Source organism: Zingiber officinale, chromosome 4A (genome assembly GCF_018446385.1).
Source record: "Zingiber officinale cultivar Zhangliang chromosome 4A, Zo_v1.1, whole genome shotgun sequence".
Lineage (NCBI taxonomy): Eukaryota > Viridiplantae > Streptophyta > Magnoliopsida > Zingiberales > Zingiberaceae > Zingiber > Zingiber officinale.
The window spans coordinates 114,963,422-115,034,765 of NC_055992.1; the positions used below are offsets into that span (position 1 = coordinate 114,963,422).

At 41.3% G+C, this 71,344-nt stretch overlaps 6 protein-coding genes across 6 annotated transcripts; 4 read left to right on the forward strand and 2 right to left on the reverse strand.

The window, feature by feature from the left end:
• Positions 1-13,524: 13,524 nt before the first annotated feature.
• Positions 13,525-28,484, reverse strand: LOC121970662. Its single transcript, XM_042521505.1, has 6 exons — positions 28,094-28,484; positions 27,295-27,504; positions 27,064-27,192; positions 14,485-14,604; positions 14,330-14,416; positions 13,525-14,244 (listed from the first exon to the last, which is right to left on the reverse strand). Exons 1-6 carry the CDS (start codon positions 28,436-28,438, stop codon positions 13,780-13,782), a joined length of 1,356 nt encoding a protein of 451 aa, XP_042377439.1. The 5' UTR covers positions 28,439-28,484; the 3' UTR covers positions 13,525-13,779.
• Positions 28,485-29,741: 1,257 nt separating this feature from the next.
• On the forward strand, positions 29,742-30,657 carry LOC121970663. Its single transcript, XM_042521506.1, has one exon. The coding sequence runs from the start codon at positions 29,806-29,808 to the stop codon at positions 30,463-30,465; it is 660 nt and encodes a 219-aa protein (XP_042377440.1). The 5' UTR covers positions 29,742-29,805; the 3' UTR covers positions 30,466-30,657.
• Positions 30,658-30,752: 95 nt separating this feature from the next.
• On the reverse strand, positions 30,753-34,282 carry LOC121972656 (disease resistance protein RPM1-like). The gene is made up of 2 exons (XM_042524306.1): positions 31,102-34,282; positions 30,753-31,025 (listed from the first exon to the last, which is right to left on the reverse strand). The coding sequence occupies exon 1, from the start codon at positions 33,853-33,855 to the stop codon at positions 31,123-31,125; it is 2,733 nt and encodes a 910-aa protein (XP_042380240.1). The 5' UTR covers positions 33,856-34,282; the 3' UTR covers positions 30,753-31,025; positions 31,102-31,122.
• Positions 34,283-35,266: 984 nt separating this feature from the next.
• On the forward strand, positions 35,267-38,675 carry LOC121970664 (disease resistance protein RPM1-like). The gene is made up of 2 exons (XM_042521507.1): positions 35,267-35,404; positions 35,635-38,675. Exon 2 carries the CDS (start codon positions 35,695-35,697, stop codon positions 38,425-38,427), a length of 2,733 nt encoding a protein of 910 aa, XP_042377441.1. The 5' UTR covers positions 35,267-35,404; positions 35,635-35,694; the 3' UTR covers positions 38,428-38,675.
• Positions 38,676-39,336: 661 nt separating this feature from the next.
• Positions 39,337-42,104, forward strand: LOC121972657 (putative receptor-like protein kinase At3g47110). Its single transcript, XM_042524307.1, has 2 exons — positions 39,337-39,803; positions 39,857-42,104. Exons 1-2 carry the CDS (start codon positions 39,337-39,339, stop codon positions 42,096-42,098), a joined length of 2,709 nt encoding a protein of 902 aa, XP_042380241.1. The 3' UTR covers positions 42,099-42,104.
• Positions 42,105-42,534: 430 nt separating this feature from the next.
• Positions 42,535-43,737, forward strand: LOC121970665 (UPF0014 membrane protein STAR2-like). The gene is made up of 2 exons (XM_042521508.1): positions 42,535-42,926; positions 42,994-43,737. Exons 1-2 carry the CDS (start codon positions 42,681-42,683, stop codon positions 43,552-43,554), a joined length of 807 nt encoding a protein of 268 aa, XP_042377442.1. The 5' UTR covers positions 42,535-42,680; the 3' UTR covers positions 43,555-43,737.
• The last annotated feature ends 27,607 nt before the right edge of the window (positions 43,738-71,344 follow it).

Consider the following 71,344-nt stretch of genomic DNA (forward strand, 5'->3'; position numbering starts at 1 on the left):
AGTCTATTTCTTAAGCTGTCAACGTTTGTAAGAGGCTTCTCCGCTTGCAACAAAGGAGATCTACTAGTGTTTTTCACTGTCTTGGATTAACAACCATCTAGGTTGTAACCAAGTTAATTTCTGACTTTCTTATATTTTTCTTTTAAGTTGTTTAGTTCAGTTTTATTATTATTTATTATTATTGTGCTACTAATCAAGTCCAAAGAACGAGAAGGGGTTAATTTTTATTTTATACGCAATTCACCCCCCCCCCCCTTTTGGCGACCCCGCCGCATCAACAATCTCGACCTACTGATTCTTAGTTTGGTTTACTTTTGTTTTATTCATTTTATTGTCTTTACGTTTTGTTTCCATCAGATGTTTTATCCATACAGTTTTTTTCTTGTATATAACGAAAATGTTATAAATATATAAAGTTCATGAATTTTTTGGCTATTTTGTTTAGACGGTTCCTAGGTTCTCTTTTATTATATTGTCACTGAAAAGGTATCTTCTGGTGTGTGGGAATTACACCCCGGGACATGACAATACCAGACAGAATTATCTACAATAAGCTTATTATTATTTGAGGTCATGCAATTCTTCCTAGCAAGATGTAGAGCTACTTTCAGGTTTTTTCTTTGGAAGGTTTATTAGCTTACTGGAATAAAAACGAATTACTCAGAAACGAATATCATGGGCTACTCACCTCAATGATATTTTTATTCTCTGTGAGGCATCAAAATGCTCTTCGAATTCAAACCCTGTCAAAGACGGAGCCAATTCTTATGTTCAGCAGCTATTCTTAGTTAGTACGTTAATCTAAGATAACTTGAGGCTCATACCGTGAAGGCAATTAGAAAGGAACAGGACAGTAAATTTTCATCTCAACACAAATTTAAGTACTACATACGAGACAAGATACTAGAGGAAACAACCTCCTCAGAATTAAGAGTGTGCATAAGGTACCATCAAAACTAAAAGTCAGAATGCAGAATAAGTTCACAATTACATCATTCAATATCCCATTTTGTCCTCTGGGATGCTATCAGACACTTCTTGAATATTGAGAAAATCAGAAGAAATACCTTCAGGACAATAACCAACCTCTTTGAATTGGCTGATAGCTCCGTAAAAGCTATGTTCCAGAAAGGGACGCAGATCTAGCACCTAGCAAATCATAAAATTCCTCATACCCTGAAAACTTTTTCTTCTTTCCTCATCCGCCTCTTCAAAAAAGTTCTGCTGTGCATAATTCCAGTTGATTCTACATTTCTAGGGATTTATAATTAGCTTCTAGACATAGCTTGTTAGACTTCTTTAGCTTCTCCTGGAGTAGCTGTTCTGAATAGTAGTCAGTTTCAGTTTTATAAAGGGAAGTCTCGGCCTTTGTCGATTCTAATTATATTCTTTAGCCTGTCATTCCAATTGAGCCAGAATATCTTTATCGCAGATTTTCATCTTGCCATATTGTTCAATCAAGGAGGGAAGTTGACTTAGCATCTCTTGTTGAGCCGTCAAAAATTAATGTGAAAGAAAATAGTTAGCCTAAGCAGTAGGTAGAAAGAATTTACAAGTATTTACCTCCTAACTAGAATATGTCATAATGTCTGCTAGTCCGGTCAAGGAAAGTTTCTGTATTGCTTCTGCTTTATCTTTTAATAGAATATCCATGTAATCAGAATGCTCGGGGCAGCAGAAGTAGAAGAGCTACCATATAGAATGTCTGGTACGGAATCAACATGGGGGTTTAAAGAAGATGATAGCTTTAGGATGGTGGAAGATTGCCTAGGCATTGAAGAACTAGTCCGTAATGCTCATGGCTTCGACGATTTAGAAAGGAAATTAGATTCAGATAAGGGACGTTTTTTTCACACACGACCTCTCGAAGGTCGTAGGGGTACCAACTATTTCATCTGATAATGTTAGGCGAGTGAGCCTGTACATCATCGACTGCACCAAGACAGGGAATTAATATAGTAAGCTTCTATCCCAACATAGCAAAAATATTTATGATACACAAATTAGTCTCTGCATTTGCAATTAGTTCAAACATGCCAGATAAGAATATAAAAACTAGTCTTAAATTGGATGGCGAGGAATATTGTCAAATAAAGACTCAGGGTCTAAGAAGTCGGTAGGAGCACCCTCCGGTGGATACCCAGCTTTCCTATACTGTTTGACTGCTCCTTTGTACGCATAGCTAAACATGAAGCCAGTTCGTGCCTCAATAATATCATAGACTTCAGTAGATTTCAGAAATTATTTTTTTCTTCTGTTCCCAGCGTCCTTCCTCATCAGCTTTTAGCTCTTTCAATTTCTCTGTCTTAGCCTCTAGTGCTTTAATCTTTTCTTTTTTCCTGAGCTACTTCAAGTTTTGCCAATTCATAATTTGCTTTAGTCGTCTCTAAAGCAGCACGAATCAAAGCAGTTTGTTTTCCAACTTCCATTGATTGCTGATTAACCTGTTTTAGCTCCTCAAATAAACAATTGTGTTAAGCTTCATTATCTTTTAGCTCCTGGGTCAGCCGCTTAATAAGATCTACCTGGCGAGCTTCCAAAACTAGATGGGGGCGGAGAGTGGAAGAGAAGCAGAGTAATAGAAATAAGGAGAAAGATGATAAAAACTCATAGATAATATTACTTTGCTTTCGAAAAACTTGATTACAAAGATACCCAAGTAGTGCTCAAGTGATGCTTGAATCCTCTGCAAGGTCTTCCTGCTTCCTTACTTATAGAAGGATAGAAGGCATGTCGGGTGCTCATAGGGCCTCGTCGTCACATGGCCTGCCTGTCCTTAGATAAGCGGGAATCTTTCTTTACAGCTTGTTTGGTCTTGTAAGACCTTATCCCTCGTACACTTAAGATAAGAGGGAATCCCCTTTACAACACATTTAAGATAAGAGGGAATCCCCTTTACAACACATTTAAGATAAGAGGGAATCCCTTTACATCACAACAGAATAAAGTAGGCAAACTATGGTGGGTTGCGTCGTCCTTTTGATGGGTCCATCACTTCTACAAAGTCATAGACGGAAAGAGTTCATTCGGTTAACGACGTCCTGAAGTGAGTAAGTAGTTGTTGTAAGTTGCTCATCTATTTGCTTGGTAGCAAGGTACCAATCTGACCACCAGTTATCCTTTGAACTTCTCCGCAAGCACTCCTGTTTTTTCAAGGAGTGTAGCAGCATAAACTACTGGAGGGCATTAGTGGCCTGGATGGCTGCCCTCTGTTGTAGATTGTGGAGGTGTTGGTCAATTTGTTTCACCTTTTCCAGCGTTATTGGATATTGTCGATGCAAGGATTGTAGTTGTTGTTGATATTGTTCAGCAAGGTAGAGAGGGCTTGAGTCATTTGTGCCTGCGCGTCTGGGTGGGGATGCTCCTTGTAGAGCTGGTGCCATAGGTTCCAGTTTGCTGAGGGCTTCTTCCAATCATTCTGTAACAAGATAATTAATGAGACGGGATAAAGCATCTACTAACTGGTTATCCTTCCTGTCTATATGTTCGAAAGAAATAGAACCCCCAATGTCGGCTATGTAATCAGTAAAAGCAACCCATCTAACACGAGATGGTTTGTTGTTAGCTGATTTTCCAAAGAAGCTTATGATGTCCTGGCAATTGATCCTAATAATCAGCTCACTCCTATCCAGAAAATAAATTTTTAATGCCTCTAATGAATTCATAACTGCATGAAGTTCGACATCAATTGTTGATTTTGGGGGGTTGAACTTGCCGCTTGCGTATGCACAAATTTTTTCTGTCGTTCTTGGATCATGCTTTTCTTTCTTTCACTTGCAAATCTCTCCCCATCCATCCATACAACCATCCACTTCAAGAATCATAAAACATTGCTTCGATGGAATTTCTAAGTCTGGTAGCTTCTGGACTTTTTCCTTGATCAGCCTGATTAGAGCCCAATCTTGCTTATTGAGTCTTTTATCTCCTTGTGGGCTTGTTTTTGCATATAGAGGGTTGAGCAGCTTTCCCAGGTTTGGAATGTAATTTCGAGCATAATTGAGAAGCCCAAGCCATGATCTCATTCCTTTGGTTGTCTTCAGATCTTCATCTTTGAAGATTTCACATTATTACTAAGGTTGCACCAAGGAGCCATCGGGAGCATCTAGGAGGAGGATTCTTCAAGCAATCCGTGTATTTTCTTTCTCTTCTCTGCTTTCTCTGATTTCAAAACTGTTTGATTGCTATTGTTAATCATGTTTTCTGGTTGTAACCCCTTGGTCATGGGGTAATTTGCTGGATTCTTGGGTTAGGGAGTAATTTCTTTGTGATGCAAATATTTTGCTTTGATCTATGCATGTTTTCTATCTTGTTTGTATGATATGTTGGATTGTGGTCCAAATATACCGTTTTAAAATGATCTTGATGCTAAAAGCATGAGATTTATATTCCACGAGGGTTTGGGGATGAACCGAAAGGAGAACCCGACTCATTGACCCATAGACAACCAAGACGCGGAGAGTTGGATACAAAAGTACAACATGGCTTTCCGTGAGGAACCCTAGACAATCATGGAACTTAATGGATCATAGCTAATACGTTCAATGGTTAGGTTTGGTATGCCGTTGTAGAAATAACGTTCACATCGGAGACCTTAGGATTGTCTACCTACACAAGTCAATATTGAGGACAAGAATTAAGACATAGATTAAGTGTTTGCTAGCATGAAAGTGAAACCGAAACCCTAGGATCATTCTCTTTGACTGTCTTTCCTCTGTCTACTTCCTTTGATCACATTCTGGCTTACTTTGGTGATCTCTCTCTCTCTCTCTCTCTCTCTCTCTCTCTTACCCTCTCGCTTCTCTTTCATATTTAGATTTTGATTTACAATCGTGACAACCAACACTTATGATTTGGTCTAGAATGTTAAGTTTGATTGGTAAGCTAGCACTCAATTCCCAGTCCTTGTGGATTCGATCTTACTATTACTTGATGATACTTCTGTGCACTTGTGGATTTGCCACACATATCAGTTGACCTATATAAACTTCTTCCTTGATTAGTCCGTTCAAGAAAATAGATTTAGCATCCATTTGATATAGTTTGAATTATTTATGGGTTGTATAACTTAATAACATTCTAATGGATTCGAGTCTAACTACTGGGGCATGAGGTCCATTATAGTCAAGCTCCTTTACTTGACTAAATCCTTTAACTACTAACCTTACTTTATTTCTTATAGTTTCACCTTTTGTATTTAATTTAATTTCTAAATACTCATTTTGTTTCTATGAATTTTTTATTTTTGAGCAAAAGTACTAAGTCCCAGATCTCATTTCATTCAAATTAAGTCAATTCTTCTTGTATTTTTATAGTCCAATTTGGGTCAAGAAGTGATTCCTCTACTATTATTGGTTTTCATATATTAATGTAATTTGACTTAGATTTCTAAATGTTGATCTAGTTTAAACCCTTAAGTCTGGGTCACCTAATATTTGTTCAATTGGATGATCTAAATTAACTCTTATTGTTCTTCAATCCGTTAATTCTTGTTGATTCTCTTGTGGTTGATCTTGTTCATTTTCTTGATCTTTTATTTGGTTTAGGTTTTCACTAACTCCTGCTTGATCAGTGCTAAACCTAACAAAGTCTATTGGTTAGTTTGATTTTGGTTAGGTTCTTTAGAGTTAGATTTTTCATCAAATTTTATATTTGTAGTTTCCTCAATCCATAGTATACTTTTATTATAAACTCAGTAATCTCTAATATTAAGTGAATATCCTATAAAATTTTTATTTTCAACTTTTGAGATAAATTTCCCTAAGTATTCTATTATATTTAATATATATACTGAACATCTAAATACTTTAAAATATTTAATATTTGGTATTTTGTTCTAATAAATTTCATAAAAGGCTTGATTATGATTTTTATTTATTGTATTTCTATTTTGGACGTAGCAAGCTGTTATAATAGCCTCAATCCAAAAGTATTTGGGTTATTGATATTCATTAAGCATTGTTCTAGTGACCTCTTGTAGGGTTCTATTTTTTCTTTCCAGTATTCCATTTGTTGAGGTGTTTTAGAACATGAGAATTTATGATGGTACCCATTTTCTAAACAAAATTTATTAAACCATGGTTTTAAATTTACCAACATTATCACTCCTAATTCTTTTAATTTTTTAATCTTTTATATTTTCTATTTGTTTACAAAAATTATTAAAGATTTCAAATATTTCATCTTTATATCTTAAGAATTTTACCTAAGTGAATCTTGAATACTCATTGATTATTACTAAGCGGTATAAACTTTTATTTATTAAAAAAGTATAGAATTGCCACATCAGCAACCCTCCTAGAGGCGGTCATACGGATATGGAAGGAGATAAATGCAGAAATCCAAACTGATAAGTGCATGGGTGGAGGTCCAACAAAGGGTGATGGGATCCCCCGCCAAGATTTGACCCTCCGACCTCTACTACTATTACCCATGCACCCATCAGCTAAGCTAATCCTGGGGACATAAACTTCTATTTATTGATTTAATTCCACGTGAGTCAAATAAGTCTAAGAGTGATGATTCAAGTATTGAGTTGGTTTGAGATTGATTAGTTGGTATGTGAGTTGATTTAGTTTGTTTTCTTTATTGACATGCATTACAAATTGTTGATTCCAAGTTGGGTAATTTTGGTAATTCTTTAACTAAACCATTCAATTTAGTAATATTTTTAAAGTAAGTATGGGACAATCTTCTATGTCATAGTCGTGTTTCCTCTTTTTGTGTCAAGTGACACTTAAGTGATTAGCTAGTTAGGTTAATTGTATAGATATTATTTTGTCTAAATGCTTTAAATCTTATATTAGAGTTGTCTATTTGCTTAATCAAACATTCACATGATAGCAACTTAACCTTATAACCTGAATCACACAATTGACTAATACTAAGTAAATTAAACTTAAAATTTTTGACAAGTAAAACTTTTTGAATAATGAAATCAAATTCGAGTTCAATGTTACTTATTCCAATTACCTTAAGTTTGTCGTTGTTTCTAAAGACAACTATTCCTAAACTCTTGAGTTTTAGTTTTGTAAATTTGGTGTGATCCCCAATCATGTACCTGGAGCATCCACTATCCAGTATTTACTTAGATTCCTAAAAAAAAGTAGTAGATGCTATTATTTAATTATTAATTAAGTGTTTAATTAAATTGAGTTTAATTACATTTTTAATTAAGTTTTTAAGTTAAGTTTAATTAAGGTTTTTAAGTTAAGTTTTAAATTAAGTTTTTGAGTTAAGTTTAATTTTTCTTGATTTTGCATATTGTTTGACCTTGTGTTAGATTCAGGTTTAATTGTCAATCAATTAAATATACATTTCAAAAATTGGCTTCGAGGCAATGACGAAACACAGGGGCCTTCTTGGGTATCAGAGCAACGACTACTTCTAGACGAAACCTTTTTAAGAAATTATACATTTAATCTTCCTATTGAAAAACCTTCATCTAACTAGTCTAGGATTTGGCAAGGTAGCTTCGGTTAGCTAAGTAGACCAAGTAGGATATGCCTTACCCTGCAAGACTTCCTAGACCAAGCTTCCATAATGTATTATCATCTTCACCCAACCCTAATACTATGTTAGAAAAGAATCAAATTATCTTTTTCCTATCTAGCCCTAATTTCTCAAATGGGTAGGTTATATTTTTAAGATCCCAACTAATTTAGTGTCTCCCCTACTAAATAATAAATTCTTTGTTTTGTATTTATATAATAAATTTTATTTTTAGGTACATAATCTTTATTTGTCCTACTTGTTTGGTTAGATAAGCTTTCATAATCCATGCTTTGGTTTAGTTTTTATTTTGACTTACAAGTGGAATGAATATTTTGTTAGTTGAGCTGGATTTGTATCCAAGTCTGGATTTGTTATATACAACCCTTTGGAATCCAAGTATCAGATCTATATATTTGGATTTTGTGGTGAATTTTTTAGAAGTCCTCTAGACTTCTCAACTTTGTTGGGGGATCTTGTATGGCCGGCTAGAAGGGGGGAGGGGGAGTTGAATAGTCAGTGCCTCCAAATCGATAGCTTCCTACACTTGTTAGTTTGCGCAGGGGAATAATACAAACAAACAAGCTAAAGATTAAGAAAGAAATGCAAACCGTTAACAAGCTCGTTTACGTAGTTTGGAAATAACTTGCTCCTACTCCACGGTTGTCCGTAAGGTGGACGATCCCTCAATCCGTCGGTAGATTAATCCTCAGAAACTTCGGCTAGCACAATCCTCTTTGTCGGTGCAGAAACCTCGCCATAACTCGACCAAGAGCACCCAGATTGCTAGGACATTAGTTGACTACTAATTAGGGTTAACCACCATTAATTTTTTCAACCTTAACCAAGCTCCAAAGCTTTGTTTATATAGGCCATGGGTTGGAAAACTTTGCCTACCAGTCGACTGGTAAAAGTACCAGTCAACTACTCTAGCCGAACGAACAAAAGTATTCTGTTCACTCCTAGTTGATTGTCCAGTCGACTGTACCAGTCGATTGTCATTTCCATCTGTCGACTGTACCCCGAGTACAGTCTCTCAGCATTCAGACTCTCACCCTTACGACTCTTCCTTGTAGCTTTGACTTCTTGCCTATTTTCTTTGACTCTCGTCCCTCGGATGCACCCAATGTCATCCTTTGAGTATGCCTCGAAGTCACTTCCCTCAGCTCTTGCCTTCAAGCCTTCTTCCTTTGTCTCTCATCCCTCGGATGCATTCAAGGCCCCGGCTCGTCCCAATGTCATCCTTCACGTATGCCTCGAAGTACGCTTCTCTCGGCTCTTGTTTTTGCTGCCTTGTCCACGGTCCCTCGGATGCTCCATCCTTCACCGGACCTGAAACCATCAAGCTGAGTCATATGTGTATCCTGTAAATCTGCACAACTCAAATACACATATCAAATACAAGAGTGAACATAACTTAAACCCTTTGCCCAAACACCAAAACACATGGTCGCATGGACCATTGGGATTGCTCCAACAAACTTCACATTTCAAGATGAAATTTTCTTCCTCAAGTTTTGTAACTTAAGTTGAGTTTCTATTTTGAATTTGTACGGTTGAGGAATTTAGGTTAAGTTGTTCCTTAAGGTCTTGATTTTACTTAAGGAGCAATTTAACTTGTTCTTCAACTTTAGTTAACTTTCTATTTAAGCATGTAATTACTTTAAAAATATTTGCATTTAAATTAAAATGTACCTCGTTGGGATTTTCGGAAATGAATATGAATCTGTGGCTTAATTCGTACTCAGACTCATCTTATTGTTCTGAATTGCTTTCTAACTCGGGTCTGATTGTCATCAGTGTGAGATAGTTTACTTTCTTTGGATCTTCAACATCTGATTCTTCTAAAGAAGACTCATCCCAGGTGGCTTGGAGTGTTTTCTTCCTTTTTCTCTTCTTAGACTATTCTTTTTTAAGATTGGGGTATTAGTACTTGAAGTGACCCTTCTTATTGCATCTGAAGCACATAATATTTGCCTTTAGGTTGTTGGAAGTTGACTTGATCATCTTTTGTAGGTTCTTCTTAGTGAAGTCTTGCTTTTTTCTAGTGAACATTTTTCTTACCATGTCCACTAGTTATTATTCTTTATCTGATTCTGAATCGGGCTCAGATTCTGGCTTGAGTTTGCTTCTGATTTTTGTCTTTACCTCCTTGGTAGAACCTACAAGAAATGTTATAACTTTCTCGACCTGTTTTGAGTTGGTCTGTTCAAGCAATTCTAACTCACAGAATAATTCATTTAATTTTAATTTAGACAAGTTCCTCGAAGTTTTATAGACATCTACTATAGATGTCATAGAGCATTTTGAGGTTGTCCCCTCGGAAGGTCTAGTGGCTAGCACATGAAGTGTTGCCACCATGATGTCTGAGGTTCGAATCTGGGCAATGACGAGGTAAATGTCTCCCTTATGTGCTAGTCACTATTCCAAAGGCTAGTAGCGGCCCGTGATTTACCTCCTCCGTGTTGGCCCGGTGGGTTGGCGGGAGCGCTGGGGGCGAGCGTATTCACCTTTTACTACCATAGAGCATTTTGAGGAAATAAGTTTAGGCTATACCTTATTACGTCATTGTTTTTCCGATCAGATGAAGTTCGTTGAGGATATCCTTGAACCTTATATGTAATTGACTAGCTTGGAACTGGACTGGAGTCCTGAAGTAAATAGTAATCCTGATCTTGGTCAACATGAGGTTTTGACGGCTCTACAACCCCCTCCCAAAATTAAAGAACTCATCATTAGAAGGTATAAAGGTGCTAGGTCTGCATCATGGATGGATACTTCATCTCTTTCCCGGCTTGAACTTCTTCAATTAGATTCTTGTACAAGTCGGGAAGAGCTGCCCCCTCTATGGAAGTTGCCCTGCCTTAATTTTCTAAGATTGTGTAAGATGAAAGCTATTAGAAGTTTGGGTTGTCACTCCTCCGATCGGATCGACATACAATTTCCAGTTTTAGAGGAACTTGTATTTTGTGATCTTCTCCTCTGGGAGGAATGGAATGGTGTGGATGACTATATATGGTTCCCTCATCTCAAAACTTTTAAAATTTCTTCGTGTCCCAAACTAAAGAAAATTCCTAACCTTCCGTTGTCTATAGAGACACTCAACATGCAAAGTTTGGGGTTAGAAGCTCTTCCACGGTCCTACAACTACAAGTGTTCTAATGATTCTAGGACATTTGGAGGATTTCAGCTATTGATGTCCCTCAAATCCTTTGAAATTTATAACTGCACAGGGATTGTGCAGATTGGATCAATTTGTGAAGAGGATGATCATCTCCTTCCATCGTCACTGAAAGAACTTGGACTTGATAATATTGATGAACACAAGGACTTTGCAAGTTATCAACGAGGTCTTGCTTCGCTCATTAGTTTGTCTTTATATTGTTCTTTGTCTTGGAATCACTACTTTTAGCAAATGAGATGGAACATCTGACTGTACTCCAGGACTTGAATATTGATGGTGCAGCTTTGACTTCACTTGGAGGTTTATATACTATAAAATCTCTTAAGAATTTGAGAATTTATAATTGTCCAAAATTCCTCTTTGCTGAGGCTGAGTCACAGGAATTTTTAAAAGACAAGACAAGGAAGCATGCGGTATCATCTTCCTCAATTTTTGATCACTCTACAAGTAATAAAGTTGCTAGCATCCTTCCCTCCTCCCTTGAATCCCTAGATTTTACACACTCTGGTACTTTGCAAGAGTCGTTGGGTCGATGCCTTCAAGGCCTTACCTCCCTTAAAAAGTTGAATGTATAATGTTTCCATCATTTGGTGTCTCTTCCCAACATAGAGTATCTATATAATCTGACAACATTGCAGGTACTGAATATTTATAATTGTAGAGAATTATGTGAATTGGAGTCATTGAGGCACTTGCCTCCCTCAGAGAATTGAAAATCTATCACTGCTCCAAATTACTCGCTCCAACATTTTCCACTCTACAAAATCCTCAACAACAACAACAAAACAAAGTGCCACAAAGAAAAAGAAGGGAACATTACCTTCACTTGAAAAGATTGATATCGACAACATATTGTATCTACCCATTTTGCCAATTCCAGAAAGGTTAAACACCCTTTTTATCAATGACATACCTCTCAAGTTCACTTGTTTCCCTTCTAAGATAGAGGAGTGGTTGTTGCAATGTCAGAAGTCTCTGAAAGATTTAACATTGAGAGAGATCCCTCGTCTGCAATCTTTACCGACAAGTTTGGAGAGCTTTTCAATGCTCAAGGCTCTTTGCATATCTTAAGCTCCAAAACTCAAGTCATTGCCCAGGATGCCTGCCTCACTGGAGGAACTGATGATTTCTAGATGCAATGCAAAGCTTGAGAAGCATTTTCAAAAGAACATCGGTCCGGACTGGCCTAACATCAACCACATCCCTCACATTAATATTAAAACGGTTGAAGAGGACAAGGACGAGGTGTGTTAATGCTAACAAGGAACCGTCACTTTGTTCATACTGCATCTTGTGTTTGCTTATTGAATTACCTCATTATCACTTACCATGCCATTGACTAAGTTTTCTCAAATTGCCCGTGTTCATTTTATTCTATGAGATTAATAATCTTCATGTTGCTTATTTTGTGTTATATACTTATAGTTCAAGTCAATTGCAATTGTGTCAGCAGCAGGCTTTGCAGTTCCACATTATCACATATATATAATACCAAGCACAGGACCTGCTCTGGTCATTCATCAAAAGGTCAAGTTACTAAGCACAGGACCTGGTCGTATCTTTGTGCTTTAAGTTTCTGTTTCCATGCATTTTGAAAATAAACCACAAAGAGAAAGAACCCATACCGTGATAATACTCACCTTGGGTGTTGTTTTCCACACTTCTAAAACACAACTGATTTGCTTGATGTATTCATTAGAAGGGTCACATTTCTAAGACAACTGATTTCTAAATCGATTAATGCTTCTATTAATGTTGCAAAAGGATTACTGAAATTTGATGTTCTTGGGAGACTTGAGGTTATAATCATGGCTGGTTATGCATAGTATATAATCTCATCTTCTATTATTTGAAGCTTTCCTTCAAAAATGTACTGAGTATATTTTATCTATTTCCACTTTATATTATTTGTTTTCATGGAAAATTAATCTTCTTCATTTTTGAACTCTTTAAATGCTTACAGGGTGACTTATAGTCTTGACAAGAACACCATTGCATTATCAATTCCAGATGTCATATACATCTTTTTTATGTTGATTAAGTGAAAACATTCAATTTGTTGATCTTTCTTGAGTGTCTACCAGATCCACATTCAACAATGAGCAGATATTGCTACCAAGAATTAGGTGATGATCAAATTTTTCTTCCTCTCTTGTCGCTGAATCTACAATCATTGTAACTTCTGGTGAAATATATGAACAGAGACTATATATTTGAAGTGCATCCTCAAATATATGAACAGAGACAACTTCCTCAAGCTCTCCCCTCTCCGATTATTGATAATTGGCTTGTCTCAGTACTAATTCCAACAAGTCTATAAGAATTTTGATCTCCCAACCTCGTATATTTTGTTCAATGTTTGTGTGGTTTAACATTCATCTTGCGATGGACATTGAGATGATGTATTTATCTGTTTTTTCGTGATTACTTATACTTTACTCACATTCATCAGCTGTTCAATTGTTGTGACAATTTCTATAGAATTTTTCCATTGACTCCTTTGTTTATCGTATCGTATCTGCATGATAGTCGAATATAATCAGTGAAGCTTCAGTAGCAGTGGTAGAGTTCTTCCACTTTATTCTTACAAATATGGTGGAACAGACTAAAGAGTTATAAAGAATCAAAGCAACATATCAAGGGCACAAATCACTCAACAGAAATATCAGTTGTCGCTTATAAATTTTAAATTCATTTCATTTCATCACTAAAATTAAGATTTTAGAATAATGTAACCTTAAACGCATTTTTCTGAACACTTTTCCTTTTCTGCAAATAGGAAAATAAATTGAGAATTTCTTTCCAATCAAAGCACAGAATTTATAGGCGTTCTCTTGTTAAGTATCCATCAATTCTGAAAATGCTTATTAATTAAATGAAAAAAACTGATACATGCCACACCAAACCATCAACCAAACTAAACTAAACTAAAATTAATTTGGCTTAAAAAAAACCAATTGCATCAATGAAGTTTAACTCAGTCTGAAGTTGCAGATCAGTAGTTTACATTGCTAATCATGGCATCAAAAGATTGCAGATTGAAAAGCCATGCATCAGTAATTATGCAATGGCAAAAAAGAAGTATGAAACCAAAATGACAGCATGATTCAACTCCACCTCCTCCTTGCAGCTATGGGATTTCCTTTCTGGCAAGCAGCACTTCTATTGCTCTTTGAAGCTTCACTAGATTTTGCAAGTTTCCTCTGTTTAAATGCGGTAGCTGGTTCAGATCTCTGAAGCCTCCAGTTCTCTTTAAGAGGACTAATAGATCGTTGCGACTGAGGGCTATCTGTTAAGGAAATAGAATGCTCTGATAAAGGCTGTTCTATACTATCTACTGTTCTGCTGCAATGCTGCTGGGATTCATCCTTGCCAACTGGAAATCGCAAAGGGTATCCTTTCCTGACCACAGGAGAGTCAGGATCAGAGGATGATGGACTGGTGTTACTCATGTCAAAACAAATATTAGTTGCCATGACCGGAAGTTGTGAACTTTCAGAGTATGAAGCACTAGAGGAATCAGACTCCAAAGTAGTAGAAGAACGTCTTCGGAGCCTCGTAAGTTCAACAACCTACATCAGTTTTTTGTTATCTCATTAGCTAAGCCAACAGGAAGTATGATGCTCGTAAATTTGAAAAGGAATGAACGTCATGGACCTGCTTCTCCAGAACAACCATCTCTTTCTTCAATTTGGAGACGACCATATTCTTCCTTCGTATGATTTCTTCTAATTCCGTTATTCTCTATTGCAAGAAACACGTAAGTAAACTTTGCTATAACTTGCCTAACTCTATGAATGGGCAAGATTCACCTTGGTGTCAGCAGCCTTAATTGCATTGGTAGCAGAAGTTAATTCCTTTATCATCACATCCTTCTCTTCACATTCCTTGCGAAGGTTGTAAAACTCTTGCTCTGATGCTAGTGTGCTTAGCTGAAAGCAACAAAGCAGAAGCTAATCAAACCTAGTTGCATCTCATTCCATAAGAAATTTAAGCCTAATATACATAGTGGAAAGGAATTCAATAGGGCATGTATTATTTAGGGGGCTTGAGTTATAAATAATATGGAATCACGAGCACTGAGTTGGGATGCTAAAAAATTTTGTCCTGAATTTTCATTCCTGACGGCAATAGACTATGATGGAACATATAAGATATGTAAGTTAGCAATAGAGTATATCATTCTTATTCTTAAATATTAACAAAAAAAAAAAACAATTAGACATCAGTTAAAATTGAACATCTGGGATTCACCTGCAAGTCCACAGATGATGCAACACTCCAATTAAAATCAGACAAGTCCACAGATGAATAATGGAATTGCGAGCACTGAGTTGAGATGATAAAAAAAAATATTGAATTTTCATTCCTACAGAGATGGTGTGGTGTGTGACTATGAGGTGGAACTGATGGCAATAGACTATGATGAAACATATAGGATATGTAAGTTAACATGAGGCCTGTAAATGAACCGAATGTTCGTGAACAAGTTTGGTGTTCAACTTGGTAAGAACTTGTTTTTATTAGTTCTGTCTGGACGGGCAATTGGCTAGTGCAGTGTTGCCACCATGAGGTCTGAGAGTTAATTCCGGGCTAGTAGCTAGGTCCCTGCCCTTCCCCATGCATTGGGACAGGTTGTGAGAGACGCCTGGGTGAGCGTTATCATCTTTTGCCACCTGTAAGAGCTTGTTTATGTTCGTTCAATATACATAAGATCAATTAAATGAACAAACTTGAACAACTCATTTAAATAAATAAACAAGCTTGAAGACATATGAGTTTAGCTCGTTAATGTTTGTGAACAATGTTCGTGAACAACATTTGTGAACAATGTTCGTGAACTATGTTCATCAATAAAACTCTTATCGACTTGCTAAATAAATAAAGACACTTTCAAAATGAACAAATAAATTTATATTATTAAACTCAATAACTAATTAAACAAGCTTAAAATGTAAAAGTTTTAAACAATCAAACAAACTTGAATTGAGAACTCGATAAGATCTAAATGAATTAAGCTCAAACCATAGTTGTCAAAAGCGCAAAGCGCAAAAAAGCGCTCAAGGGTCTTGGGGCTTAAAGCGCAAAGCGCAAGGCGAAGCGCGGGCTTTACGGAAAAGAACATAATAAACAAAAGGGCTATTATATCTATTAAAAAAACTTTCAAAATGTCTTTGAAAATCGAAATAACCATAAACAAAATATTCTTTGATGAAGTTGCAGATTACTGAAAATTAAAAGTCTTTGAAAATATGATACATGAAATATCAAATATCAAAATAATCATCTTCTTCATCTTCATTGTCCAAATCTATGTCATCAGCTCCATCGCTTGATTTGTATCCATCAGTATCTTCTTCTTCAGTTTCATTATCAAGATTAGTTTCTTCTTCATTTACAAGACTAGTTTGAGTTGAAGACTGCTTTCTTTTTGCTAATGCAGATGATGATGTCCCTTTTGAAGAAGACACATTTCGAGATCGAAAGCCATATGCACTTTCACCAACCCCAGATGCTTGTGCTACATCACTCCAACGCAAATCTTCACCTTCAAAGACAAAATCATTATCATCATCTTTATCACTGTCATCCAATTTTCCCAACAACCATTCATTACTATCATCTATCTCTGACAAAGTAATAGGATCAATCTTATCTCGCATGTCATATCTTCTCCTTAAAGCTCTATTGTACTTGATATATACCAAATCATTCAATTGTTGTTGAGACAACCTATTTCTTTTCTTAGAATGTATCTACAAAAAAATTAAAAAGTAAAAGGTTAAGTTCATAATATAAATTTTAATATGTATTAAAAAAAATTCAACTTACATGTTCAAAAACACTCCAATTACGTTCACATCCTGAAGAAGAGCACGTGAGGTTTAAAATCTTCATTGCAAATGTTTTTAATTCAGGCATTGATGCACCATAAGAAGACCACCAATCAGCTTGAAAAACAAAAACATATAAATTATAAGATTAACTTTATTACCATCCAATATTGATATTTATTATTGCACGATATATTATTTATAAATTTACCTGGAGATTTTAAAGTTCTTTGTCGGATAGCCATTGGCAAACCAAAAAGTCCTTCTGCTTTCTTGTATTTTTCCAATTGATTCGTGATCTTATCTTGTAAATCCTCACCTCTCACCAATCTAGATATGCACTTGTACAAACCCTCCATCACTTCTGTATCATTTTCTATATCAGGGTTTGAGTAAAAACACTCTGGATTCAAGAAATATCCGGTTGCGTGCAAAGGTCGATGCAGTTGAATGTTCCATCTTTTGTCAATGAATTCAAATATGCTACGATATTTCTCTTCATTATTGTTAAATGATGCAGCAATAGCTTCTTTGGCTCTGTCCATTGCCTCATAAATATAACCCATAGGAGATCGTTTTTCACCGTCTACCAACCGTAATACTTTTACCAATGGACCACCAACTTTTAATGCAAAAACCATATTTTTCCAAAAAGAAGGCATCAATATTACTTCTGCTACACGTTTTCCTGCGACCTCTTTGGAAAATCGACTATTTGCCCACTTTTCAGATGTAAACATTTTTCTCAGATTTGCTTGTTGTACATGAAACCGCTTTAAAGTCAAAAAAGCGGTTGCGAAACGTGTCTTTGCGGTTCTTACCATGTCTCTCTGTCCAGTAAACTCTCTCATCATGCTCAATACTTGTGGTCTGTTATAAATATAACCATTCACCATCAATGCCCGTTCATGCAATTTTCTGAGATGAGAAATTTTGAATATATCCTCAAGCAACAAATCTAAACAATGAGCTGCACAGGGAGTCCAGTATAAGTGTGGAAATCGGTTTTCCAAAAGACGACCTAAAAAAAAATATTTAATCAAAAAAATTAAAAATATAATTCAATTATTAATTGGAACTTGGAAATAACAGACTAATATTTAACAAAAATTTAAAATATTACCTGCACTGACATTGCAGCTTGCATTATCTGTTACAATTTGAACCACATTTTTTTCTCCAATGCGATACATAAATTTAGAAAGCAACTCAAACATTTTGTCCGCTGTGTGAGAATAGTCTGAAGCATCAACTGATTCGACAAATACACTTCCTTTGGGACCATTCACCAAAAAATTTATAAGAGTCCTACCCTTTTTATCTGTCCATCCATCTGCCATGATTATGCACCCAAACTTAGCATGATCTTCTTCATGGGATTTGAGAAGTGAGTTCGTATTTGCCAACTCCTTCTTCAAATACTTAACCCTTACTTCATGATATGATGGAGGTTTCATCCCAGATCCAAATTGTCCAATAGCTTCAATACAAGGCTCAAAAGAATCATATTTAACAGCATTGAAGGGAATCCCAGCATCATACATCCATCTTGCAAATTTCTCAACTGCAATATCTCTTAACTTCTTTTTATTTTCATCAAATTGTCCTTTGCTTTTTGCACGTCTTTGTTTGACAATTTCATCGACATCTTTCATAAAATAAAGATTAATAGGCCCGGTTTGTTTACACTTTTTACCTTGGGTCGTAGGATGGTTGCTTGAATCTGATATTGGTCGTTTCCCTTTCACTTTAGTTTGATGATCATCTTCTTCATCTTCTTCCAAATCTTCCAAATTATCAACATTATTAGAATGAGGAATTTCATCCATTTGATTCTTCAAATTATTCTTTTTTTTGCATAAACTCTCTAATTTCTTCTTTAACATGCTCAGGACATTTCGGGCAAGCTTTCACATTTCTATTGCCCCCGACTAAATGTAACTTGTGTCGATAAATTCCACCGTTTGTTATTTTACCACAAAAAATACAACTGACAACATTTGGATTTTTAGGATCTGAACATGTTGCATAATTCCAAGCAATATCTTTTCGAGTGGATGAAATTGTTATATTTGACATGGTTAACTCAAGAATCAAGAGCCAAGAGCACTACAATTAGTAATAAACAATCAATAAGTAAAACAATATAAAACGGTAAAAAAATATCAAAATATAAATCTGATTTATACGAATTAATTACAAGATTTTTTACTAGATTTTTTATTTTACATATATTTTTTATAGAAAAATCTAGTAAACTAGGATGCTTATATAGAAAAAGATGAGAAGGTTAAGTTGTGAACTGGGTGCTCATTGGGCCCCATCATCATTCACAAGTGCCTTATCTCTTCTTTTTAATGCATGCATGACTTTACAGCTGTATTCTTTACAGATGGGCGGCTCCCCGGGGCTCAACCCATGTGAAAAGATTTGTTCTTATCTCTTTTGGATTTTAGGGCCCACCATTGCTCTGTCTTTCTATGGTGGTGTCTCCTTTATTTTTTGGATGATTCCTTGCATGTGAATAAAGGTGTCCAATAATGCACCTTTAGTCTGTGTCACTTCTGGCAAAGCGTCCTGAAAATAGAGGTAGAGTCCTCTTTTGACTTGGCAACGTCTGGTAAAGTCCTTTTCCTTGGCGTTGATGATAAGCTTAAGTTCCCACAAGCTATTGAGTAGATTCCTTGCTGCAGTGCTTTCGATGTCCTCCATGTGCTGTCTTTTGTCTTTTTCATAGGGAGTGTTAGTGCTAGGTCCGGTTCCTTCAGCGAGTTCTTCGTACTGGTCCAGTAATGGATAAGGCCCACAAGGTGTTGGAAGGCTTGAATATGAGGCCTGCTCTTCAGCTGCTCCAAGGTTGCTTCGAAGTGAGCCATGATGGTCATATCTTCGTCGGATGGGTTCCATGGACCTATAAGAAAACAGACAAGCCTGGATAAAGCGTCAGCCAAGTGGTTATCCTTACCATCTATGTGCTGAAATTGCACAGTAATGCCTAAGCCAGTAATAAAATCAGTGAAAGCTATCCAGCGAACGCGGGAAGACTTATTTTGTGCTGTTTTGTTGAAGAAGCTTATTATTGCCTGGCAGTCTGTTCTGATTAGAAGCTCTTCTTTGTCAAGATAGTATATCTTGAAGCTTTTCATGCAATTCATTATAGCATGAATCTCAGCATCTATAGTAGATTTTGGCGAAGAGAACTTGCCGCTTGCATATGCACATATTAACTCTGAGGATTTAGGGTCAAACTTCTGAGGTTTCCATTTTAAAATTCCTCCCCAGCCTTCCATACATCCATCAGATTCAATAATCACGAAGCATCTTGCAGGGGGTATTGCTAAATCAGGAAGTATTTTGACCATTGCTTTTACTTTCTCCACCAATGCCCAATCCTAGGTATTCATCCTTTTCTCCCCATTTGGAGATGTCTTTGAATATAGAGGACCCAGTATTTTTCCCAGATTAGGGATATAAGAGCGGGCATAATTAAGAATTCCAAGCCAAGATCGCAGTCCTTTAGTGGTCTGTAAGTCTTGATTGCTAAAATCGGCTATCTTTGAGATTATATGGGATTGTAATTTGATTTTTGAATTTCCAATAGTTGCTCCGAGAAATTCTATTGTTGGGCTCCCAATTTTCATTTTTGTTGGGCTTAGTATCAGCCCATTCTGCTGACAAATCTTTAAAAGGACCTTGTAATGCTCACGATGTTCTTCTTCATTTTCTGAAAATACCAGAATATCATCAATGTAAATTGCTATAAATTTTTCTGTACCTTTAAAGCAGTTATCCATCTTGCGCTGGAAGACAGCTGGAGCATTTTTAAGGCCAAAAGGCATAACAAGCCATTCAAAAAGGCCATCTGGTACCCAGAAGACTGTCCATGGTACTGATTCTGGATCCATAGTTACCTGATGGAAGCCACTTTTGAGATCGAACTTTGAGAAAATCTTGCTTCTTCCAACTCGGTGTATTATTGTATTAATACCTGGAAGACTGTATTGGTCTTTGTGGGTATTATCATTCAGTCTCTTGTAATTAAAGACCATCCGTTCTTTACCTTTCGTCTCCTTTCCTGTTTTAGGATCCACAGTTGTGCCTGAGTAAACTATAATTGCCGTAGTTCTGTGACGACTATTACTTGGCCTGATAACCTTGAGATCCAATAAAGACTTAATATGTTTTCTGAAAGAATCTTGCATTTGAGGAGTTACGTGTTTGAGTGGTCTATCCTCAATTGTCAGATCAGAATTCTTAATATCTAGCTTGCAAGTGACTAAATTAGAACTCCAGAATTTCATTGGGTTATCCCCAATATAACCTGTATTGGTTAATTCAGCAATTAAATCTTGCAAATACTGTCCTGGTTGCCATCTACATACCTGCTCCTGAATTTGTACATATTCTTCCTCTTCGAGCTCCAATTCTTCAATCATAGAAGCTGCAGAGACAACTTGTTGAGTATGAATAGTAGTAACATTTTTATAAAATGTTACCTCATTGCCTTCTATACGGACTCCTCCATGCATAGCACGTATAAAGTTGCAACCAAGAATCATAGTAATGTTACCTCCCAATGTAAGGGGGAAGGCATATGTATAAGGTATCCTGAATTGATGATCCCCAATCTTCATATTGCCGTATTTCAATTTCTTATTGGATGTTGTCATAGAATTGATACCGCTAAAGTTGACAACAAAAGTATTATCTTCAATGGCAAGGGGGGGTATTGATACCTGATCTATGCAGCAGGTGGTTGCACCAATATCTAGAATGGCATTTACTTTAAAACTTTCTATCCCCGGGATAGAGAGTTCAACCACCAGATTGAAGAGGCTATTTGTCTTGAGTTTTGGTTGCTTTGCTTCTTCAATAGAAAATACTTTTTCCTTCCCTGAATCAATTAATACATGTAACTCTTCTTCTTCTTCTTCATATAATTCTTCTCTTTAAGGAAGGATAGGTTCTTTTTCTGGATTCTTCCCAAGATCCCTCTTCTCAAGTTCCAAGAGGTCAATTCTGAGTCTGAGTTCTTCGTTCTCGGTATCCACTTCTAATTTATCAGCCTGATGATTTCTTAGTATTTCTTCTTTTTCAGCAACAAATTCTTTCCTCAGAGACTCCATCTGGATTTTTGCTAACAACTTAGTACTTGCGACCTCCTGTTTTAATCTTTCAATTTCCGCCACCGCCCAAGTAAAGTAGTTTTGCTGTTCCTGAATTAGAGTATTAGGGGAAAAAGGAACAGGAACTGACCTTTCTACAGGAATACTCATATCAAAGTAATTCCTTGTACACATGCCACATGATGTTATTTTATAAATACCACAATGCATACGGTGTCTTTGCATGGTTTCTCTCTTACAACATGTACATTTCTGGTGTTGAGGTGATATTTCTTCATTGACCTCCCATACGTGGTTGCAGTCATGTTGTAGTTTGGAAATTTTAACCATGGGCTGCCATCCTTCTGTTTTTCCTATCATATAGGAGTTTGTATGTTCTATTAAAACAAATAAGAATTCTTGGTTGAGGATGGTGTTCACCTGATGGTCTTCTCCCTCTGATATACTAAAGATAGCATCTGATTGCTCATCTCCTTCTTGCACAGATAATATTTCATAATCATCAGGTATTTCCAGTCCTTCAAATAAAGCTACCCTTTTTGTATTTTTGTATTCTCTAGGGCAGTCCCGTGCAAAGTGACCTTCTTCTCCACATAGGAAGCATTTGCACTTCTTGTTGCGGAGTAAGTGCTTCTTCTTTTCTATACGTGCATGAGTTTGGTGGGGCTTGCCTTTGTAGGTGGTAGACCTTCTAAGCCCATATTTCTTCTTTGGGTCTTTGTAGTATCCAGGAATGGGTACTTGACTACAGAATGATAGGTCTTTGAGAGACCTACTGAAGGCTGCCTTTTTGCACTCCTCTTCAAGGTATTTGTATGTAAAAATTACCCTTGGATGTACCCCTGTGGTATTTCCTTGATATTTGTCTTCAAAGGCTGCTTTTATTCTTCGCCCCAATTCTCCAAGAAGTTTTAGCCAAAATTTTTCAGATAATTCTGCCCCCGTAAAGAGTCTTCCTGTTTTTGCTGCAAGAGTCATATAGTCTGTTAGAAATGGAATCAGATCTTTTACCTGAGGGCATGTGAGTCTTTCAAGATCTCTATAAGCCCTGTCTTGCATGTCAGTGGATCCTCTAATAAGAATACCCTTCTTATCTGAGAAATAATATTCTGAGTACCGTTTCTTCCATCACTGGCATTGACTAATTCTTGGTATTCATTAGGATAGGCCATACGCCATTGAATCCAAGTTAGTCTTTCTGTTTCTCCAAGCAAATTTTCAATATATTCAGCTTTGTCCAAAGGATCAGTAAAATTTTGTAGTGCTACCACATTCTTGGTAATGGCTTCCCATCGGAGAAATACATCTTCTATAAGGTGCAACTGAGTGGGAAGTGTAAGAATAGCTCCGGTTTGTTGTTGAGCTGTTGGTAAATTCCACCATTCAGAGTTATCCTTTCTTTTAAAATTACCCTTTGTTGAAGGGGTGGCCATGCTTACTGGTTCTTCCTTTAAGGTTCTGTTGGGAGGATAGCCGACAGGGTTCATTGTAGTATCCGCAGGTGGCCTATAGGAAGATGCTTCTTGAGAATAAATTTGTTCTTGTAACTGCTGTAACCTTGGATAATCAGAAACCCATTCTTCTGAAATACCAGAGGTGGTTGCAGCAATGATGTGCTCATTCCCACCAACTTCCACGAACGGATTGACAAATTCGTCTTCTGAAGTAGGATATTGAGGTGTATCCTGTAAAGCTAAATACTGCAAATAATCAAGATAATCATCATCACTGTTGGCTTCTGTAAGTACACATAGAAATTGTGTAGTCTTTGATGACCCTTGAGATGATGTGGATGAAGGTAATGATTCTAATTCAGCTTGAAGCTGACGCCGATATTCTCTGGAATCACGTAATCTTCTGGTTGTAATAGCAAAACTTCGTTGCATAGATGGTGCTTCATCCAGTAAGTTCAGATATGCCTCCTCTTCATAAAATTTATGTTGTTCCACCGCATACTGCCTAGCCTTTTTCTGCATAGCTAATAATTTTTCATTAGGAAAAGGTTTAACAGCCATAACCTCTTATCCTTTTTGCTTTTGAGTAGGTTGAGGGCGGGCAGCAACGTATTCATCATAATCTGCAGTATATTCTTCATCGCTACAGCAATAATGGCACCCTGTACATTCTGGATTGGCTTTGGTGTGGGAACATTTGTGCTTTATAGTTGTTGAGCCAAAACCTGAAGTTCCTCTTGGGGTAGTATTGAGTACTTCCACCTCCCGCACATTTGGTGTAGCAATATGCTCTATTATAAGTTGAGCAATGTACTCCTGTTTTTCCAAAAATATATCATCATTTGTTGTATTGAAAGCCATAATTCTTACTTTACCTCTGTAGTCTGAATCAATAACTCCTCCCATAATAATAATGCCTTTTAATGCCGCACTGGATCTTGGAGCTATCCTGGCATAAGTATTTTGAGGGATTTGGATGCAAATACCAGTATATAATAAAGACCTGCCATGAGCGGGTATATCCTGTGCATGTGTAATAGAAATATCATAACCTGCTGCTCCTTGTGTTCTTCTAGTGGGGAGCTGTGCAAGTGAAGATATTCTTTTAACCAGCAATTCTTCCTCAGGTCTTTCTTCCATAAGTACTGCAATAGTATGGCTTTGAATTTCTTCCTCATCTGATTGTACTTCCTCATCCTTAGAGTTAAATCTTGGTGGAGCCGTCAGGGTTGCAGCTTGATAGTTATCAAATTGTAAAGAGACACTTCCATCAAGCATGTTTCTTGTACTTACTTCTGTTGGCTGCATGGGTATATTTACCGTTGATTGTCGTATAATCCAGTTATGTCCAAGGACATCCCTGGTATTGTAACTTCTTCCAGGAAGAGCCCTTACTCCATGACTCGCCAAATAGTCCACCACATTCTGAACTTCATAAGCAAAGCCAACATTAGGTGTATTAGATAAGCGTCCTACTAGTCCCCTGGTGACGAGTAGATTTGCTTCGCCATTCCTCCAGTTTTCATATCCCCTTGTAAGGATTGACACCTGTATATTTCTGTAAAAATCAGAAATTGTAAGCATTGTGTCAGGAATAACATACACCAATTGACTTCCATGTGTTAAGTCAATTTCCATTATGGCAAAGATGGCTTGATCCCCCTGCCATCGATTGTCCCTAAAGACAATTAAAGCCAGAGTTCCTTCTTCCTGTCTGTGCAGAATCTGGATTCTTACTTGTATAACACCCATATGAAGAAAGCGCATACCGCTTCTTTGAAATTGGGTGAAACTTTCTGGTTGTATGAAAGCCCGGTCTATCTGGTTACTAGTGACCAGCATAGCCTCTTCAGATCTATGAACGTACACCCTATGGTGCACATCATCTCTTCGAGAGTGATACAAAACCTCAGCTGGGACTATAGAGGCTCTCTCTTGCATAGAGAGTCTCAGCTGGGTCTGAGGATCCAGTTGTTGTTCGAAGGAGTTATTATAAGCTCCTCCTATGATCCTTCTCGCAACTCTTTGTATTGCCCTTTGTGTGTTGTACCGACGTCTTTGATTTTGACGGTACTCTCTTACTTGGTCTTCAAATAAGGGTGCTCCTTCTGTTCTTGCTATAGTCGTGACAGGAGGGTTCCGAGTATGTTGAGCCATTACTTCTTTATCTTGGCCTGTTCTTCTTTCAGAATTTGGAAAGGATCAGTGAATACTCTTAGTGTTCCCTTTGCTTCTTTTGGCTTCTCCTGAATGGACAAAGTTTTAACCCTGTCAGTTATACTTTGTATTATAACTTCGGGAAGGGCCTGTTGCTGTGGAACTTCTCTTGCTTCAAGCTTCCTGATTCTGTCTTCCAAGGATTCAAGCTTTTCTAGAATTGTTACTAGAAGCTGGATCTGCGTATTAGCTTGCTTAATGATTGCAGTGTTGCTGCTAATACCTCCTTTATAGTCAGCTGGTCTACAAAAACCGATTGCTGGAGCTTCAATTTCTTCTGTAGCCTGGAGTGCTTCTTTGTAGGAGCTTGTGGCTTTAGTATTGATATAGCTCATGAAGAGACCCAACTTTCAACTTTGTGTAGTAGGGTTTCCACCCTATCTATTTTTCTTTTTAACTCTTCAGATAACTTTATAGCCTGTTGTTCAATTAATTTAGGCTGCCCTGTTATCTTTATAATAAGGTCTTCTAACTGCCTGCTTGTTAGAGGTTTATTTTCTAGAACTTCCTTAGTAAGGTTTCTCAATGATTCACTAAGGCTTTGGTTTTCAGCTTTTAATTCTTCTATCTGTTCCTGTATTTGTTTGAAGTTTTTGAGGTGTACTCTACAGGAAAGACAAACTCTGTCGTAAATTACTGAAATATTGTGAGATAGTTCTCTTTTGGTAGGTTGTTTCTCTGTTTTTGCTAGATCAAGGTATTCTAGGTTCGAGGTATGGGATTTGGTGTACCATTCCTGAATATGTTCTTCCCAGCGTCTAGACATAGACACAATTATAACCTTACCCTATTTACCATCTTCTTAAAAGCTGTAGCTTACTGCTTAGAGGGTTCTAAAGGCTTTCTTGCTCACACAGGTGTGCCCTTGGATTTACAAACGGCATCCCTTGCCTAGTTACCAAGTTAGGGCCTGTTCTTTTGCAATCCACCCGTCGTTCCCCGGTCACTTTATTACTACAGATTTGTCAGTTGAAGGTTTGCAGGGTTTAGTTATTAAGACACTATATTAGTACATGTTTTCGCTATAACTGATCAACAGTTTCAATTCGCTAGACATGCCTTCGGATTTCACTATAACTGATCAACAGTTGCAATTCGCTAGTCCGAATTTTAACTAAAAGATGCCCGTTATTGCTTAAGGAAATAGAATATAAAGAAACTTTCACCTTTCCCAATCTCTCCCCTATGAATACCCTGGGAGTTTTTACTCAGCCGTTAAAATTGGCGGAAGCGCAGCGGCGGACGCAACGAACAGCCGCGGGAGACGAAGAGACAGGTTTAAAGAGATTAATTAGGGCTTTAAATAAAATGTAAAACAAAAAAGGAATCTTAGGGTCGCGCAGAAGAGCTGCGCTTCGCTCGTTTCTGCGCGAAGCGCAGCGACGCGCGCGCTTCTTCAACCTGCTGCGCTTCCACGTTCTCGGAAGCGCAAGGGCTGTGCCTCGCTTCGCTTTGCGCTTAAGCGAGCGCTTTTGATAACTATGGCTCAAACCAAGCTCAAGCTCATCAAAAAGAAACCAAGCCAAGCTTGAACAATCATTTTAACGGCTTGATTCATTTTAAGCTCGGCTCGGCTCGGTTACCTTATCACACAAGCTTGAACACTCTAAAACTTAGCTCGACTCGGCTTGCTTACAACCCTAGCAATAGGAGTATATCATTCTTATTCCTAAATATTAAGCAAAAAAGAAGAAGAAGAAGAAGAAGAAGAAGAAGAAGAAGAATTAGACATTAGTTAAAATTGTACAATTGGGATTCACCTGCAAGTCCACAGATGATGCAACACTCCAATTGAAATCGGACAAGTCAGACATTCGGCGCTCTTCTTGCTCCACTATAGTTGTGTTATTTATGTCGAAGATGCCCTCTTTCTCTACTTCAGTGATATCCTGCCGAATGAAACCACCAGCTACTACTGAGCAACAAAATAGCTAACAGAACGAGTATATTACTTCAGCTTTTAGTTAGGCATCTACTTTTCTAGCATGTACCTCATTTGATGTATCCTTGCAAAGTGGCACAGTTCCATTCTCATGATTTAGTTCTTGCAGCGGCTTCCTAGAACAGCAAAACTGAGTTGCATCATGAGCTAGCTTGGAGACAACAATTATGGAGTTATTTTTGACTGCTTGATCTGGAACAAAAGTCATCTGCTCGCATAAATCATCGAGTTTCTGCTGCATACTAAGGAGCACTTCATCCTGGTCCAATAAGCAACTTATGATTCATCCACTTTCAAAAAATTCAACAATCAAATAAACATTACAGAAGTCAATAATTTCTGATGCATCTAAAATTTGATCAATTAAGAATGAACATCTCGATAACAGAAAATTGATGAGAGTCACTGTAAAACCCCACACCAGTTGAGTTCATTCATACAACTTCAAATGAAAAATCAAGTATGTGCTAGCTCTTAGTGAAGTGACAGACATGTTATCATAGCAACTGTCTTTTCATTAAGTGCAGTTTTGTATCAAAGGTGTGATCTTGAACAAAGATTGTATAAGGAAAACTAATAAAATGGTCATGAAAAAGGGAACAGGACGATGCATTCTATGCAAGTCAATAGATCGTTTATGACTATCATCCTTATATCAATATTATATGGAGCCGTCAAAATCTGCGAATTCTGTGTTCCACAAACATGAAAAAAAACAACTTCCAGACCAAAACCTAAGGAACCTTGTTGAACACTTAAATCAAACTAACATACTGGAGAATAAACCTAAAAAGTATGTTTTAATTAGGAGGGAAAAGAAGAATTTTCAATTGAAATATATCACTGACCCTTATCTGTACGGATCTCTGCAACTGTGCAATCCTCCGTGACCTATTCGAGGCGGCGGCCACTACAGCGACGAGGAGGACCCGCTGGAGGGGGCTAAAGAGCTCCCAGGCCACTGCTTCCTCGCGACCAGCCAACCCGCCTCCGATTGCGGCGGCCGACGTTGCTTCCTCGGCGCCGACGAGACGGCCCTGCAGCGAGAACCACGCGACCGTCCGCGGCACCGGAGCGGACGGCACGGGGAAGAAGCTACTCGAGAGGCGCCGAGCGTAGGGAGTGGAGATGCACGGCATCGAGACTCGGGGCGGCGTCGTCTTGCTCCAGTAGGCGGCGGCGTCGCCCTCCATTTCGGTGAGCGAGGAAGGGGGCGCGTCGCGTCGCCGACAAATTTCAAATTTCTGGCTCACTGCGAGGGCGTGATAGTAAATAGAGGAGAGAGTTTTGGAACTTTCCGAAATAAATAAATAAAACATCTACTCCGGCCCAACCATACCGCTTGCCGGCCCCACAAATCTTTTTCACATGGGCTAACTCGGTACGTCTGCGGGCGGCTTCGAAGCGAGTGGGAGAAGTGTTCAGGAATACTAGCCGTTCACAACTCACAGATCGAAATAGAAGTAATGATTTAGAAGGCATTTGAACTTTCCTTCTATTAATTTCTTGAATTGTTAGTGATTGCCTTAAATTGTTTTAGAAATTTCTCCAAATCTTTTAGAAATGAACAATCTTTCACATTCTCATAGAAATCAAACAGAAAGAGGAATCAAACAATAAACACATCATCGACATCGACAACACAGGCCAGTTATTAAGCTCGATTTGGGGGCTTCTGCTTCTCGTCGAGGTTACTGCAGGCAGAAGGCGAAGAAGGAGAGGACGGAGGCGCCGATGGCTGCTCCGACTGCCGGGGCGACGGCGAAGGAGGCGCTGGAGGCTGGGCCGGGCGCCGGAGCCTCGGCCGCGAGGGCGGTGGTGGCCGCAGCCGCGACGGCAATGGCCCCGAGGGTGGCACAGGCGATCTTCCTCATCTCCATCTCCGCGAGCGAGCTCGAAGGGGAACTAGAAGAGATGAGAAAGATCGAAACTTGGGACGATTTCCACTTCGCTCTTGCAGGCCTGAGGACGAACGGAGGGGAAAGGAGCCAACTTTATAGGCATCGAAGGAGGAGGAACGGGTGGATCCACGCCATGGTCGGTTGTTTGGTTGGTTCTGCAGCGCTCCGCATTGCGCGTGGAAAGCGGCGATCTAACTACCTTTGTTTGGTCCATTCTTCTTCTTGGATCGATTCATCTGTCACGTTGCTCCAGAAGTTCATCGGAGTTGTTGATCTTTGACCAGAGATGGTGCATAGCTGTAAACTAACTAAAACCCTAACATAACTGTCAAATTCAACTTCTATCATTTTTAACGATTAAACAGGTATTTTTAGGGTTTATGTGAATTTTGCTTGTATATTAATCAATTTATTTTTTTCCCCTTAAGTTTCCAACGGTCTAATTTTTATTAAAAATTTAATGTTTCATCAATTCGACCGTTGCCTTCAACTCCACCCCCTAAATATTCTGCCTGCAAGCAAACCTGAGCTCTTCATTTGACCCTTTCCATTTCTTCTTCCATCTCTTGCTCTCATCTCCCAACTTGCCGAAATCATCAGGTTTTCCTTTCTCGATCTCTAAATTTCCAGTTTTAACGCCGATCTGTGGTTTTTTCCTTATGGATTCGCAGAGTTGCCATGTTGTCGACATCCCCACCGACGTTAACTCCGGCGAAGAGTCGCACGGGAAAGCCAACTCCGGTGAACAAGCGCTGCAGTATCATCCTTTGAGCCAGATCGCAGAGAGCCCCGGCCATCTGCTCCTCCTCAAGCTCTGGCAGCGCGAGGAGGACCTCCATGGTCGCCGCGCCGCGGCCCTCGAGGCCCGCATGGACGCCGCCAAGCGCGCCGTCTTCCGCCTCTCCTGCCTCTTCCTCGCCTTCCACGGCCTCTCCTTCGCGCTCCTCTTCAACGCCTCCGTCGCCGGCGCCTCCTGCAGCGGCTGGTGGCTCCCCTCCAGCCTCTCCCTGACCTCCTCGCTGGCGGTGGTCGGCGCGGTGCAGGCCGCCGTGCGCGCCTACTGGCGGATATCGCGGCGGCTGCAGAGGGAGCGCGAGGACGGGCGGGCGCTCTCGCGGTGCGTGCAGGAGCTGCGGATGAAGGGCGCGGACTTCGACCTCTCCAAGGAGCCACAAAAGAGCTCGAAGCGGATGAAGAGCTCGAGCGTGGAGGTCAAGTGGCGGCCGCTCGCCTGGTGCTCGCGCAACCTCGTCACCATTTGCCTCCTTTCCGTTGCCGGAATCCTCTTCCCTGCCTTCCGATTCGTACTCTGCGGTTGATGCTTCCCCAAAAGCTCTTCCTTTTGCTCGCGACTACGACCATGGTTCTGCTACTTTGGCAATTTGGATTGCCAACTTGTAATTCATCAACTGTTCTTTCTCAGTTCACGTTTGATTAGACGATCTTATCCAAAAAACAAAAAAACAAAAAAACTCGAATCTTTATTCAATAAATCTGTGCTTGTTTGGGAAGAAGAACTCAATCATTCTGACAATATACAAGATGACCTCTTTCATGTGATCTGAAGATGAACCAACAAATTCATAATATAAATTCATAATATAGGATTTTACATGAATCTTCAAATTACAATGCATGCTTCAACGTAAACCTATGGAAAGTCAACACAACATGGAAACGACATCATGTTTACAGATGAACCATTATCTACTGAAACAAGTTTGGAATCAGACTGAAAAAAGTGGTCTGAAGCCAATATTTACAACCATCACTTGCATTAGAAAAGTCTACATTTAAACATGTAACAGCATTCTTCTGTGAAGATGAAGATGAAGATGAAGATGAAGATGAAGCATATATAGAAACCATGACTGTAACCCTGTAAAAAGAAGATGTCTGATCATTTTAACATAGAAAAACGATTTCAGGATTGAGAATAAGAGGGAGCCACTCACCAAACAATCAGTTGTGAAGTGCTAAATCTCATAAACACGGTTTTGATCATCGTATGATCTTACAATTGGAATGTGATTGACTTTTGGATGATCTATTCCTTTCAGCCTCCATAACCTCTGCAGGAACACTTCGGGCATGTCGAACAAATGGAGTTCCTTGAGATGTATCAATTCTTCAATTCCTTGGGGAACCATCTCTAGTTGTGCACAAGATCTGATGTACATGATCTGAAGGTTCGGCATAGCACCATCCAGGATAACATAGTTCAGGCTGTCCAACTGTTCTAAATCCAGGACCTTAAGCCTTTGAAACCCTCCTTTGTGGAAAAACAATCGGCCACCAACATATGCATGGACTAGGACGAGCTCGAGTAGATTCGGAAGGGCTTCGAGAATTCCAAGTGAGTTCTCTGGCAATCTAGACCACCTTAGCCTCAAACTGATGAGGGAGTTTAACGAGCTAATCCAACTTGGTAAACTCCTCAACGGCCCTCTAAAATACAATCGTTCAAGGAAAGGTGGAGGGGACTTCAAAGCTTCCAGATGGAGAAATTCACCCATGTGTGAAGATGATGCTGAAAATGATTTTAGTTGTTTCATTTTCTCCAATGAAGAACAAACATTTGCTCCATCCTCTCTTCTTAGTTTCACAATGGCCAACCTCTTTAGCTGTGTTAGGCTTCCTAGCTCTTTAATTATGCCATCTTGATTCATCTCCAAGTATGCAAGCTTCTGTAGTTCTCTAAATGCACCGATCCCTTTTGGCAACTTCATACCGACTACATGATACAATGGTGGCTCATCATCAGTGTAGTAGCGGTAAGCGAGAAGATGCCGCAGTCTTTGAAGATTCAGGATGGTCTTTGGCAATTCAGTAACATAGGTACCTTTTAGATCTAAGGTTTCAAGGTTCTTGAGCTTTCCCAAAGATTTCGAGAGCTTCTTTATCCTTGTGTACCTGAAGCTCAAGTACCTCAAATGAGGAAGGTTCCCAAATTCAAATGAACAGCTTTCGATCGGTGCTCCACTCAAATCCAGAATCTTCAACAACTTGAGTCTACTGAAGAGGTTGGCCTGGGAAGAAATAGCAGAAGCATTTTGCCCAAACACAAAAATAGCTCGAAGATGGGACAAGTCCGTACCTTGCAGTAAAGGCTCACTGATGTTGTGTGTCGATAGACGTCGAATTTTCTCTTGAATTTGACTACCTTGCCTGATGAATGAGGTGCTGAAATTCTCCTCCTTTGACTTGAAGACGATGAGCTCATGGAAAAGATCATGCACTCGACAATTTTTCACTCTTCCGTAGTCATAATGCTCTGTCACTTCGACCATGTTTCGGTCAATGAGGTCATCGAGATACTCTGATGCCACTCTCTCCATGCTCTCACTTTCATCAGTTTCTATGAATCCTTCAGCCATCCACAGACGAATCAGAGTGATGCGACTGACTGAGCGCTCCTTCGGGAAGATGCTGAAGTACAAGAAGCATGGTTTGAGGTGGTGAGGCAAATCATTATAACTCAGCTGGAGAATTCTCATGATAGTTTCGAGCTTCGGATTGTTAGCTAACTCAGCGTGAAGATTATCATGCAACGTCGTCCATTCCAACAGACTGTTCTTCTTGGACAGGAGACCAGCCAGCGTCACGATTGCCAGGGGCAGCCCTTCGCACACTCTCACTATTTCTTGAGAAATAACATGCAACTCTGGAGGGCAGGCTGCGCCAGGGAGGGATCTGAAGGCCTTTTTGCAGAACAGTGACCAAGCAACTGCTGGAAGTAGAGGTTCTAGTTGATAGACATGGCCACAAGCTTCTAGGCAGTGAAGACCCACATCCCCAATCCTTGTGGTGACGAGAACTCGGCTGCCACAATGATCATCTGGGAGTGCCAACTTGAAGCAATTCCATGCATGGATATGCCATATATCATCGAAGACAATTATGTACCTCTTGTGTTCGAGAAAATGCCGCAGTGTAGGAATCAACTGAATGATCCCCATGGTTTCGATCCGAGCAGGAAGTGTCTCGTGTATTTCCTCGTAGAGTTGACTTATGATGCTCCTAAGAAGCACCTCCTCCGTGTAAGACTGGGTGACAGAAATCCAAGCATGGCTAGTAAAAAAGGCTTTGACTCTTTCATCATCATAGACTTTCCTAACGAGAGTCGTCTTGCCCAAACCACCCATGCCCACCACTGAGATTGCCTGCAGATTTGATTTTCCTTCTACTAGCCATCTGATGATCTGTTCTCTAGGTTCGCTGATGCCCACCAGTTCAGCTTCATCCATGAACAGAGCTGCTACATGTCGATCATGCAATATGTTTCTGGAAGCGGTAGAGTTTGTTGTTCTAAATTTGTACATCTTTCTTCTGTCTGAGATGCTGCGAACCCGTGATTTGATCTCCCGTATTTCAGTAGCCATCCTGTGCCAGGAACGCCAATGCTTGAGGTCATGTAGACTTCTTCTCAGCATGCCAAAGCATCTATCTTCTTGTGGTTGGCCAAAGTGAAGCGTGTAGTCTTCTAGGTGATCTTCAATGTCATATGCTATTTCTCTTAGTTGTCTCATGAAGGCCTTTGCGCCATCTTTGTCTTCACCGGCATCGGCTTCTCTGATAAACTCTGCAATACACTCAAGCTCATCTCTGATATCTTTGATAGCAGGCCTGAGCCCTCCGAGCAACTGTTGTTCTTGTACAATCCAGTAGTTCAGCTTCTGAAGAACAAATTGTAGAGCAGTTTCAGCCATTTTTTCTTTTCTTCGTGTCTTTCCTCTCTCAGATAATCCTTCTCGTTGGTCAAGTTGCAAAATTCTGCATGTATTTGGTACAGGTAAAATACAAACAAAATAAAGTTCAGACAGCTAAAATGCAAAATTCTGTAAGGTTGCTGCATGTTACTGCTGAAAATGAAAAACAATAGAATCTATGTTGTTCGTATGCACAATTGAAGAAAGCAAAAGCAAATAGATATAACTGATTCTGCTTAGAAGAAAAACAAGAGGTTTAGACTTTCAACATGATTATGCTTTTTGCATCAGGCAGTGCAACACTCCACCATACACTGCAAGCCAAGATGCATTAGATTTAAGCACGGATTGAGAGCTTTAACTGCAACTCATGCAGTGTATTAGAGCAATTTCTCCAGAAATCTGCCTATTTAGTCTCTTCATTTGCTGCACTGAGATTTTATTTCATTTTTAATCTTTTATTTTTGGATAAGACGTGTGTCATCAGTTTAACTCTGATAGGGTGTTTGACTGTGAGAAGCAGACCTTGGCTAATCATCTTAATCTCAGACCCTTTGCTCAGTGTTGATATTTTGTGACATCGTTGCATATCAAGTTGAGCCGACAAAACTCTTCCAAACACTCAAATGTTAATTCACCCACCGTTTACTTACGATATTTTAAATTGACTACTGCTCGAAAAGATCATCAAAGGAAAAACTAAGTTGGGTATTAAGGCCTTATACATTAAATTAAGCTGCCATATCGTTTTCAGAATGAGATCTTCCCCTCAATTAAATTGAAATAGCAGACAATTCATCAGGCAAAACTGGCCACCATTGTCAGAACTGTGCTGGATCCTACATAGCAATGCAAATAGGCTCATGTCACTTGACAATGAACAGCCAGTTCATTCACCATGGGCCGCTTGAATATATAACTGTAAGCTGAGTCACTGTGATAAGATCATGATGCAAAAAAAGTAAGTTGTTAAAGACAGTCCACCAAGCTTTTACTAAGAAGCTTCCTTGATTAACAATGTTAGGGCGAGGCCAACTATGACATCATTGAGCCTCAACAAGGGAGCTTAAAGAGATTAAAGATTAGTTTGCTTCTTGGAACTTTCTTGCATTTATGTATATCTTGGTCAATGTTGAGACAATCATAAAAACACCACATTAACGGCCCCTAGTGTCGGCCCCACGGATATGGAAGGAGGTACATGTAGATACATAGATGTCAGGCGCATGGTGGGGTAAATTCCAAGTTATCAGTTCCTGAGAATCGACCCCTGGTCATTACGCTAGAGATATCATGCGTCCACCGTCTGTGCTACGCCCTGGGGGCAACACCACAGTAACTCAAAACTTTTATAGACTATAGTCTTCAGTTGAAGGGAAGTAAATTCTGGATAAGCTCTTGGCTTCTGAAACACATCCTTTTCAGTAACCGCAGCTGAAGCATCATCGATCGAAATAGAGGAGAAACCAAAGCCAATTCAAGGGTTCTAATGTATTTTGGATGAAGCATCAAATGCTTGCAACTCCTTTTACATGCACAACAATTTCCTGTAAGTACAGACTTAGTGATATTAGTCATTTAGTTCCTGATTATGATTTTGAACTTCAAAATGACTAGTAAGTTATAGAATGCTAGGTTCAACATGATCTCTACCAAATTGTTCATGTATAATTATGTCTTTTAACTTATTTCTTTAGTTTCTTCAAGATAAATTAGTGTTTTATTATTGAAATTTATGCTGATCTACATAACCAAAGCACAAGTTTGCATTTTGACCAGAAGGATACCAAAATTTCTGAAGAAGGCATCTACAGAGAGGGGAACTAGGCAAGGAGGGCCATGGCGGCCAGTGGCGCCCTACAATTTGCTCTTCAGAAGTTGGACTCCATATTGGTGCAAGAACAGCAGCTACTTCGAGGATTCAACACCCGCATCAAAGATATCAGGGACGAGCTCGAGAGCCTAAAGATATTCCTGAGAGGTGCCGATGCCGGAGACGACAAAGACGACATTAAAGCATGGATGAGGCAACTGAGAGACATAGCTTACGACATGGAAGATCTCCTGGAAGAATACACCTTTCACTTTGGCCAACCTCACCGCCACCGGTTATTGGGATTCCTGACTACATCCATTCAAAGCCTAAGGCACTTGTTCACTCGTCGGAAGATGAGCATCGCAATTCAAGACATCAAAACCCAACTGCGAAACATCTCGGAGAGAAGAAGCACGTACAAGTTCAACTCAAGCTTCAATGCCACCAAGAAGAGAGTGCACGACAGACATCTCGCAGCTCTTTTCATGGAGGAAGCCGAATTGGTGGGCATCAGGAAACCCAAAGAAGAAATTGTCGGACGGTTAGTGAAAGGAGGAGGATCGTCAAGCCTGACAGTGGTCTCGGTGGTGGGCATGGGCGGCTTAGGCAAGACAACCCTTGTCAGGAAAGTCTACGATGATGAACAAGTAAAAGGATGGTTCAACAGTCATGCTTGGATCACTGTCACGCCATCATTTACAGTCGAAGAGCTTCTCAAGAGCATCATAATCCAGTTCTATGAAGAAAGGCACGAGAAGCTCCCAGCGAGAATTCAAACAATGGAGTGCATCCAGCTGATCGATACACTGCGGCAGTTCCTGCAGGACAAGAGGTACATAGCCGTCTTAGATGATCTGTGGCATATAACTCCATGGGAGTGTCTCAAATATGCACTCCCTAACAGTGATTGTGGTAGCAGAATCGTAGTAACGACGAGAAACAAGGATATTGGTCTCTCGTGCATCGAGTCATGTGGCTCTCTCTATGAACTCCAACCTCTGCCTCAACCAGAAGCATGGTTCCTCTTCTGCAAGAAAGCCTTCCGATCAGTCTCCGCCGGAGTCTGCCCGTCGGAGCTGCAGGACGTCGCTGAAGATATCGTGAAGGTTTGTGGAGGATTACCTTTGGCAATCGTGACGATTGCTGGCCTCTTGTCTAAAAAAGCTCATGTTTTGGAATGGAGAAAGCTGCGCGATAATCTTCATGCGGAGTTAGCCAACAATCCTAAGCTTGAAATCATCAAACAGATACTGCTGCTGAGCTACAATGATCTGCCGCACTTCCTCAAATCATGCATCTTGTACTTCAGTATCTTCCCCAAGGAGCATGCTGTCACGCGTATAACTCTGATCAGACTGTGGATTGCCGAAGGATTCATAGAGAGCGAAAGGGGAGAGACCATGGAGAGGATCGCCGGCGATTACCTCAACGATCTCATCGACCGGAGCATGGTCCAAGTGGCAGAGCGCTATGACTACGGAAGAGTCCGAAGCTGCCGAGTGCACGATCTCATCCACGAGGTTATCGTTCTCAAATCAGAGGAGGAAAACTTCAGCACGCTGATGATCACGAGGGACACAAAGCGCCACGGCAAGATTCGACGCTCGTCTACGCACGCCGCCGGTGAGCATTTGCTACAGAGCGACTTATCTCACTTGCGGGCCTTGTTCATGTTTAGAGAAAATGTACTCCCCATTCCTTCCGTGGTGAATCTCTTAAGCAGACTGAGATTGTTGAGGATCTTGGATCTGACTGGTGCACCGATCGAAAGCTTCCCCCTCGAATTCGGAAAGCTACCACATCTGAGGTACTTGAGCTTCAGAAACACAAAGATCAGCAAACTGTCCAAGTCCTTGGGACAGCTAAAGAACCTAGAGACCTTGGACCTGAAGGAAACTTATGTCACTGAATTGCCTAAAACTATCTTGAACCTCCAAAACCTGCGCCATCTCCTTGCTTATCACTACTACACGAGCCACCGTCCGCCTTACTACCTCGCAGATGGCGTGAAGTTGCCTCACGGAATAGGCAAGTTCAGAGAGTTGCAGAAGCTCACGTACCTGGAGATCAATCAAGACAGTAGAATCGTGAGGGAGCTAGGGAATCTCACGCAGCTAAAGAGGTTGGGCTTGGTGAAATTGAGAAGGGTGGATGGAGCAAGCCTTTGCAAATCGATTGAGAAGATGGAAAAGCTTCTATCTCTTTCAGTGACGTCTGTCGGCATGGATGAGTATCTCAATTTGCGATCTCTGACTTCTCCGCCACCGCTTCTTCAGCGACTCTACCTGAGAGGGCCACTGCAGGCATTGCCGAATTGGATTTCCTCGCTGAAGCACCTGGTGAGGATGAGGCTGAGGTGGTCGCGATTGAAGGAGGACTCTTTTGGTGTTCTTGAAGAACTTCCAAGCCTAGTTGAGCTCACGCTCATACATGCATACGATGGTGCCAATTTACGTTGCCAGAAAGGAGGGTTTCAGAAGCTCAAGATATTGGATTTAGAGCGACTGAACAACTTGAACCATGTTGTTGTTGATGGTTCAATGCCGAACCTGCAAAAGATGTACATCAGATCCTGCGTGCAGTTACAGGAGGTTCCCCAGGGAATTCAGCAACTAGTGCTCCTCAAGGAGATTCATTTGTTCGACATGCCTGAAGAATTCGTGCAGAGGTTGGAAGGTGAAGATTATGCACAAGTTAGTCATGTTCCGATTCGAAGATCCTACGATAGTGAAAAGGGTGTTTACAAAGAGCTTTAGCACTGGATAGCTAGCAATGCAAGAACAAAAATGATCAAGGAGTCTCTTGTGGGAAGATCAACAAGTTTCATAAGATTGTTCAGGATTATGTTTGAATACTTTAAAGTGTTTTGGTGTTGATGATGTCTGGTATAGAACAATAAGGCTGTGTGGATTTCTCTTTGTATAAAGCAATATGGTTGGTGTGGATGATAGATATGTTAGTTTAGAAATTATATGCGAGATTGTAATGGATGAATGGGATAGATTGGAGGAAGAAATTGTAAAATTATACATTTTCATTAGACAAAAATGAATTGTAGAATTGTAATTCAATGTAATGAGTTTTCTCTTGTCTGATGTGACATGTGATAAAAAAACGATTCGCTCCCACTTTATCTTCCTCAATCCGCCCTAAGTCAATATAAAGAAGATAAATCACACATAACTACCCGTAACAAAATGTAAGAGAAAATATGCTCAAATACGTTAAGTTTTGACTATAAGATAATATCATATGCACCCCGCTGTGCTCCGAAAGAACAAGATTTCTCCGGTCTTATTTCCGTGTGTGTGAGAGAGAAAAAAAGTCATGAGTGCAATTGATACTAGAGAATTAATGAAATCATAATAAAACAAAAAAATAGTGCATTCCATCATTTTCACTTGGAGTATAATGGTGGAATTTTTGGTGCGACGAAAAAGTCTAAGAACGTGACCAACATATGGATGCAATTGAAGAAATATATGAACTTTGACAAGTGATTTGTAGTTGGGTCAACAAGTTTTTCCAACAGTTTGGGATAAAGACTGAACGGGGTTACGGGAAGAACATGAATGGTGTAAGCTAAGGTCAATAATCACTGTCTGATATATACAATCTGTTGGATCGATCGTTGAGGAGAAGAGAACCCGAAGCCACTAATTAGGATGCTGCGCATGATCAAAGCTCTCTTTTCATTCTTGTTTGCGGCAGCTGCAGTAAAGGCCGGAATTACCCCATCGCCGGCCGGCGATATGGCGGCCCTGCTGACTTTCAAAGAGGAGCTGACCAGCAGAGGCACTGCACTGCTGTCGTGGAATCAAAGTACCAGTTTCTGCACGTGGGAAGGAGTGAGCTGCGGGCGTCGACACCCGGAGAGGGTGACCGAGATAGAACTCACCTCCGGCGGCCTCGTGGGCCCAATCTCCCCCTCCCTCGGCAACCTGTCCTTCCTTCGAAGCCTCAACCTCTCCTTGAACGCACTCCACGGTGGGATCCCTTCCTCCGTCGCCGGCCTACACCGTCTGCGGTACCTCAACCTCAGCTATAGCTTCATCGGCGGTGAGATCCCGATCGCTCTTAGAAATTGCTCGGAGCTGAGAATGATCAACCTACATGGCAACCAATTCACGGGGTCAGTCCCGCCGTGGCTGGGCTCCCTGATGAGGCTTTCCGGTCTCTACCTAGGCAACACAGCATCACCGGAGTCATACCGGCGTCGCTTGCCAACGCCTCGTCCCTCACCATGTTGAGCTTCCTCGAGAACCTCATAGAGGGAACCATCCCAGAAGGCCTCGGCCACTTTGCGCAACTCTGGTTTATTCAACTTTCCGGCAACTACCTCTCCGGCTCCATCCCTACTTCGCTATACAATCTGTCCTCTCTGCTCTATATCTCCGTGGCGGGGAACCAGTTGCACGGGGGACTTTCAGCTGACATCGGACGCAAACTCAGCAATCTTCAGGTGATCTATTTGGGAGGCAATCAGTTCACTGGAGAAATTCCAGCTTCCATCACCAACTGTTCCGGCCTCAATCGATTGGATGTCTCCTTCAATAGTTTCAGCGGCCGCTTGCCTCGCGACATGGGGAGATTGTCAGAGCTTACCCTGTTCTCCATCGGCGAGAACCAGTTTGAAGCACAAAACTCCGACGATTGGGATTTCTTCACTTCACTGACCAACTGTTCCGCGTTACAACATGTCTCCATCGAACTCAATGACAACTTACGCGGGTCGCTGCCGCCTGCCGTCGCCAACTTCTCCGAGCAACTCCAAGTGCTGATAGTGGGAGGGAATGCACTCTCTGGGAGCATACCAGCCGGGATCGGGAATCTCATCGGTCTGCAAAAACTCGTACTGCACGAGAACTATTTCACTGGTAGCATTCCGGAAGGGATTGGTCATCTTCTACAACTGCAAGTACTGTTTTTGGATGACAACAATCTCTCCGGTCAAATGCCTCGTTCTCTAGGCAATCTAACTCAATTGTATCTCCTCAATGCGTCCTACAACGCGTTACATGGCCCGATTCCAGCAACACTTGGACGCTTGCAGAGCCTTACGACGTTGTGGCTATCAGACAATTTCCTCGATGGCGTCATCCCCAAAGAGCTCTTCAACTTATCTTTTCTATTGGACACCATTGATTTGAGATACAATTTACTCACAGGATCTCTACCTTTGGAGGTGGGGAATCTACGGAATATGAGAAATTTGTTGGCGTCTGGAAATAGATTGCAAGGTCAAATACCCAATACACTCGGTGATTGTCATGTATTGGAGTACTTGGCCTTGGACGATAACTTATTCCAAGGTAGCATTCCTTCGACTCTCGCCAACATAGCAGGACTTACAGGTCTAAACCTGACGAAAAATAATTTGTCCGGCGAGATTCCCCGAACACTGAGTTCCATAAGTGGGCTTCAAGAGCTATACCTTGCACATAATAATTTGTCAGGTGCCATTCCTGAATTCTTACAGAATTTGAGCTCTCTATTTGCAGTTGATCTCTCTTTCAATCACCTGGAGGGTGCAGTGCCGACCAAGGGCGTGTTCCAGAACATCTCTCGCTTTTCGATCGTAGGGAATGATGGACTCTGTGGAGGAATTCAAGAACTTCACTTACCTTCGTGTCCCATGCATTCTTCTGAAAGAAAACACTCTAAATCGACTCCACTTCTGATCACTGTACCTACTCTTTGCTTCTTCTTCTTGTTGCTCCTCTCGGTTCTTATTTATCGGAGGAAGAAAAAGCAGGAGGAGTCACCAACATCGTCTTCTCCGTTGGACATGCACTATCCTATAATCTCATACTTTGAGCTGTCAAAGTCGACAGCAGGATTCGACGCCTCCAATCTCATTGGCAAAGGAAGGTATGGCTCGGTGTACAAAGCAACTCTAGACCGCGACGGCAAAATTGTTGCAGTGAAGGTGTTTGACCTTCAGCAATTTGGCTGCTCTCGGAGTTTCTTAACAGAGTGCGAGACTTTAAGCCGCATCTGCCACCGGAACCTTGTCAAGATTATAACCTGTTGCTCCAGCGTTGACTCAAACGGCAATGACTTCAAGGCTATAGTCTTCGATTTCATGCCGAATAAGAGCTTAAACAGGTGGTTGCACCCACAACTTGAACGCAATGGAGAGCATCAGCAAATAAGCTATATAAGCCTGAAGCAGAGGTTGAACATAGCCATTGATGTTGCTGAAGCTTTGTATTATCTCCACAGCTGTTGCAAGCCGCCCGTGGTCCATTGCGACCTGAAGCCAAGCAACATTCTCCTGGATGAGGACATGGTGGCTCATGTTAGCGACTTTGGGCTCGCTAAGATCCTCCCTGAAGCTATAAGCAAATCCTTGGCCGACTCCACCAGCTCAATTGGATTGAGAGGATCTATTGGCTATGCCCCTCCAGGTGAAATCTACTCCTAATTACTCAATTTCTGTTACCTGTAAACCTGCCTCATTTGATGATGCACTTGCTTCTGCAGAGTATGGAGAAGGCAGCCCTGTCTCCACGAGTGGAGATGTCTATAGTTTTGGGATATTTCTATTGGAGCTACTCACCGGGAAGAGCCCCGTCGATGAGATGTTTAACGAAGGACTAACTCTGGCCAAGTTTGTGGGGATGAGAGGAGCCATGGAGATAGTTGATCCTGCGTTGCTCGGGCAGGACAATGAAGAAATCCACTGGTGGAACAATATCGAAGAGTGTTCGACTTCCCTTGCAAGGGTCGGTCTCGCGTGCGCTCATCAGGCGCCACGCGATCGAATGTGCATGCGAGACGTCGTTGCCGATCTGCGTACGATCAAGAACGTGTTCGCCGGAAAGACTGAAACCATCAGCCAAGAACAGAGACCTTAGAAGGATTGAAATGAAAAGTTAAGGACTAGGAGGACTGAAATGAAAATTTCTTTTTTAAAAAATACAGGATACAGAGGTAAAGTTCTTCCATAGGTCATAGGTCACTGGTCACTGCTGATCTCTCCTCCAATTCCAATTCATAGTACGCCATGGATCTCTACCAGTTTTCATCTTTCTGGATCGATTTCGCCGGAGGCATGCTCAAACCGGTGGCTTCCACGGCGGTGGTCGCCGTGGCCGTGGCGCTTTCCTTCTCTCAAAACCTCGATCTCCAGGCCGAGATGATCTACGCCACCGCCAGGTGCTTTCTCCAGCTCTCCCTCGTCGGATTCTTCCTCCACTTTATCTTCTCTCAGAAGACCGCGGCGTGGATTCTGCTTCCCTACTTGTTCATGGTAGGTATCCCTTCTCGGGAGAGCATAAAAATTAGGGCTTTTCTCAAAGATCGCTCCTTTCTGACAGGTACTCGTCGCAGGGCACACCGCAGGGCATCGCGCGAGGTTGGTTCCCCGCGGCAAGTGGATCGCCGCAGCGTCCATCTTGGCCGGCACATGGGCGACCATGTCACTGCCCATCGCCCTAAAAATCGTGCCTTTCTCGCCCCGGTACTTCGTCCCCGTTGCCGGGATGATGGTCGGCCACGCCATGGCCGTCACCGGCGTCGCGATGAAGCAGTTCCACGAAGACATCAGGATCGAGAGAAACCTGGTTGAGACCGCGCTGGCGCTCGGCGCGACGCCCCGGCGGGCCACGATTCAGCAGGCCAAGCGGTCGCTGGTGGTCGCCCTGTCCCCGGATCTCGACAGCGTTAAGACGGTCGGACTCATCACGCTACCGGGGACGATGACGGGTCTCATCATGGCCGGCGCGTCGCCGGTGGAGGCGATCCAGCTGCAGATCGTGGTCACCAACATGCTCGTCGGGGCGTGCGTGTTGAGCAGCGCCTTGTCGACCTACTTGTGCTTGCTCGTGTTCTTCACCGGCGCTCACCAACTGAATCACAAAGCGTTTGCTGCAGATTAAGAGCCGTTCTTCTCGTTCGATCCTTTGCAGTGAGGTAGTCGACAAGAGGTCCGCAGAGCGATGGGAATTTTTCAAGTTCGTCTTGGGAAATTCGATTTTGCCACAAACCGCCTCTAGTTTCAAAGTCTTGGTTTGCCTCAAACTTCTCATTTTTTTTAATCGAAATGTCTCCTCTATTAGTCATGTATTTTGACCTAGTTCGATGGTGGGACAACAAAGACAGGACTAGGCTGGACCCGAAGATGCATGATAGACTTTTAAATCTCCGAGGGGAGTAGGGAGTAGAGAGTAGGGAGTAGGGAGTAGGGAGTAGATGTCAAAAGCGGTACCCACAAGTCTATACACATTACAGAGAAATCTTACAGGGGCATAAGAGCGAGAATCAAGAAAGAGGTCCTTGACGCAGGTCTTCCGACGCCCAAATCAGAAAAAAAAGACCAAGTGAAAAGTACAAGAAAAAATAGAACTGTAGTAGATGCGTGTATGTGCGTGTATCTGACCAACGGAGAAGACATCTCTTTTTATACTGTCTCTCATATCCTGCACAATAATGAGGCATCAGGGAATGATAAGTGTTAGGGTATGTCGGTTGATAAAAGATGTACGATGAACTTTCATTGGGCGAAGGAAGGTTCCACAACATGTATATGACAGAGTATCAGAATATTCCCTGACAAGTGGTTATGATTTCCTGACAATATTGTTTCCTAGTTATAGTCTGACCAATACTTGGACTGACCGGGAGTAGACTTGGAGTCAGACCAATGAGAAATGAGGGACTGAGCCCTGGAGAATCGATTAATGCTGGGACTGATTGGGAGTAAACTGAGAGTCGCACCCATGAAAAATGAGGGACCAAGTCCTAGAGGACCAACCAACACTGGGGTTGACCGGGAGTAGATTGGGAGTCATGCCCATGAGAAGTGAGGGGCTGAGCCCTAGAGGACCGATCGACACTTGGGCCAACCGGGAGTAGCTGGGAGTCGTGCCCATGAGAAGTGAGGGGTTGAGCCCTAGAGGATCGACCAACGCTGGGGCCGATCGGTGTTGGGGGTTGACCGGGAGTAGACTGGGAGTCGTGTCCATGAGAAGTGAGGGACTGAGCCATGGAGGAGCGACCGACGATGGTGCCAACCGAAAGTAAATTGAGAGTCGTGCCCCATGAGAAGTGAGGGACTGAGCCCTGGAGGATAGATCGGGAGTAGACTGAGAGTTGTGCCCATGAGAAATTAGGAGGGGTGAAGCCAAGTCCTGAGGAAAACAATCCACTTGGTCGCGTACTTCTCGACCTTAATTATCATATTCTCTTGACTTTTGACCGTCACATCACCCTAACCATTGGTCCCTTATTATCCTTGGGGTCATCCCCTATTCGCCGTATCACAAGTCTCCCTTCAAATCTAGTCGAAAGAGGCTCACAACTGATTGTACTAGACTCGAGTCCTACCACGGTCCTTCTATTTGACCTAGCCACCACTCCAGTGGTTTCTCCTCGACGTTACCGATAACTATCTTTTTGAAAAGAAACACTTGTCAAAAGTTTGTCAGCCATTTTAAATACGAGGTAGGGTGTCAGCGATAGTGTATCATTGTAATGATTTAATTATCATGTCTATCATAAATGTTATTTTATGGGCAATCACCACGTGTCCTACTAACTATATTCTCATGTGATTGCTGACACACATCTTTTCGTATAAATTTTGAATGGTGATTCATTTCCCAGATCTAACGACTGCCTTTAATAGGGTCGTTTTGATCGGACGGTTTAGATTTCTCAACACCCTCAATGCCCTCGTTAAAAACCCTAAGTATTATGGAAAATAATTCATTCATGTTTCATCTTCTTCAACTTTCAGCTCTAACAATTCTTGCTGTCTGTGGTTCCTTTTTTGTGATCTCCCTAGTAAGTATTCTTTCTTGACCTTTACCCCTTTTCTTTTGCTTTTCGATGGCTCAAGAAACGTTCACCTCCTGGTATGTCACATTCCATTTTGATTTTGATAGTTATGACATTGAATCGGATAGGTTAAACCTAGAGATTCCCAAACCCTTCCATATCTGCATTCTTAGTCCGCAAGACCGTCCTCCTCCTAACTTTGTTACTTTTTTCAAAGATCAACTTCATACTGGTCTACAATTTCCCATCCTGTAGTTCTTTTCAAAGACAAGCAGTATCTTTGCATTCTGCTTTAGCAATTTGTTCCGCCCAATGTGCTAAATGATAATCATATTTCGTCTGTATGATATCCCCTTATCTTTTATTAGCTTAAGAAGTCAGAGCCTGGGGTCTTTATGGTTTATCTCAATCGAAAGTCATCTTCTTTAAAAAAAATGTCCTCCTCAGATAAGGGGTAGAAATTCCTTTTCTTTTTCATCCAAGCACATGAGCTCATACTTTGGTCGACTGAATGGCGAGCGGATCTCTCTTCTTCTTCTGAGTTGGGAAACCATCACCATGGGACTACATGCACTGTTGTCTCGGAGAAACTGACAGGTGTGTAGTTCCACATCCTTTCTCTACTACGAGAAAGTCTTCTCCACGTGTTTGAATTGAGTCTCGCCCGAACAACGCTTCCCTTCCCTTTTGGTAAGCTCAGGTAACTTAGCTCTTGCATTCTCACTAACTAAGACCCCTTGTTTTATTTTTATGCAGAGAACATCATGTTTAAGGCCTACACCCTCTGTTGGTGTAGTGCACTAACAGTCTGGTTTTGATGTATGACAAATAGGTTAAAGTTAGATGAGTTATTTGTCTAACCAAAAAAAAAAATGAAACTGCCACATCAGCGACCCCCCTAGAGCCGGTCCCACAGATATAGAGGGAGGTAAATGCAGGTACACAGCTGAAAACGCATAGCCGAGACGCTAACCCCAGGCAATGACACCCCGAGGATTGAACCCTGGACCTCACACCCACGAAACCATGCGCCCCCAGCTGTGCTACGCCCTGGGGACATGAGTTGTTTGTCTAACACTTCTACCAAGTGTGCAAGAGTTCACTGGTCTGAAGGACCTGACACCTAGCTGAAATCTAGCTAAGTTCGCGGGGCTCGATAGCTGGTGGAAAATCCAGCTAGGTCCACGGGGCCCGATGGCTAGTGCGAAGTTCAGATAGGTCTGTGGGGTCCGATATATAGCGGGAAGTCCGGTTGGGTCCGCGGGACCTGACAATCGACCGAAGTCCAATTGGGTCTACAGACCTGACAACTAGCGAGAATACCTAGAGGGTGAGAAGCAAATTGAGTGACTGCAAGTGGTAAGTAAAAGTAAGCAACTGGAGGAGGGATCCAATGAGGACGCATTCCCCGTTGAGGGTGTTGGTTAGTCCTAGGAAAACGTACCGGTTCCACTGTACAAAAATTTTTGTACAAGCGTCGAATCTTTCCTTAAATAACCTATTGTGTTCTTTAGAAGTTAAATTAGGAATCGCAGACGGAACTTAACATCATTGATTCCAAATTTATCTTATCTGTTCTTAATGGTTCAGATTTGAATCGCAAGCGGAATTTAACACTATTGATTCAAATCTACCTAAGTTATTAATTCCATAAATATTAATTTCCAAAATTGACTTTCAGGACTGCATGGCGAGGCATATGACCTTCTTGGATATGGGAGCAACCACCACCGCGTAGGCAAAACCTTTTAATGAAAGCTAATATTTATTTCCTTAAATAACTCTAGGTTAACAAAAAAGAACAATCGAATCATAAATTCGAAAAAGAAGAAAACACAAACTCGAAAACTATTTCGAAAAACTAGATCTAATTGTCTCTTGTAGTTAGAATTCTTATAAAGAAAATAACTAGTATGATGCGGAAGAAAATTACTAGTTATACCTTCTCTTTGTAAGCTAATGACCTCGAGATCTTCTGCCGTATTCCTCGCATCGCGTTGGACGTCGTGTGGGTGACGATCCTCCAAGATGAACACCACCCAAAAGAGCTTCTCCTCTTCTTCTAAAATCCGGCCACCAACACCACCAAGGAGAAGAAAGCAAAAGGGAAAAGAGAGAAGAGGGTCGGCCACTTGATGATCTCCAAACAAGAGAATAAGAATTGTATCTCATGAAGTCCCCTCACCCCTTCTTTTATATAACTTGCCCAAGGCAAATAAGGAAAAATCTTTTACAAAAAATAAAATCATCCAAGAGTTTTTTCTTTTCCCTTTTTATTTTTCCTTTCTTTCCTCTTGATTGAATCAATCACCAATCAATGGTTGTGATCCTATTTGGTTTAGGATTGTGTTTTGGCCGGCCCCTTGCTTGGGCACCAAGCAAGGTGGCCGACCACCATATTTAGGAAAGAAAAATAATTTTTTCATAAAATTTTACAAGAAGAAAAAACTCTTATAAAATTTTACATGCTCTCTTTCCTAGAGTTAAAATAAGAAAGTTCTAAAAATTAAAACCATGTTTTAAAATTTAAAACTTCTCTAACAAAATTTCTCTTTTTAACATGATGACAAAAAATTTTAATTTTAAAACTTATCTCCCTTTTTTTCTTAAACCATGAGGAAGATTAAAAAAAGAAAGTTTTAAAACTTTTAAAACTCTATATTAAAACATGTGGCCTAATTCAAATAAGGATAGTTTTAAAAATTAAAATCTCTCTTTTAAAACTTATAGTTTTCTACAAAGAGAAGATTTTAAAAATTCAAAACACCCCTCCTATTTGAAATAATTGTGGTCGGCCCCTACATGCTTGGTCACCAAGCAATAGGGCCAACCCTATTAAGAGGAGATGTGGCCGGCCATTGCTTGGTCACCAAGCAATGGGTCGGCCCCCTTCTTGGACACCAAGACGAGCCTTTCTTTGGATGAACTTGAGATTTTAATGAGGCTATGACAAGGACCTAGAGGAGAAATTGGTTTTGGCCTTCCGATGAGCTTGAGTATCCCGTGTTCGCCCCGAACACACAACTCAAGTTCATCGATAATAACTCATTCCACTAGAGAGTTATTACCGCACTACCGTACCAATCCCAAATTATATTATGGGCTCCTTCTTATTATGAGTGTATTAGTCTCTCTGTGTTTAAGATTACGAATGTCCACTAATTAAGTAAGTTACTGACAACTCACTTAATTAATATCTAGCTCCAAGAGTAGTACCACTTAACTTCATTGTCATGTCGGACTAGGTCCACTCGCAGGGTTTAACATGACAATCCTTATGAGCTCCTCTTGGGGACATTCTCAACCTAGATAACTAGGACACAGATTCCTTCTATAACCAACAACATACACTATAAGTAATATCATTTCCCAACTTATCGGACATATTGATTTATCGAGCTAAACCTCACCCTTTGATAAGTCAAAGAAATAAAATTAAATATATGTGTTTGTTATTATATTAGAATTAAGAGTACACACTTCCATAATAACTAAGGTCTAGTTCTTTTACTAAGTCAGTACAAAAAAAACTTACCTAAATGATCCTACTCAATACACTTAAAGTGTATCAGTGTAATTTATTAGTCAAGATAAACTAATACTTAATTACACTACGACTATTCTGATGGTTTGTTCCTTTCCATTTTAGTCGTGAGCAACTTGTTTATAATTTATAGAGAACTGACAACATGATCTTCTGAGTGTGACACCACACTCCATGTTGTCTACTATATAAATTAATTGAACAATTACATTTAACAAATAAATGCAGATATTGACCAATGTAATTCTTTTATTTCAACAAATAAATGTTTACAAAAGCTAGGTGATCCTGTCCGAATCGCTGAATCAACGGACGCTGGGCACGTGGCGCTCCCCGACTGCTGACGTGGATCTTCGACTGGTTGCACGAACCTCCGGCGAGCCTGCACAGAAGTCGGGCTGGGAAGGGGTTCCCGGTGGCGACCCTCCGACGCTCAAGTCAGGCAAGCAAGTAGTGAAAAAAGTGGCTCCGAAGGTGTCCCACGCGTACCTTCGGCGAAGTATGCGGCTCTTTATATAGAGCGGTGAAAGAGCTCCTACACGTCCACCGAGGCGCGTACGTGTCCGCAACCCACACCTCGGTATGTGTCTGTCAGAAAGCTTACCTGACACCATACTGCTACAGTCCAGGCACGTCTTCGATGGGACAGCAGAACACCTTGCCGCCAGATTTGGAGTATGGCCTAGTCATAGGACTTGACAGTTGTCATAAGATGTTCATTGTCCTTCTCTCCCTACACCATGCCGGGGCTTCCGGTCGGCCGGCACTCATCTCCCGTCCGGCCGACCGACACTCACATCACGTCCGACCCTCCATATGCATCGGTATGCTGGGGAGATCTTCGGTAAGATGTTATGTAGGGACTACTAGCAGTATGTTGCATTGCCTTCGGACGATCATGACGTCCGCTCGGCCCTTCGTTACTGTTCTATCGAGCGTCGGAACCCCGATTCCTGTCAGGGCGTCTTTTTATTATCGGATGTTCATCGGTCGGCCGGTCGGGAGGCCGACTCATCCATCTCCGGTCGGCCGGTCGGTCTGCCCTTCTCTCATGAGTCCGGTCGGCTCACCCTTCTCCGATGGACCACCTGGCCCTTTGACTTCCACGTGGCATTGACCCCTCGCTATGGGGTCCCGTGTTCTAACCGCCGGATCACTTGCCTTCCCCTCAAGTTTAGTCGAAGGAGGTGAAGTCCGACTGACTGGACTGCCGATCTAACCGAGTAACGATTGATACATTAGTCCGCTCGGCCAGGATCAGGGATGCTCATCCGTTCGGCGGTACTTTGCCCATGCCTTAAGGGGCCCTTGGAATCCATTCCCCAAGTACATTTTATAAAGGAGCCGCTCTGTCATACAATGTTACGGCGGGCCCGACCGAGGTTTACGCAGGAAATCATTCGTCTAGCAGCCTTATAGGCTCCGGTCACCCATCAAATTTTACCGTCGGAACTAGTCTACCTTCCGATCGGTGGGTTTATAGACGTCGATTCGTCTCTTGATTTTTAACGTCGGAGTTCGACGGTCTTCCGCTCGGAGCGTTTATAGACGCCGGCTCGTCTCTCGATATTTAACGTCGGAGCTCGACGGTCTTCCGCTCGGAGCATTTAGAGACGCCGGCTCGTCTCTCAATATTTAACGTCGGAGCTCGACGGTCTTCCACTCGGACGTTTATAGACGCCGGCTCGTCTCTCGATATTTAACGTCGGAGCTCGACGGTCTTCCGCTCGGACGTTTATAGACGCCGGCTCGTCTCTCGATATTTAACGTCGGAGCTCGACGGTCTTCCGCTCGGACGTTTATAGACGCCGGCTCGTCTCTCGATATTTAACGTCGGAGCTCAACGGTCTTCCGCTCGGATGTTTATAGACGTCGGCTCGTCTCTCGATATTTAACGTCGGAGCTCGATGGTCTTCCACTCGGACGTTTATAGACGCCGGCTCGTCTCTCGATATTTAACGTCGGAGCTCGACGGTCTTCCGCTCGGACGTTTATAGACGCCGGCTCGTCTCTCGATATTTAACGTCGGAGCTCGACGGTCTTCCGCTCGGAGCATTTAGAGATGCTGGCTCGTCTCTCGATATTTAACGTCGGAGCTCGACGGTCTTCCGCTCGGACGTTTATAGACGCCGGCTCGTCTCTCGATATTTAACGTCGGAGCTCGACGGTATTCCGCTCGGACGTTTATAGACGCCGGCTCGTCTCTCGATATTTAACTTCGGAGCTCGACGGTCTTCCGCTCGGACGTTTATAGACGTCGGCTCGTCTCTCGATATTTAACGTTGGAGCTCGACGGTCTTCCGCTCGGACGTTTATAGACGCCGACTCGTCTCTCGATATTTAACATCAGAGCTCGACGGTCTTCCGCTCGGAGGGTTTATAGACGCCGGCTCGTCTCTCGATATTTAACGTCGGAGCTCGACGGTCTTCCGCTCGGACGTTTATAGACACCGGCTCGTCTCTCGATATTTAACGTCGGAGCTCGACGGTCTTCCGCTCGGACGTTTATAGACGCCGGCTCATCTCTCGATATTTAACATCGAAGCTCGACGGCCTTAAAGGCAAACTTGAGCATAGCCGCTCGGTCAACACATTAGCCGTCCTTTGAATTAATTTTGCTTCCTGCATTACAAGGACATAGGCGACCGAAATGTATATAAATTTACATTTAGCGCACCTTTCACCTAGCTCGGATAACGTACTCCCGGCCGAACGGCTCGGGGTCTTCTTCGTCGAGCGCTTGGCTCGGATAACATACTCCCGGCCGAACGGCTCGGGGTCTTCTTTGTCGAGCGCTGGGCTCAGATACTGTACTCCTGGCCGAACGGCGCGGGGTCTTCCTCGTCAAGCGTTTGACTCGAATATTATACCTCCGGCCGAACGACTCGGGGCCTTCATTGTCGAGCGTTTGGCTCGGTTATTATACCTCCGGCCGAACGGCTCGGGGCCTTCATTGTCGAGCATTTGGCTCGGATATTATACCTCCGGCCGAACGGCTCGGGGTCTTCGATATCGAGCGCTTGGCTCGGATATTATACCTCCGGCCGAACGGCTCGGGGCCTTCATTATCGAGCGCTTGGCTCGGATATTATACCTCCGGCCGAACGGCTCGGGACCTTCATTATCGAGCGTTTGGCTCGGATATTATACCTCCGGCCGAACGGCTCGGGGCCTTCGTTGTCGAGCGCTTGGCTCGGTTATTATACCTCCGGCCGAACGGCTCGGGGCCTTCGTTGTCGAGCGCTTGGCTCGGATATTATACCTCCGGCCGAACGGCTCGGGGCCTTCGTTGTCGAGCGTTTGGCTCGGATATTATACCTCCGGCCGAACGGCTCGGGGCCTTCGATATCGAGCGCTTGGCTCGGATATTATACCTCCGGCCGAACGGCTCGGGGCCTTCATTATCGAGCGTTTGGCTCGGATATTATACCTCCGGCCGAACGGCTCGGGGCCTTCGATATCGAGCGCTTGACTCGGATATTATACCTCCGGCCGAACGGCTCGGGGCCTTCGATATCGAGCGCTTGGCTCGGATATTATACCTCCGGCCGAACGGCTCGGGGCCTTCATTATCGAGCGTTTGGCTCGGATATTATACCTCCGGTCGAACGGCTCGGGGCCTTCGTTGTCAAGCCTTTGGCTCCGATGATATACGCCCGGCCGATCGGCACGGGCCTTCTTTCTGAAAATTACAATGAATTCTATGCCCGAAAGAAACTATATATGAAAGACTAACCTGCCGATCAGCATAAGATCTGACTCAATTTCTCAACTCCCGAATACCCGTGGAGTGAGGTGGATACAATGTACTCGTCGAAATTTATCAAGGCCAGGAGGATGACGAAACTTCCCGGTCGGTCCTTCATGGCCGCTCGGCCCCCCCAGAGGTGGAGGCGGCCTGCTGCGTTATCCTTTTACTTGAGCCTTCTGCTCTTGTTGCTCCATGAGCCTAGCTACTCTTGCCTCTATCAGAGCGTCAAGTTTCTCCACGGAGAGCATCACCATGTGTGGTCGTCCAGCTTCATCCGTCTCTTCCGATCGGATGCAGGAGCGTTCCCACAGACGGCGCCAAATTGATCCTGTCCGAATCGCTGAATCAACGGGCGCTGGGCACGTGGCGCTCCCCGACTGCTGACGTGGATCTTCGACTGGTTGCATGAACCTCCGGCGAACCTGCACAGAAGTCGGGCCGGGAAGGGGTTCCCGACGGCGACCCTCCGACACTCAAGTCAGGCAAGCAAGTAGTGAAAAAAGTGGCTCCGAAGGTGTCCCACGCGTACCTCTGGCGAAGTATGCGGCTCTTTATATAGAGCGGTGAAAGAGCTCCTACACGTCCACCGAGGCACGTACGTGTCCGCAGCCCACACCTCGGTATGTGTCTGTCAGAAAGCTTACCTGACACCATACTGCTACAGTCCAGGCACGTCTTCGATGGGACAGCAGAACACCTTGCCGCCAGATTTGGAGTATGGCCTAGTCATAGGACTTGACAGCTGTCATAAGATGTTCATTGTCCTTCTCTCCTTACACCATGCCGGGGCTTCCGGCCGGCCGACACTCATCTCCCGTCTGGCCGGCCGGCACTCACATCACGTCCGACCCTTCATATGCATCGATATGCTGGGGAGATCTTCGGTAAGATGTTATGTAGGGACTATTAGCAGTATGTTACATTGCCTTCGGACGATCATGACGTCCGCTCGGCCCTTCGTTACTGTTCAATCGAGCGTCAGAACCCCGATCCCTGTCAGGGCGTCTTTTTATTATCGGATGTTCATCGGTCGGCCGGTCGGGAGGCCGACTCATCCATCTCCGGTCGGTCGGTCGGTCTGCCCTTCTCTCATGAGTCCGGTTGGCTCACCCTTCTCCGATGGACCACCTGGCCCTTTGACTTCCACGTGGCGTTGACCCCTCGCTATGGGGTCCCGTGTTCTAACCGCCGGATCACTAGGTTTTCAGTATACACTCTAACAGAGGGAAATGTAGGCATCGGTCTAGCTTAGGTCCATTTGAGAAATCTAAGCTGAGACCTTGACTAGATCCTGGTGGAGACTGGATCTAATTACTACTCATAATCTATTATATAGTGCTGACTCTGTTTTGCAGGGTAAAATATATTTTTGATTACCTGGACTAACCTTTTCTTGTAGTGAAAAGGCTGAAGAAAAGGGGTCCGGGCGCTCGGACCAGACTTGCTTGGGCAGGGCCATAGGCGCCCAGGCGGTCTGGGAGCCCGGACTCGGTCCAGGCGCCCGGACCTGAAAATTGATCCATGAGCTTATGTGGAGCGTGTCGATTGGCTGAGCCACGTGGTCCAGGCGCCCGGAGGGGTTCCAGACACCCGAAATGGACCTATTTAAAGGTGTTCGACCCGAAACTTCAGAACAACATCTGCAACGACTTTCTCTTCTGCTCGGTGCTCCGAAAGGGCTCCTGCAACGCTACTACGCTCCACCGACAACCAGACTTCAACTTTAATTAGTTTTTTATTGTCAATAATTTTTATATATAGTTCTTGTACTTGTAATTTGTAACTATTTCGAATTATTACTGGATTGTCCAACGAAAGTACTCGATGAGTACGGGTCTTGGAGTAGGAGTAGTCGAAGGCTCCGAACCAAGTAAAAAATTTGGTCGTGTTAGCATTACTTCTTGTTCTTCCACTGCGTATTTGTTTTAAAATCGAATTTTCAACGATCGTAATTCACCCCCTCTAGCGTTCTTTCTGATCCTACAAGTGGTATCAAAATTGGCACCACTCTGAATTGGTGCAACCACCAATCAGACAAAGGGGTGATATTTTTTCCTCTTTTTTTTTTGAGTTTTTTTCAATATAATCCAAATTGGTACAATTGTCTCTTTAGATAATTTTTTTGTTGCAAATTACTCTGAATTGGCACAATACCAATTCAGTCTTAATATTTTAATTTTTCTCCCACACTGATAATCCAAGACCCAGTCTGGGGACATCCTTTTCTTTTTCTCTTTGTGTGCAAGATTCATGGCCCAAACGAAGGATATAGCACCGTCCATCCTCCCCTCTTCAACGGTGACGACTTCCCATACTAGAAGAAACAGATGGAGATATACCTAAAGACCGATTTCGACCAATGGTTCAACGTCACCAAAGGCTACAAGGCTCCCATCGACAACATCGGAATTCCAATGAACCTGGAAAATTGGAATCCGGAAATGAAGAAGAAGACCTAAATCTACTTCAAGGCTCTCAACACAATCTAGTGTGGATTAATAAAGGAGGAGCTAAACCGCGTCGATCCACACGAAAGTGTGAAGGAGCTGTGGGACAAACTTATTGAACTTCATGAGGGAACCAACGATGCAAATGTAACAAAAAGGGACCTTTATTTAAATAAATTATTTAATATAAAAATACAGGAGGAGAATCTGCGAGTCAACTACATGCAAGGATAAAGGACATCCTCAACGGGCTTCATACAATCAGTCATCAAATAGAGAACCGAGACTTAATAAGATATGCTCTACATGCATTTCTTTGAAATGCACTGTGGGCATCTATCATGGATGCTTATAAAATTTCGAGAAACTTATCTAAATTAAAACTCGATGAATTGTTTTGTAAACTTGAACTCCATGAACAGGCTAACTCAAAACAGGTCGAGAAAGGTATTTGTTGGATCAATACGCATGTGAGAGGGAGATGAATCATGTGGTTTTCAAAAACTTGTTTTGTCAATTTTAAAATCACAAGTATTCGTAGCGGAAAATACATATGAAATCGGAATTTAAAAGACACGAGAAAGACACAAGCAGTTTACTTAGTTTGGAGTCTTCGGCGACTCTTACTCCAAGACCTAGGTCCCATGGACCTATCGACAGGTAATCCACTAATGGCCTCTTCCGGTACATCCAAAAGAGGAAATCGAGTACAAAATAAAGTTCAAACAAGTGCAACACACTGCACTTGTCCTTTTGCAGTAATCAAGTACATAAATGAAGGGTTCCCAATACTCTAGAAATAGAAGTAGGAGCACGCATGTGTCAGTGTCGGTCTGTCAGACACGATAGAAAGTTCTTGGAGCAGTTGTTGGGCGTAGCAGTTTCGCAGCAGAGTCGTAGCAGGAGCTTGGAGCAGTCGAAAGTTCAAACGGATGCTCAGTAGCTCGTATATTAGTGTTATATCAATGCCTTCTCAAGACAGCCTTATAAAAGGCATGAAAGGCGCATTCCATAGCCATAAAAGGCGCTTTTAATGAGGCAAATTCGATCTTGAACAATCCGGCACTTATCCACGACTTCAGCTAAAATTTATCCTACGGAAGGCGCCTTCCATAGTTATAGAAGGCGCCTTCTATGAATAGTACGAAAGCACCTTCATTGCTTGAGGGCACCTTCGACACTGTTTATCCGAAGACAATTTTTCTCCTTTTGTCCTGCAAAACAACATTAGTTCAAATAACCTACAAAATAAGTATTAGGATAAATAATAATTAATAAAGGATAGTAATTAGTTCCTGTCCTCCCAAGACCAAGAACTAGTCAAGGTCTCAGCTTAGGGATCCCAAATGGACCTAAATTGGACTGACGCCTACTGTTCCTTCAACCAGGACGCGTCCTCACTTGGTCACTCTCCTCTAGAGACTTACCTTCACTTACCAGTTTGTCAGACATCCGATCAGCCCGTTGACCTGTCTGAACTTTATGCCAGTTATCCGGTCGGCCTGTTGACCTAGCTGGACTTTTTGCCAGATATCCGGTCAGTCCATCGACTTATCTGGACTTCGTATCAACTATTCGGTCAACCCGTCGACCTACTTGAACTTCTTGCCAGAGATCCGGTTAGCCCGTTGACCTATCTGGACTTCGTACCAGCTATCCGGTCGGCCCGTCGACCTAGCTAGATTTTCTATACACTTAATCAAGTGGTTTAGATTACATCAAAACCTAACTTAACTTACTTGTCATTTATCAAAACCTAAGTTAGACCGTTAGTGTAAATTGCATCAATAATCTCCCCCTTTTTGATACAATGACAATCTGGGTTAAGTTAGGAAAACAAATGCTAACATAAATAAACAAATATGGTTATAATTTCATTGTTAAGTTGTTGATTAAGTTGTGAAATTGTTTGCTAACATAATCCTTAACTCTCCCCCTTTGTCATTCATCAAACACATTAATAAACAACTAAGCAAAAAAAATATGCTAAGTAAAAAATTTGACAACATGATAAGTTCCAGGATTACTTGGAGGAGTTAAAAAATTGTTAGTACCATAAAGGCTTTTAGACACCTTTCAAAGCAATTTTCAAACATGGAAAGGGTTTCAAATTGATTTAAAGATATCTGTCAAAAATTATTGCAACACTTATATCAGGATTTTCAAAGGCTAAGAATACTTTCCAAAATCTATTTTAAAAATATTTGAAGATACTTAAAAGAACTGTGAGGAAAAACATAAGTTTTCCAGAAATAAAATTTTGAAAATGCAAGATTTTTGAAACAACACTCAAGAATAAGATTTAAGATACTAAGTGATGTCAAGCTTTTCAAAAAATGGTTTAAAGTAGTTTATAAAAATTGAAACAGTTTTTTCAAGATAATTTTTCAAAATATGTGATTTGATCAGAATTTTTCAAACACGTGATAAACGTTTTCAAAAGTGGAATTTTGAAAGATATCATAAATATTTTCAAAATTTATCAAATTTCAAGACAATTTTTAGAGATATTAATCCTCCCCCTAAATCTAATATTATTTCAAAATAATCTAATCAACTATAAATTGTCTAACCGTTAGTTACTGACTAACTATCAGAAGATAACAGTGTTCACTTGATTAGTCAGGTTAAGTTTTTTTTATCCATTTAGTGTTTGACTAATCTGGATTACTTAACCTTATCACTATAAGTTTGGTATTTAATGTCTAGACTTATGTTGATACACTGATATAAGTATCTTAAGTCCAAGCAATCTGCCTATGCATCTCACCCCTTTCTGAATTTGACAATACACAAACAAGGTAACCCTAATGTGTTGGTGAGATACTCAAGTCCTAAATCTATATGAAAATGCTTTCTATGGAGTTGATCTAGACTAGGGCAAAAATTGATTTTGAAAATTCTAAAAATGAGGAAATTTTGAGAAAAATGTAAGAAAAAAATTTTACCCTATAATTTGTAAATTATTTGAAAATATTGGTCCTAGTCTATGAAACACATTCTTAATTTTAACGATCAGACTGAAAGAGAGAAAACTGATTGAAAATAGTAAGTCAAGTAATATATAATGCATAATAATGTATGTAACATGATCATCGTCATCAAGTGGTGATAGGGGTCGCTCAGGAACGCACAGAGTCTAAAGAATCTGCTCAAATCTGGTGGTCATGTCGTCTCAGAAAGAAGTAAATCTAGTGGTCATCTCCTCCTGGAGTGTGCTAAATCCATCCGAGATTGACTGCCAAAACTGCGTGGAGGACTCCTCAAGTCGAGCGAGTCAATCCTTGACGGATAGAGAAGTCAAGGGCTAGGTTGAGGTCGAGGGTTGGATCTGGGTCGAGGTCGAGGGTTGGGTCAAAGTCGAAGGATACCCAAATATCTCCTCAACCATAAACTCTGGCCACTCCTCTCCCTCGGCTAGAATAATAAGTGGAAAGTCATCCTCGGCCTCGACTGGTATGGCTGGCTGTGGCCCACCTCTCCAGGCTAGAACCCCCTGAGCAGTGATGTCTATATGCACTAAGGCTAGCTGACGCTGACCAAACTCGTCATATGCACTGAGGGAACTAGATGTACCCTGGGTCATATCTACTCCTATGGTAGAAAATATGCATGTCAAAATGTGACAATATGGCATATGAACCTGACACCTAATGACGAGATTGGATACATGTATGACATTATGAAACACATGTAATACAATATCTGTTAGTATTAGCCCTAGTACCAATTATGAGATGATTGTAAAAGGCTCATTTTGTATCATATATCACTATTAATAAAAGGCAAAGGTTTTGGTCATTATATTTATTTCAGTTCAGTGTCAATTGAATAAGTATAATAATGTCCTTGGGTGGTAGGTTCTTATCTACAGTATATCAATTGGTTGAATTGATAGTGAGATATAGAACACTACTTTTAACTATTCTTAGTCGAGCATTAATATATAATGACAATATTTATGCATTGAGACTAGCATGTAGGTCAACGGATGACTTGATCTCACAAGTCATGAATATGAGATATCAGGTTGACACATGGGTATATATTAGAGAATATATACTGAATGGTTAGTCCTAAGAAAATTGTACCGGTTTCACTGTACAAAATTTTTTTGTACAAGTGTCGAACCTTTCCTTAAATAACCTATTGTGTTCTTTAGAAGTTAAATTAGGAATCACAGACAGAACTTAACATCATTGATTCCAAATTTAACTTATCTGTTCTTAATGGTTTAGATTTGAATCGCAAGCGGAACTTAAAACTATTGATTCAAATCTACCTAAGTTATTAATTCCATAAATATTAATTTCCAAAATTGGTTTCCAGGACTGCATGGTGAGGCACATGACCTTCTTGGATATGGGAGCAATCACCACCGCCTAGGCAAAGCCTTTTAAGGAAAGCTAATATTTATTTCCTTAAATAACTCTAGGTTAACCAAAAAGAACAATCGAATCACAAATTCAAAAAAGAAGAAAACACAAACTCGAAAAAACTATTTCGAAAACTCTAGAATCATATGCCTCTTGTGTTTGGTATTTCCATAAATAACTATACAAAGAAAACTAGTATGATGCGGAAAACAATTACTAGTTATACCTTTCTTTGTAAGCAAAAATAGCCTCTTGATCTTCTACCGTATTCCTCTTCTTATCTCGGACATTGTGTGGGCAACGATCTTCTGAGACGAGAACCACCAAGCTCCTTCTTCTCCAAGCTAGATTCGGCCACCAAGAATTCTCCATGAGAAGTAGAGGTCCGGCCACCACCACCAAGCTCCAAGGGATGCAAGAAACAAAACCTCCTTTCTCTCCTCCTTCTCCTAGCTTGAACCGGCCACCATCAAGAGCTCCAAGAGGGGATAAAACCAGCCACTAGAGAAGAAGAGAAGAGGAGAGGGAGAACCTCTAAGGGTCGGCCACACCAAGGAGAAAAAGAGAGGAAGAAAAGAATAGAGTCGTTCACTATGAAGGCACCTCTACCCCCTCTTTTATAATCCTTGGTTTTGGCAAATAAGGAAATTTAAATAAAAATTTCCTTAATTCCTTTGTGTTGGTGCAACATCCCTCAGGTCAAGGTTGACCTGGTTGACCAAGCTTGAGTCCTGGTTTGGGTTTCAATGTTTGACAATACAAGGTTGATTGAAGAAGAGTCAAGTAGGTCAAGGACTGACCGGATACTTGACTGGGAAGTCCTAACTCAGATGTTAGGCAGAAGAAAATCCTGGTGAGTGAAGTCAGGTGAAAATTCTAGTGAGTGAAGCTAGGTGAGAGACCTGGTGAGTGAAGCCAGGCAGAAGAGAAGTCCTAGTGAGTGAAGCTAGGTAGATTGGAAGTCCTGGTGAGTGAAGCCAGGTAGAAGAAAGTCCTGGTGAGTGAAGCCAGACAGAAGAAAATCCTGGTGAGTGAAGACAGGTGAAAATCCTAGTGAGTGAAGCTAGGTGAAAGACCTGGTGAGTGAAGCCAGGCAAAAGAGAAGTCCTAGTGAGTGAAGCTAGTCAGATTGGAAGTTCTGGTGAGTGAAGCCAGGCACGGGGAAATCCAGATGGGTCAAGATTGACCAGACATCTGGTGGAAGTCCAAGTAGGTCAAGGGAGTGACCAGATACTTGGCACGAAGAGAAAAGTCCAAGTGGGTCAAAGGGATTGACCGGACACTTGGTGGGGAGTCCTGGCAGGTCAAGGGAGTGACCAGATGCTAGACATGATATACCAATAGGTCAAGGTTGACCGAATGTTGGTTTGAGAGGCTTGAGACTTGGTTTTGGACAAAAACCAAGAGCTGGATCGATCAGTGGATCGATCCAGGCCTTTCCCAGCGAATAGAGAGCCTCTGGATCGATCAGTGGATCGATCCAGAGGTCCCAATCGATCAGCCGATCGATTGGGACGCTGCTGGTTCAGCGATAAGCGCTGGATCGATCCGTGGATCGATCCAGGCGTTTTCCTAGAGCACAGAGGCGCTCTGAATCGATCCGTGGATCGATCCAAAGCCTCCCCGATTGATTGGGAGCATTCGAATCGATCGCGATCCGACCGTTGCGTCGTATTTGAGCTGCAGGTGTGTGATGGCTGCGGATCTTCTTCACGATTTCATCTCAGATCAACACAGCGACTTCTCCACACTTCTCTCAAGCTCAGATCGCCAGTTCTTGAAGGTTCTTGGAGGTTTCCCAAGTCAATAGGCGGATCAAAAGCAAGAAGAAGAAAGCTAGGGTTAGGGTTTTCATTCCATATCTTGTAAGATATCTATTGTATTTGTTTCCCTTGCTTTCTTCTTGTATTGTGAGGGTTGTAGGGCTTCTCCGCCTTCAGTAGTTACTGAAAAGGAGTGATTTCATAGTGGAGGGTGCGTGAGTAGGTGTGGATCCTTGGACTAGTCACCTCTTGTGAGGTGGATACCAAGTAAACCTTCCTTGTTAGCGTTGTATGCTTTTGTTTCTTATATTTCCGCTGCATATCTCTGAAGAAACTAGCAACGCCGATGACGAGCAAGCGAAGAGTTATTCACCCCCCCCCCCCTCTAGCTACTTTTCGGTCCCAACAAGTGGTATCAGAGCGAGGTCGCTCTTCACCAGAATCATCGCCGGAAGGGGCAAACAAAACAAGCAAAGCTAGAGGGTGAAGAAGTTGGAGCAAAATTCTACAAGTCGAAGACTTCATCAAGAAGCTCAACTTCAAATGGAATTCCGAGATGGACTCGGATTCGACACGAGGGTGCCTCCACCATACACATCTACAAGCTTCGATCTTTGGAAATCAAGGATCGAAAACTTCTTAATGGTGGAGATAGAGCAATGGTTTGCTCTCATGGAAGGTTTTGAAGCTCCCACAAATTCCAAGGGCAAAGTACTCAAGAGGAGCAAGTGGAGCCAAGACCAAATCCAAAGATGTGAGGCCAATGACAAAGTGACCAAGCTTTTGGTCAATTTATTGCCAAGCAACATCCTGGAGCAAATTGGAGAGTTTGAAGATGCCAAGGAGCTTTGGAGCAAATTGACAAGGGTTCATGAGATCCCCTCCACTGTACCAAATCAAGGAGAATCCAAAGAGGGCAACTCAATGGATCAAAACCAAGAAGAGGAGGACTCCGAGGTTGAGAGATGCTCAACCTCCGAAGAGGAGGTCCAAGAAGCTTCATCCTCAAAGGAGAGCAATCAAAAGAGCAAGGAAGGAGTATATTCTGTGTTTCATGTACAAGAGGATGAAGATGAAGAAGAAGGTGAAGCCTCCACCTCTAGGATTGAGGGGGAGCAATCTTCATTGACACCGGATCAAGAGCAAGAAGAATCCTCCACATCCGGGTCAAGAGAAGAAGAGGATGAAGAAGCTTCCACCTCCACGAGTCAAGTCAAATCTATTGGAGGAGTATCATCTTCGGATTAAGAGGAAGCTTCTACCTCCGGATCCAAAGGAGAAAGTGTCATCCCTACACAAAAAGGTATAAACATTTCAATTAATAATAAAAATCATATTATGTGCTTTGAATGTAGGGAACATGGGCACTACAAGAGCAAGTGCCCCAAATTGGCCAAGAAAAAGAGCCAAATGGCAAAAGGGGGCAAGGAGAAGCCCAAGGAGACCATTCCCGGAACAAAGAAGAGTAAGGAGCACATTGTGTGCTTCTCTTGCAATCAAAAGGGGCATTATCGAAGTCAATGCCCTAATGGGAAGAAGGTGGCCAAGGCTCATGAAGGAAGCTCAACTCAAGGGGGAGCCTCCAAGGTAAAAAAGAAGGTATCTTTTATTGATCCTATTCCCTTGCAAAATGGTAAAAAACATGCTAGGTCAAATTTATATTATTTTAATGCTATTTACCATGAAAATAGGAAGCATGATAACATTAAGAAAAATCATATAGCTTATCATGCCAAAACCTCTCAATCTAGGGTTAGAAAGGTAGATAGAAACTTAGGTAAGAACCCTAAGGATTCTAGGTATGTACCTAAGAAGAAGAAAAATCATGATTTTAATGAAAAATCTATAGTTGAGGGATTATGGAAGGAAAATCAAGTCTTGAGGTCAAGACTTGATAAATTAGAAAAGACCCTTAGAAAAATCACAAATATTACACAAGGGTCTAAGGGTAAAAATCTAGGTCTAGGAGTATCAAAGTCATCCAATGGCCATAGAGGTTTGGGATACAAACCTAAGACTAAGAAGGATGAAATTTCGTACCATAGGGTTCCATATAGTTATGGAACTAACCCTAGGTCTAGTGGTCAAGTCAAGAATACTAGGGAAGTCATCCCTAAGAGTATTTTTGCAATAAATGTGACTAAGGCTTCTAAGAAGTCTAAGAAAGTCACAAACAAGGTCACAAGGGAGGCTATCCCTAGAGTTGACCTAGAAAAAGTGACCAAAGCTTCCAAGAAGCCAAACAAGGTCACTAGGAAGGTATCTAGGGAAGTTATCCCTAGTGAATACCTAGAGCATCCAAGGAGCACCAATAGGTGTTGGGTTCCTAGGAGCATCTTCTCTACCCCATAGATGGGTAAGAGAGTGTCAACTCTAAGAAGAATGGTAGTTAACCCAACTTTGAAGAAATTGACACTCAAGGAGCATTTTCAAGGTTATTATTAATCTTTGAGAATGAAAAGGATTATTGTTTACTCTTCGAAAAGAGTAAAATGTGCCAAATTTGAGAAGTCTTGATCTTATTTTAAAATGGCACTGTTTAGGAAAGACATAAGAAATACCAAGTTGAGATTTTGGTATTTGCTTAGTAATTTAAGGCAAATCTAAGCCTTAATTTAAAATGGTACTCTTGTGAAATATGCCAACATTCGAGGAATAAGCTCGATTTCAATTGGCATAAGTTAATCAAGAGAATTAGAAATGCCAATTTATGTTTTGGCATTTTCTTGAAGCATTTAGGGTGATCTAGGTTTAATTTTTAAGTTTAGCTAAGGTTTAAAGATACTTAGATAGGTAATCTAGGTATACTTTATTTATGCTAAACCTTACCATGTTATGTTTGCCCATCACATGCCATGACACCATATTTAGTTTTATATTTTTCATTCATGACTTATTATGAAAAATATAAAAATACCATGTCATGTCATACATACATCATGTAATTATAGGAATATTTCTTTTGAAAGCTATTTCATTTTGATGTATGCCATAACATTATCATGCATTATGTTTAATTCCTTAAAAGCAAGGACAAATGGCATTTATCAACAAGTGTTTTCAACAAGTGTTGTCAACAAGTGGTATTAACAAGTAACATCCTAAGTGGATGTTCAATATTCACAAAATGCCTAGATAGATATGCATGATCCCTAGATTAGGGCAAAACCAAACTTTATATCTCACAAAGACTAATAAGATGACTTGTATGTGTTTTAGTGCACATTAGATACAAGTGAGATGTTAGGATGATGAACAAAACTCAAGATGTTGATTTAGTGTATTCTTTTGAGTTTTAAGTTCATCAGAACATATAGTTATGTGTTTTCCCATCATTGGGAAAGCTAATGTACAAGTAATGTGCATTAAGCCCAAGGAATATGGTGGGATATTGGTTTTGAAAATGTTTTTAAAATAATTTTGGAAAACCTTGGTGAAGGCTATCTTTTGATAGTAATCACCATTGAATAGTTAGACACAAACTTAAAGAAAACACTAAAGTTTTTGCAAGTTCTCAAGTTTGTGTCAATTTTTGAAAATACGATGTATTTTCATAGAAAACTATTTTTCCATGTTAAATTATACCCTAAATAATGTCTACACAAATTTTTACGATTTTTAGAATTTTGTAGAATTTTCTAGGAGTTTCTGAAATTGGCTGAAATTGAATTTCAGCGATTTCAGGCCTTCAATCGATCAGTGGATCGATTGGAGTGCCTCAATCGATCAGCCGATCGATTGAGAAGGCATTTCTCGCGAGCAGAAGCTTGCTGGATCGATCAGCCGATCGATCCAAGAAGACTGAATCGATCAGTGGATCGATTCAGCAGGGTTCAATCGATTGGAACCCAACTCCAATCGATCGAAGATGCTGATTTTGGCTGGGAAGGTCTGATTTCAGCATTTTTGAACCTATTTTAGTCTAGGTAACCATTCCAAACCCCTGAAAATACATTTGTATACATAAAAAGGGTGTTTTCGTGTGGAAAACAAGGATGGATTGGTTAGGGAAGGCTAAGTTGAAGTTTAGGTTGAGGTTTGTTTCAAATTTTGAATATTTGAACCTCAAAACTTCTAAAATTGGGTTTCCTAAATTATTAGGGATTCCAAGTCATTGTTGGTGCAATGACAGAAGTTACCACTATGTCTTTAAGGGGAGGGACTCTTTAAAGACATGAAAATTATTTTTCATGAACTTTGGAAGGTGATTAACCTTCCGTTAAGAACATGCTCAAGGTTGAGCGTTTGAACTTTAATGGGGAGTGGATATTCTCATTGTTCAAGTAGTTTCAAGTGGATAATGCTCAAGGATGAGAATTTGCCTACATTGGGGGAGAATGTAGGGTTAAGGATAATGAAGGGTATGGGACCTTCATTATCGTGTTAATCATAACGAGTGAAGTTGTGAACAACGATGAGCAACTCTTCAGGGGGAGAGTTTTCAACAAGTGAATTTGTTGATGTGTGCCCAAAAATGGGGCATGATTTGATGTGTGCCAATAGGGGGATAATGAAAGGGACTAAGTTAGGATTTCATTACCTAGAGGGAGTTTGCCCTCTTAGGGGGAGAATGAAGGGCTTAACTTATGTATTCATTACCTAGTGGCATGAAGCAGGTTTAGGTTATAGGATTAGCCTAACTTACATGTGGTATTGTAAGTGATAGTGTTGGTATTGTCAAATATCAAAAAGGGAGAGATTGTTGGTGCAACATCCCTTAGGTCAAGGTTGACCTGGTTGACCAAGCTTGAGTCCTGGTTTGGGTTTCAATGTTTGACAATACAAGGTCGATTGAAGAAGAGTCAAGTAGCTCAAGGACTGACCGGATACTTGACTGGGAAGTACTAACTCAGATGTTAGGCAGAAGAAAATCCTGGTGAGTGAAGCCAGGTGAAAATTCTAGTGAGTGAAGCTAGGTGAGAGACCTGGTGAGTGAAGCCAGGTAGAAGGGAAGTCCTAGTGAGTGAAGCTAGGCAGATTGGAAGTCCTGGTGAGTGAAGCCAGGCAGGAGAAAGTCCTAGTGAGTGAAGCCAGGCAGAAGAAAATCCTGGTGAGTGAAGCCAGGTGAAAATCCTAGTGAGTGAAGCTAGGTGAAAGACCTGGTGAGTGAAGCCAGGCAAAAGAGAAGTCCTAGTGAGTGAAGCTAGGCAGATTGGAAGTTCTGGTGAGTGAAGCTAGGCACGGGGAAATCCAGATGGGTCAAAATTGACCAGACATCTGGTGGAAGTCCAAGTAGGTCAAGGGAGTGACCGGATACTTGGCACGAAGAGAAATGTCCAAGTGGGTCAAAGGGATTGACCGGACACTTGGTGGGGAGTCCTGGCAGGTCAAGGGAGTGACCAGATGCTAGACATGATATACCAACAGGTCAAGGTTGACCGAATGTTGGTTTGAGAGGCTTGGGACTTGGTTTTGGGCAAAAATCAAGAGCTGGATCGATCAGTGGATCAATCTAGGAGCTGGATCGATCAGTGGATCGATTCAGGCCTTTCCCAGCGAACAGAGAGCCTCTGGATCGATCAGTGGATCGATCCAGAGGTCCCAATCGATCAGCCGATCGATTGGGACGCTGCTGGTTCGCGCGATAAGCGCTGGATCGATCCAAGCATTTTCCCAGAGCATAGAGGCGCTCTGAATCGATCTGTGGATCGATCCAAAGCCTCCCCGATCGATTGGGAGCTTTCGAATCGATCGGGATCCGACCGTTGCGTCGTATTTGAGCTGCAGGCGTGCGATGGCTGCGGATCTTCTTCACGATTTCATCTCAGATCAACACAGCGACTTCTCCACACTTCTCTCAAGCTCAGATCGCCAGTTCTTGAAGGTTCTTGGAGGTTTCCCAAGTCAATAGGCGGATCAAAAGCAAGAAGAAGAAAGCTAGGGTTAGGGTTTTCATTCCATATCTTGTAAGATATCTATTGTATTTGCTTCCCTTGCTTTCTTCTTGTATTGTGAGGGTTGTAGGGCTTCTCCGCCTTCAGTAGTTACTGAAAAGGAGTGATTTCATAGTGGAGGGTGCGTGAGTAGGTGTGGATCCTTGGACTAGTCACCTCTTGTGAGGTGGATACCAAGTAAACCTTCCTTGTTAGCGTTGTATGCTTTTGTTTCTTATATTTCCGCTGCATATCTCTGATGAAACGAGCAACGCCGACGACGAGCAAGCGAAGAGCTATTCACCCCCCCCTCTAGCTACTTTTCGGTCTCAACACTTTGCCATGAAAAAGAAAAATTATTTTAATTAAAACAATTTTCTTTTTTCAATTACAATGGTCGGCCACCTCTTTCCCCAAAACAAGGAGAGTTTTAATTAAAACAAAAATTAAAACTTCCTAATTTATTTCCAGAAATTTATAAAAAATTTTCCAATAATTTTTCCCTTCATGGTGGATTATAAAAAGGAAATTTTATAAATTAAAATCTTTCTTTTAAATATGTGGATAATTTCCAAAAAGAAAAGTTATCTCTAAAAATTAAAATATCTTTTCAATCTACAAATAAGGAAATATATCAAATCTTTTCTTAATCTTTTGTAGAAACTAATAAAAGAGAATATTTAATTTTTAAAACTCTCTTTTAAATTATGATCATGGTTAAAAGGAAAGTTTTCTCAAAATTAAAATCTCCTTTAAATCTACAAATAAGGAAAGATTTCAAATCTTTTCTTAATCTTTTGTAGAAAGCTATAAAAGGAAAGATTTAAATTTTAAACTCTCTTTTAAAAACATGATATCCACATAAGAAATAATTTTAATAAAAATCTTTTTTAATATTCTAGTGGCCGACCACCTAAGCTTGGGACTCAAGCTTTGGCCGGCCACCAACTTGGCTCATCCACTTGGTTTTGGCCGGCCCTAGCTTGGGTTCCAAGCTAGCTTGGCCGACCCCATTAGGATGGGTAAGAAGGTGGGTATGTGGTGGGTATAAATCTCTATATACAAGAGGCTACGATAGGGGTCGAGAGGAGAAATTGGTTTTGGTCTCCCGATGAAATTAGGCATCCCGTGTTCGCCCCGAACACATAACTTAATTTCATCAATAATAATTCATTCCACTAAAGAACTATTATTGAACTACCGCACCAATCCCAAATTACATTTTTGAGCTCCTTCTTATTATGAGTGTGTTAGTCTCCCTGTGTTTAAGATGTCGAATGTCCACTAATTAAGTGAGTTACTGACAACTCATTTAATTAATATCTTAGTCCAAGAGTAGTATCACTCAACCTTATCGTCATATCGGAGTAAGTCTACCTGCAGAGTTTAACATGACAATCCTTATGAGCTCCTCTTGGGGACATTATTAACGTAGATCACTAGGACACAATTTCCTTCTATAATCAACAACACACACTATAAGTGATATCATTTCCCAACTTATCGGGCTTATTGATTTATCGAACTAAATCTCACCCATTGATAAATTAAAGAAATAAATATCAAATATATATGCTTGTTATTATATTAGGATTAAGAGCACACACTTCCATAATAACTGAGGTCTTTGTTCCTTTATAAAGTCAGTATAAAAAGAAACGACCTCTAATGGTCATACTCAATACACTCTAAGTGTACTTGTGTAATTATATAGTTAAGATAAACTAATACCTAATTACACAACGACCTTCCAATGATTTGTTCCTTTCTATCTTGGTCGTGAGCTACTATTTATAATTTATAAAGAACCGATAACACAGTCTTCTGTGTGCGACACCACACACTATGTTATCTACAATATAAATTAATTGAACATCTACATTTGGTATATATAAATGTAGACACTTGACCAATGTGATTCTTATAAATGTTTATACAAAAGCTAGACTTTTAGTATACACACCAACATGACCCACCATGAGAATGTTTTATGGATCGTCGTATGAATATCATAAACATTCTCATGTGACTATTGGTATGAATAGTCCTTAGACCTGAAGTCACTACGATTCCCTACATAAGGAGTTGTATACTTTGGTATCGTCAAACGTCACCCGTAACAGGGTGGACTATAAAGTCGATCACTGGGTATGCAATGAATTATGCAGAGGGATGTAGATGAGATCTATCTCTTCCATATGACGGAAGCGATATCTATGGGCCCCTTGATTAGTAGGACACAAGAAAGCATGACCATGCGTAAATGAGTCAATATGAGATATTGAGCTCATTTGTTTGAGTGTGCCTACTTGGAGATCAAGAAACACAAAGATTGATAAGAGGATGACACGATCTATGCCTCATTGATCAATCTAGATATCAAGGATAGAGGGATCTAGTCATACATGATGATAGTCACAGACAGGTTACGTCGGATCTTGACCTTCTCGTCACTTGGGTAGCAATGATGCCTTGTTAGATGCTACTCATTGTTTATGTATCGCAAATGTTGATTTGGGTATATTGTCAACATTACGAGAGCCTATAGGGTCACACACAAAGAACAAGTTGATATGGAGATTGAGTTCATGTGATGAATCAATAGATTAAGTATAATCCAAATTTGACTCATTGACTTAGACTCAAAGGGATCCAATTGTTGGATTGAGTCGAGTTGCTTGAGAATCAATGGGTTGGACTCATTGAGTGAACTTGAGTTCACCAAAGAAGTTGAATGGTCAAAATTGAACCATTGGATTGAATGATTGATTTTGAGCCATTAGATTAGAAGATGAAAGGGTGGAGACTCTTGGTATACCATGGGATGGTTATAAATATCATTTAGATGATAATTTTGAGTAGATGAACAAGTGTTGAGACCATTGGCATTCTTCTTCTTCCTCCTTCCCTTTCTTGGTAGAAATCACCATTGTGGTTGCTAGCACAACCTTGTGATTTCTTCTCCATCTTGCTTTGTTTGTGAGACAAGCAAAGACAAGGCTTGTTCATGTGGATATCGTAGAGGCACGGACGCTCGAACGCGTTGAGATCTGCATCTAAAGAGAGGTTGCTGTCGGGATTGCGAAGGGCATGCAGGAAAGGTATAATCCTATCATGTAGCTTAGTATAGTTTTCAGAAAATGTTTCTTCCCTTAGTATGGATCTGCTGGATAAAAGGATCTAGTATTTTTTCGCTGCGTTTCCGCACCTTTGGCGCGCTAGATCCCAACAATATCAATGTCTAGACGCTGACAAAGAGCATACAAAAAGATAGAGTGGGAGGGTCGCATCATCGTAACGCCGCAGATGTGATCGACAAAATGCGTATGGTCAGGACTCGATATAGGATATAGTCCTAGAACCTAAGGGAGAGTGACATAAAGTCAGTCACTGTAGGTAGTCTCACCTCCCCCAAAAAATATATGTAAATAGTATCTAATGTAATATGGGAGTAGGGCTCTCCAAATGGCAAATCCTTTCCAGGGTAGCACAAAAATGTGCATGCAGATCTCCTAAGTCCTAATCTATCATATAATAAAGTAGGGGGGAAATTAAAATCCTTTCCAACAACTCTGGTGGAGTGGGTCAGGTCATCTATCTTTGTTAAGTTGTTATAGAACTAAGCACACAAATCGTGATTTACTACATAACTGTAGTAAACCAGTTTATCTAACTGGTACTGCTCAATAATATGTGTGATATATAGGGGCGCAATATTGAGTAAAAAAGGTTCTACTTAAGTACCTAGATTTCAGGGCAATATATGTATACTGTAAAAAAAAGACAGTCTAAGCTGCTTAGTAGGGAATCTAACATCAGTAAATGGAGTATTGCTAGGCCTAGGGGTAACATATTGTCTTTATTTATTTTTATACAAGTATATAAACATAAATTGACAAGGAAAACACATAAGAACTAAAGATAACAAGATAAACTAAGTTGAGATTATACCTAGGAGGTGTTTTGAGGTGTTGGGGATGAATGTTGGGACCGAAAATGGAGCTAGAGGGGAGGGGGGTGAATAGCTCGGCGTAATCTCGTGCTCGTCGTTGCTTGTTTCTTCAAAGATATACAGCGGAAAATACAAAGAAACAAACACACAACGCTAACTCTAGGATTTACTTGGTATCCACCTC

Coding starts and splice junctions, on each gene's coding strand:
- LOC121970665 (XM_042521508.1), top strand. CDS start 42,681: ATGGATCTCTACCAGTTTTCATCTTTCTGGATCGATTTCGCCGGAGGC. Junction 42,927..42,993: donor TGCTTCCCTACTTGTTCATG/GTAGGTATCCCT, acceptor CCTTTCTGACAG/GTACTCGTCGCAGGGCACAC.
- LOC121970662 (XM_042521505.1), bottom strand. CDS start 28,438: ATGGAGGGCGACGCCGCCGCCTACTGGAGCAAGACGACGCCGCCCCGA. Junction 14,605..27,063: donor CATCATCTGTGGACTTGCAG/GTGAATCCCAAT, acceptor TGTTGCTTTCAG/CTAAGCACACTAGCATCAGA. Junction 14,417..14,484: donor TTAAGGCTGCTGACACCAAG/GTGAATCTTGCC, acceptor TTCTTGCAATAG/AGAATAACGGAATTAGAAGA.
- LOC121972656 (XM_042524306.1), bottom strand. CDS start 33,855: ATGGCTGAAACTGCTCTACAATTTGTTCTTCAGAAGCTGAACTACTGG.
- LOC121972657 (XM_042524307.1), top strand. CDS start 39,337: ATGCTGCGCATGATCAAAGCTCTCTTTTCATTCTTGTTTGCGGCAGCT. Junction 39,804..39,856: donor CATGGCAACCAATTCACGGG/GTCAGTCCCGCC, acceptor GTCTCTACCTAG/GCAACACAGCATCACCGGAG.
- LOC121970664 (XM_042521507.1), top strand. CDS start 35,695: ATGGCGGCCAGTGGCGCCCTACAATTTGCTCTTCAGAAGTTGGACTCC.
- LOC121970663 (XM_042521506.1), top strand. CDS start 29,806: ATGGATTCGCAGAGTTGCCATGTTGTCGACATCCCCACCGACGTTAAC.